Raw genomic sequence first — 72089 nt, forward strand, 5'->3', positions numbered from 1 at the left:
GAATAAAGGAACCTCAAACTGAAAGATGTGGGATAGCATTTTATGCAGAAGGACAGGAAAATCTATGGTACATTGACAGTGGATGTTCGAAACATATGACAGGTGATAAAGAAAAACTTGAATCTTATTCTACTTTAGAAAAGGGAAAGAAAGTTTCTTTTGGAAATGATACTCCTGCAACTATAAAAGGAAAAGGTATTGCTCCTTTGAAAGAAAAGGTCAAGGCTGGAAATGTTTTGTATGTTGATGGATTAAAGCATAATCTACTAAGTGTCAGCCAGATGTGTGATCAAAAAACTGAGGTTATTTTCAGATCGAATGGATGTCTTGTTCGTGATCTTGATACAGGTAAAACATTACTCAAAGGCAAAAGAACTCCAAATAATCTGTACATATTTGAAGAAGGAGAACAACAATGCTATCTTAGCAAGGATGAAGAGCACTGGTTATGGCATCGAAGGTTGGGACATCTAAGCTTCTCACAAATAAGGAAAGCATGCAAATATCAGGCAGTTCGCGATCTTCCAGATATCAAAATTCCTGACAACACCATATGCAGATCATGTCAGTTTGGAAAACAAACCAGGACTAACTTTCCAGAGAAAGAGGGATCAGCTAGCATGCCTATTGAGCTAGTACATACAGATACATGTGGCCCATTCAGAAAAAGAACACCTAGAGGAGAGGAATACTTGATATTATTTATTGACGATTTCTCCAGGTTTGTCTGGTTAGGACTTATGAAGCACAAAGATGAAGCATTCGAAAAATTCAAGACCTTCAAAGCCTTGGTTGAAAATGAATCAGGTCACAAAATTAAGTGCCTCAGATCCGACAGAGGTGGGGAATTTACTACAAATGAATTTTTCGATTTCTGTGATGAACATGGGATAAGGAGAGAATTCTCTACAGCTAGAACTCCTCAGCAAAATGGAGTTGTTGAAAGAATGAATAGAACAATCCAACAAATGGCTCGTGCTATGCTTGATGAATCAGGAACTCCCGCAACTTTCTGGGGTGAAGCTGCACATGCTGCGGTTATTATTCTCAACAAAACAAATGTCCGTGTGAACAGCACTCAAACTCCTCATGAGCTCTGGAGTGGTAAAACTCCTTCGGTAAAGCACTTCAAAATCTTTGGGAGCAAATGCTATATCAAGAATACTGATGAGCAGCTTGGCAAACTTGAACCTAGAGCAGATGAAGGCATTCTTCTTGGCTATTCTCCACATAGCAAAGCATACAAATGCTACAATAAAAGACTTGGCAGAATTGTTGACAGCATTGATGTAGTGGTTGATGAGAAGGGATATATTCCTAGGCAAGTACATCATGAAGATATAGAAGAAGATGAAGGCTACCCTCAAAGACAGAATGATGAAGAAGAAGAACCCGAAGGAGAACCTCAAGAAGAACCAGAGGAGCAGACAAGAATAGAAGAGAAAACCCCATCCAGATATGTTCAGAAGAATCATCCCGAATCTCAGATTGTGGGACAGAAAGAAGCAGGTGTACAAACAAGAAGAACAGTTGCAGAAGCCTCAAGCTATTTGGCATTACTCTCCTCTACTGAACCACAAAATGTGAAAGAAGCATGCAAAGATGAATGTTGGGTAAAAGCAATGGATGAAGAACTTGAGCAAATCGAAAAGAACAACACTTGGGAGCTGGTTCCTAGACCAAAGGATAAGAATGTTATCGGAACAAAATGGGTCTTCAAAAATAAATTGAATGAAAATGGAGAAGTAATTAGAAACAAAGCCAGACTTGTTTGTAAAGGGTATGCGCAGCAAGAAGGAATAGACTTTGAAGAAACTTTTGCTCCTGTTGCAAGACTTGAGGCCATCCGAATGTTCCTTGCTCTCTCAAGTTTTCAAAACTTCAAAGTATTTCAAATGGACGTGAAATCAGCCTTTCTGAATGGAGACTTGGAAGAAGAAGTGTACATTGAACAGCCAGATGGGTTCATTCTTGGAAATGATCCAAATCTTGTATGCCGATTAAAAAAGGCTCTCTATGGTCTCAAACAAGCTCCAAGGGCTTGGTACTACCGGTTGGACAAATATCTTCATCAACAAGGCTTCTCAAAAGGTTCAGCAGATAGCAATCTGTATATAAAAATTGAAAATGACAAATTACTAATACTTGTTGTGTATGTAGATGACATTATTTTTGGCAGCAATGAAGAAGCTATGAGTCAAAGCTTTGCCTCGGTCATGCAGAAAGAATTTGAAATGTCCTTGCTAGGAGAACTGACATATTTCCTTGGTTTGCAAATCCAACAAAAGGAAGGAGGAATCTTTTTATCTCAAACCAAGTATCTCAAGCAGATTTTGAAGAAATATGGCATGGAAGATGCAAAACCAGTATGTACACCCATGGTCACAGGATGTAGTCTCAGTGCAAATGATGAATCTGCAGCAGTACATCAACCAACCTACAGATCTATGATTGGAAGTTTACTATATTTGACAGGTACCCGACCGGACATCATGCATGCAGTTGGAATAGTTGGAAGATTTCAGGCAAATCCGAAGGAGACTCATCTTCAGGCAGTAAAGAGAATTTTCAAATATCTTCAAGGGACTCAAAATTATGGCTTATGGTATCCTAGAGATACAGATCTTACTCTTCATGCTTACACAGATGCAGATTGGGCCGGAAGCATGGATGACAGGAAAAGCACAAGTGGTGGTGCGTTCTTTATGGGTTCCAGACTGGTATCTTGGTTCAGCAAGAAACAGAGTTCGATTGCCTTGTCTACAGCTGAAGCAGAATATGTTGCTGCTGCATCTTGTTGCACTCAACTCCTTTGGATGATGCAGACTTTGCAGGATTTTCAAATCACTTGTACACCACCTATCCCCATCTTATGTGATAACACAAGTGCAATCAGCATCTCAAAGAATCCGGTTATGCATTCAAAAACCAAGCACATACCAATCAAGTACCATTTTCTCCGGGAACAAGTGCTTGAACAGAAAGTCAAGTTGGAGTATGTTCCTTCCAAGGAACAAGTTGCTGATATTCTTACCAAACCATTGCCCAGGGACACGTTTGAATACCTCAGGCAAAAGCTGGGGGTTGTTGATGCATCATCTTGTTGAACTTCTTCTTATTGGTGGTACAGGCTCAGGAGGAGCACATAATGCTTTGTTGGCATTATGGAGAAGGAGATCTTGGAAATAGCTGCAATATGTCTCTATCTCTTTCATGGTGGTGCGTTGCTGCAGATCTGGTTCATATTCAGGGGGAGCATGAGCTTAGGGGGAGCATACCCTTTGCCCTTGATGTCAAAGGGGGAGAATGCTGAAATTTGTAAGGTTGCCATCAAGTCCAAAGGGGGAGATTGTTGGCATTATGTTTTCTGGTATGACTGTATGTTACAGATGTTGTACTTGATGGCAACTCCAGTGGTAAGGCTCTCAGTTTGTTGGAAATTAAGAAGGACGCAGGAAATCGGTTCAGAAAGTGCGTCCCCGCAGGTATACCATGCAGAACCCGCGTCCAGGGACGCCGGCCAGCCGTTCAGGAGGTGCGTCTACCCAGTGCACACATTTCAAGGCAGAGAAAAGCACGTGGGGTTTCTTGTGTGGTATCTAGCCGACGGTTTTGTGTTTCTATGGTGTCGGCTCGTGGTATTGTTCCATGTTTTGGGGAGGAGCTTGCCTATATAAAGCAAAGGAGTTCATTTGGATTGTCCAAGTGTCTTGGGTTGAATATCTTATTTGGTGAGATCTAGTCCAGATCTAAGAGGGCGAATCTTCTAATGGACTGTGATCTCTATGGCGCATGATCAGATCTGTAGATCTGACTGTTTGGGTCTGTTCTGAAGTCTTCATATCATTTACATCTGAAGGGTCGCAGGTTCAGCGAAGGGAAAGTGCGCCGGGACGCCGATACTGTAAAGGGCAAGTGCGCCGGGACGCTGATACTGTAAAGGGTAAGTGCGCCGAGACGCAGTACAGTAGAAAGAGACCTGCGTGGGGACGCAGGGCGATCAAGGTTCAGGTGCGTCTCTGAAGCAGAAGGACGCGGCGCGATAATGTTTTCAGGTGCGTCTCTGTAGCGAAAGACGCGGCGCGATAGTATCTTTGGGTGCATCCCTGAAGCAACAGAACGCAGACCAGTCAAAGGAACAGTGCGTGGGCACGCAGCGGAGCAGAAGGATATCTGCGGGTGGACGCAGAGTAGCAGAAGGTTAACAGCGTCTGGTCGCAGGCCACAGAAAAGAAAACTGCGTCTCTGTTTTAAGATGTTCTGTTGATTGAATTTCTCTATTGATAAGGTGTTCTGGGTTAGTTCTGTTGTTGCTGATCTGATATCTGTAGTAATCTATATCTGTTATGTACTTGTTGATCATCTGATGCTTTATGAAAGGAAGTAGGGGGTTGTAGCTCCCTTCCAGGAGTAGACTGGAAAACGAGAAAGAGAGAGAGTTGTAGCTCTCTGCAGGTTGCAGCCTGCGTACTGGTAAAGGACTGCACCAGTACAAAATCATTGTAAAAGAAGTTTCTAAATTGAAAGAAGATAGAGACATATTGCAGCAGGTGGTTTTCACCCACATTGGGTTTCCACCTTACATCTTGTGTTCTTTGGTGTGATTATCTGTTTTTCATGCTCATTATTTTATGGTACTGACATGCAAAAATAATTCAAAGATCAAATAAGGAAGATTTATTAAATTGCTTGATAATACTGATTCACCCCCCCTCTCAATATTATTTTCAACATTCTCCTCTTCCTTGAATTTTGCACCTTTTTCTTCCCCTAGGAATTGTAGATTGAACTTGTTGGTTATGTGCTCCAAATGAGGTCGAGTCGTTTCCTTTATATTGTATATCTTTCCCCTCAATTAGGTTGACTTGGTGGAGGAGCCCTAGATGACCTAACAATAATTTTCTTATTTGATATATGAAGCTCAAGAAGGGCCTTCTACATATTGAGAAAGACATGGACACTTGACATAAACCATAAAATCCTACAATGGAGGTTTTGACCTAAAAACAATTGACCCAAGCATGAAACACATGCTTTAATAAGTCAATTCCTTTTATAATAATTTTTTTTTTCTTTTGACAAATACATTACATCATGACTCAAATACAATTATGAGCACTGACACTAGTTACATTTTTCAATAGGAGAAACTCTACAATATTATTCAAGAAAAAATAAACTTCTCCTTGGAAAATCCAAGAAAATAAGGAGCAAATGAGTAGCCTCTTGAAATCTGAAAAATTAGGACTGATTTTTACATGCAAAAATCGGCCTTCTATAAATTTAGCAAATAGTACAAAAAATTAGAGGCTAAGCCTCTTTAGGCTCACAGCCTTCTTGGAGAAATAGGCAGCCTTTGAAAAGTCTTAATGCCTTGAAAGAATGCTCTAAAGCCCACGACCTCCTTGATTTTCAGCTCTGAGTATGTGTTAAAGGTCCTACAAACAAGTTTTATTCATTTGGATCTCTCTTCTCCTCAATTTTGCCCCAAATGCGAGCTAATTGGGGCTGCAAAACAAATCAGATTGTTGATCTTCAATCGGCACTTTTCAAGATGAATCTCTCCAATCCTCCTATTTATTTACACAATGCAAGCAAGAGGACAAATAGCTTCATGGTCTCATGTCAAAAAAGATATTCAATGTAACAACAAGAGTGAAACTCTCTTGTGCAAACAAGAAAGGTCAAGCGTTTGCAATAGCTCTAGAGGCCAAATAAATTATTTGAAGCACATAGATTAAGAAAGAATTTAAATTATGATTTTGTGATCTAAGAGAGCCAAAGGAAAAGAAACTCCCTCTTTTGAATTCGTAAGATGGTTGTATTTAAATCCATTAACATTTAATTTAGAAAGAAATGCACAAAATAGGAAATGGAATCACACAAATTCACACAGGAATTTACGTGGTAAAACCCTGGCAGTGTGTCAAGGAAACCTCCACGAGGCAAGGAATTGGAATTCTTATTGCTCCAAAGTCAAGAATTACTCTCCAAGTTACATCAAGCCTCTCGAGGAATCGGCAATTTAATATGGGTTGTTTCGTTACATAACTTCCTATAGTTACAAAATTGATTGAACGATAAAACAAAAGTACTTAGCCAATTACATTATTAACATTAATTGTTGTCATTCTTCCACAATCTCCACATTAACAACAATTTTCCTAACCCCTTTCCCATGCCCATTCATCAACTCTTCTGCAAGCCAAGAGAAGCCAAATACCATTGCATCTTCTCTACTAAAACTAGCTTTGTGAACATGTATGCATGCTTCTCTTGTGTATGGACCTTCTTGAGAGCTACTTTACTGCCATCGATCACATGTCCCACAAAATGGTACCTTACATCAATGTGGTTAGTATTGTTGTGATAAGTTGGATTTGCAGCCAAATGAATAGCACTCTGACTATCACAAAACACATTCACTTTCTCCTGCGTCCTTCCAATATCATCAAGTAGACCTTTCAACCAGATTGCCTATTTATAGGCATCTAAAGCAACTATAAATTATGTTTCAATAGTGGACAAAGAAACTGTTCTTAAAGCTTTGACATCTAGCTAATTTCTCCACATGAAAGAGTAAAGACATATCCTGTAATAGGTCTTCTCTTGTCCAAATCCGCTTTAATGGTAGTGAAGGTTCAGTCAGCAGATATGTGGAAGTTGTCCTTGGCTAAAATATAGCCAAGCTAGCCAACAACCCGAGTTTTCACCACTCAACCATGGCTCAATACAATGGAGGATTCACAAGTATTTTAACGACTTCAACTGAATGTAATACCATGATATTATTAACCATAACTATTGACACAACCTCAACTCCATAACAAGGTCAAGTTTATCTAACAATCCCCCCTTTAAACTTGACTTTGGGTTTTCCTTGGCTAAATCTAGCCAAACTTCCCAAGTGAGCTAGCCACCACTCACTTCCAGCCCTACCAAGTCATCGTCAGGGTATTTGAGAATTTCACATGTTGTCCTAGCTCAACATGCTTTATCATACCATCACATGTGTCCCCATATCACCTAAGTGGACATTCAAACTTTACCAGTGATTTACCAAGGTACGCATGCCTTATCAAGTCTTACAGTCGTATGCCCATTTACATGAAAATTTTTGAACTCCATTATTTAATTATTATTATTATTATTATTATTAGTTTTTATTATTATCCTTGGTTTAAGATAACATTCTCCCATTCCACATGCTTTTCCACACCAAAATTAAAGCATGCTCTTCCTTTTGAAAATATAATTTTCACTTTTTATACGAAGCCCACATCGACATTAAAATAACAACCCATCACTCCCAAGAATATGGTAAATGATAAAAAATTTCAAATTTACATGAAATCCATATACATTTCTAACCCTCATAGTTACCACTAGCTTCATGTTCATTGCATGATGGGCAAAGCCTTTTTCTAACAATTTGATCTTTGCACAGATATTTGTGTGTGTTGCATTCTTCTTGGTACGAGCTTCTTTCTTGTTACAAAATTTCTTGCACAAACATTGATCTACAGAAGTGGTTTGAGGGTCATTCTCTATGTTAAACCTCATGAAGTCGACTTGCTACAATTTATTTTCAAAGTTCAATGTATTCAACAACTTCATCAAATTTAGCCATCATGGGATACTAGAACACATGACTCGACCTGTGATTTTTTCATTATTATGTTACACTTCCAAAAACATAACAACTCTCTGCCACAACTGTGTCCAATCTCGTTCGACTCTCTGTTGTTGAATCCATTATCATCTCATCCTCTACCTTCCTCATTTGGAGCAGCCCTAGATTCCCTAACAACCTGGGCTGGAGAAAGGAGATTCGATGGCAGTTTTCCACTACCTGCCATTGTCAGTTGTGGCTTCTTTGAAGCCATCGCTATCGATTTGTCTCTCGTAATAGTGATGGTGTCCAAAAATGCCAATGAGTCACCATTGTGATCATTTCCGAGTAGGTCAATGGGATTCTGCACGGATATGATTTCTCCGAATGTGATTGACCAAAATTCGAGATGCAAAGTTGCAAGTTGTTTAGTATTCACACCAATAGGATTCCTCACCTCTTCCCTTGAAGTAGAATTTTCACACTATTTAAGAATGATTAATATTAAACAAAGTTTCCACCCTTTATAAGAATAATTAGTTTGACTGAAAGAGATAAGCACCTAGTGGGTGGAGTATAGACACATTTTTCTTCTGGGTTTTTTCCTTTCATTCCCCGGATTTTTCATCTCATTTCCACTACGTAGGTTTTTATTTTTCCCTCTTCCTGTTGCCTACTAGCATACATCAATCATGTTTAACGTGATTCTATGTCCATGTGCATTGCTTTCTCAATGGATATTATTCTCTGTGAGAATGTTATTGTTATGATTGTGTGTTAACCATCCAAATCGCCTATGGACTATCTAATAGTAGAAAATTCTCAGGCTGATACTCATCCTTCTCCTTTCCAATTATCTAGATTTAGCCTTAGAGTTGCACACACATAGATATTTCAATGAAATTCTTCAACAAACCCTTGACATAGTTTCTCCAATATCGTCAGCATCCGCTAATGACTTTTCGAGGCAATCAAGTTTGATTTGCCCACGTAGTTTCCTTTTCCTTTTTTTGTCGTTAGGGTTCACACATTTGTAGCAGTATGAAGTCTCCATGTGCTCTCCATGAGTCAGATTTTATTTTTTCTTTGTGTAATCACATTGTGGTCCCTACGCTCTAATCCACCTTTGGCTCTAAAATATCACCGTGGCTTCGGGGACTTGGTCACAAATCCATTTTCGATGTTGGAACCAAAAAACAATGAATCGGATCACACCAATCACATGAACTCACATCATGCTCCTCATCGAACCATTGTTCAATCGGCCCTACTTGTTTGTGCAACAAGCCATTGCTCTAACTAGCATTGCTAGTTTATGCAACAAAATCCATTCTTAGGGAAACTTCATCTATGGGGAAAATTCCATGAGAATGGACAAACAATCAACCCACCAGAGCTCTGATACCACTTGTTGTTATTTAGAGACATTAACATTTAATTTAGAAACAAATGCACAAAATAGAAATCACACAAACTAACATAGGAATTTACGCGATAAAACCCTGACAGGTGTCAAGGAAACCTCCACAGGGTAAGGGATTGGAATTATTATTGCTCCAAAGTCAAGAATGACTCTCCAATTTACATCAAGACTTTCAAGCAATCACCAATTTAATATGGGCTATTTCGCTACCTAACTTCCTATAGTTACAAAACTGACAGAATGGTAAAATAGATCTACTCAATTAATTACATTATTAACATTAATTGTTTTCATTCTTCAACATAAGATAATATCCTTTAGGCAAAATTGATTGGGCCCTTCAATCCTTGAGCTTGAGAGTGAGTTAGTCTATTGGAGAGTTCTCCCACGCCCAAGTAACCCTTCAACAAACTCTAAAAAATATTTCTACACACTTGGAAATAGATGTTAACCTTCATAAAGGAGTTAGATAGTAAAATAGGTGAGAAAAGCTAGAGATTCATCCTAAAATCATCTAGTACTTCTCACTCTAAGAGTATTTCTCTAATAAAAAATAAACACAAGATAACTTGCATATATTAATCCATAATGAATGACAAGATGATAGCTAACAAAATCCAAATTCAATATAGAAAGTAAAGCACATAAATCAAAACAACATCGCCTCAAATAGAGAAGGAGAACACCATCAATGTAATACCCCAAAGTTTTTTTTATTATATGAATAAAGTACACAATCCAGCAGAGTTTCCTTAAGCCCAATAGCGTGTTTCAAAAATACAATATAAGATCCCAATGCTCACATAAATAGAGAAGTGGGACAAAATCATAATGAAGAATGGTGGAGATCCCATTGAATAATTGTGAGAATCCCAATGTAACCTCATGAAAGTCAATTTCCCAAGTGGAAAGTTGAATTCTCCAAGAGAGGCCTACACAATCCATGAAGAGGGACTTATGGAAAATGAAGGAGGACACATGTGGAGAGGAGTAGAGTGGTAGTAGACCATATCTCTACTCTTTCTACGTGAAATCAAATCATGTCTTGAGTAAATTATTGATCACTCTTTTAAACTTGAGTTGTCTCCACAAAAAGTCTGATTTTGTCTTTGGAACTCATGGTCCCTTCCTTAAGAAATTTGATTTCCATGATCTGTGGCCTAAATGGAGTCCACATCACTTTCTAACTGAGGCTTAATGTTAACTTGGAGAGTCATTTTTTGAGTAATAAGAATTTCAATCCCTTGCCCTGTGGAGGTTTCCTTGACACACTGTTAGAGTTTTACCACATAATTTCTTGTGTTAATTTATGTTAATGACCCCAAAAAACCAACAAGTGGTATTACAGCTTAGGACAAGAAGACCCTGGTTGTGAGGATTGTGAGATTAGAGTATATCTATTAGAGTCTATCTGCTTATCTTCCCATCATAGAGAAAAAAAAAATCTAGACATTGTGTGTGTACCGTTGAAAATTTGAAAAGTAGAAGTCTAGAGCGTTGAACTCTGGAGCATGGTTTTCGTGGTCAATTTTTTTTAACTTTTTGAGCCACCATGTCACTTGACATTGAGTAGACCATTGTCTAGAGTTTGCAGATGGAGCTGAAGGTGTAAGTCAAAGATCGTGGGGTTGCCAAGCTGTCTGTGGAGAATCGTTGATCCGTAGAGTCTGTCTGGAGGAGTTTCCTATCAGTTGAACGTTGGAAAGAAAGAAAGAGACAGAGCCACTGATTTTAAGGAGTGTCATCGCCTGTTTAATCCAAACCAAGCCAAGTGAAAAGTCGCTTGACTGCCGATACCGCTGAGAAATACGCAGCCAGAAGTAAACCACATTTCTAAGTGTGAGGAGCAGACTAAGCCACCTCTGAGAAACACACAGCTAGAGGAGAAACTGGAGGCCGCATTCTTGGAGGAGTCTAGTCAAAGGAGGCCGCATTTCTCATTGTGACAGTAAGAAATTCGAATCATTCACCCAAGTAAAAAAATTTAGAACACTTGCAACAAAAATTTAAAGAATATGTTTTCTAGAAGGAAAAATTCTTCATAGAATTGTTTAAAAAGGAATTCTGGAGAGATAATCATCATTATTGGGTTCTGAATTTTATGGTTAGAGTAAGGAGTTTGAATTTATTTTGGGAATCCATTATTAAAAAAAAAAGGAGAAACCCTAAAAACCAAAAGGAAAAAATTTATTTATGGAAATTGCCATCAAAACAGGGTTATTCTGAAATTTTCCTTTAAAAAAAAAGAAACAAAATTGCTTGAAGAAGGTTAAACAGGGTTTATGTGTTTGAAAGAAAAAATATTTCGATATTCTGGATTTTCGTTTTTAGTGGGGACATAATTCAAATTGTTAACCCTAGTTGAAAGAAAAATTAGAAAGGAGAAAGGAAAAGATAGTAGCAATTTTTTCTTTTCAAAGAGCCCATGTAGGAAGAAATGGAAAAAATGACTAATGCTAAGTTTGAGGTGGAGAAGTTCAACGACAAGAATAATTTTTCATTATGTAAATTGAAAGTAAAAGACTTTTTGGTGCAACAAGGGTTGCACAAAGCTTTAGATGGGGTTAGGAAGAAACCTGTTGGCATGACATATTTGGATTGGGAGGACCTAGATGCTTGAGCTCTTAGTACCATCAAGTTGTGCCCAGCAGATGAAGTCCTCTTCAATATTATTGAAGAAAACTCAGCAGCAGGTTTGTGGGGGAATTTGGAAACATTTTATATGACCAAATATTTAACCAACATAATTTATTTGATGAGGCAACTCTATAGCCTTCGAATGGAGGGTAATAAAATTTCAGAACAGTTAAATGTTTTTAATACACTTATTTACCAATTATCAGATATGGATGTGAAATTTGAAGAAGAAGATAAAGCTATTACCTTGTTATGTTCCTTTCCCAAGTCTTGGGATCATTTTGTGACTTCTATTAGTTTGAGCACAATCGAATCTTTGGAATTTGATTCTATTGTGGGAGCTTTGTTATCTGAAGAAGTACGAAGGAAGTCTAGCATTGAAACTTCTGCATCAGAATCCATGGTAGCTAGAGGTCAGTCCAAGGAAAGAGGGGAGAAAGCAAGAAGTTCTTCCAAATCAAAATCAAAAGGAAAGAAGTGTAAAGCTAAATGTTGGTACTGCAACAAAATAGGGAATCTCAAGAAAGATTGTTGGAAAAGAAAGGAGTCTATTGAAAACCCAAATAAGGAAGCAAATAAAGTTGAGTCATATATGATTGACTAAGTTTTATCTTTTGAATTAGATATGGTACTGCTGACGGTGCTAGACCCACCAACATTCAGGGGATCTCCCCACTATGAAGTCCCAACTAGACCTCACACCATTTGGTGTAGGAGTCCCATCCGGTACGATGGCTCGGTATCCATTATCTTAGAGATTTGACTTAGCTCTTGTTGTTCAGCACATGAGAGTGCTATACTTATATCTTCAAAAAGCGAGGTGAGTCTGCCTGGCGAGTACGTAATGTAAGTTTGTGTCTAAGTTTCTTACTGTAAGGGAGAGGGTAAAAGTGAGCCTCTAGATGAGAGGTATTAGTACCACCCAGGGAGAGAAACACGCAAAAACAACAAGGGTCTGTCCCGCATCTAGCAGAGCAGTCCATAGCGGATGTGGCGGTCGTTGTTATGAAATCAGCTCAAGAAAAGGATAGAAAAGATAGATCAACGCCTTAGAATTCAGCCTCTTCGAGGGGGAAACCTCCTTTAAATTACATAAATGAACAATTCTTGGATGATTCAAATGACAAAACCTCCATTCTATATATAGAAGTCTAAGGAGTCACAATATAACCCGGCCGACCTAACAATAATAATATAAAGCCACAAAAATAACAATAGAGGGATTCTATGGGGCACATTAATAACAATATGGGGACAGTAGGGGCACAACAATATTAATAAGGGATACAACTACAATAGTAATGGGGTAATCAATAGTATTATAGGGACCCAACAGTTGTTAAAACCAAAGTGAAAGGGAAAACACGTACACCATCCAACGGAGTAGTCCACACGAGGGTGACGGTCGTTATAACCAATAAAAAAAGAATGGTATGTCTAATGTCCTATGGAGTAGTGCACATGGGCGAGACAATAGTGATAAACAATACAAATATTCAACAATGTAAGTACTAAAATAACCAAATTAGTTCAACTATCTTAGTACAGGTTAAGAAAACATGCATCACAAATTTTTAAAGAGTAGTCTTACAAACATCTACAAAACATGCATGAAAGCATGTTGGCCTAAGACACGCTTCTGAATTAAGCAAAAGCTCCAAGACACATCTGTACATCATACATCACTAGTCCCAGTAATGGGACATTGGAGCCACTCCTCGCTCCTCAAAGAACAGACTACAAACTCTCAAGGCTATATGGGAGGAGCAAAGGTGAAAATTCCTTTGCTCATATAATGGGAGGGTTATATATAGCCAAGGGTGATGCTTGACCCTTGTTACTCTTGGACTACCATTGTGATTGTTCAACTTCCATGAATTTTCAACTGACATGACTCTTCAACTTCTTGTGTGCGTCCATTGGACTTTCACTTTACATTACATTAAGTTATGACGGATATGGCCCATAGTGGTGATGTAGTTGAGACAACTCATGACACTACTAACATGTGCTAGTTGATTGTGGTGTCCATGTCAAGTTGTTGCGTTGTTGAGCGATGGACGCACTCGTGGTGTGCTTTCTCTTCTCCTTTGCATGGTATACCGTTGTGGGGTCTTCGGTGGTCTTGGTCTTACTTGATGGTTCAATGCATGTGTTCCTTTTTCTTGACCCTTGATATGCTTGGTACATTCGTCCAGCTGCAAGTAAGTCTTCTAGCATGTGCGCTCCTTCTTCATCTCGTTCATCGTCTTGCCATGATCTACCAATGTACTTGTTCCTGAAATTCACTCATCACGGGACGACATCAAATCCAAAACCTCCTAGTCTAGAATGATGCATTGTTCTCGTGTTCTGGGTGACAGGGAGGTAGGACAACTCACTAAGACAACGCAGAGCACAACTTAGGCTAGAATGAAGAATTTCGAGAGGAAAACCTACATTGTTGGTAAAAAATGTGTAGTGATCACTAGGAGGTAGGATTGTGCAATGAGAGTCACCAATTTCAATTGCAAGTTGGGACCTTGAGGGAGGCATCTTCTACGCAATTTTAAGAGGGAAGAAAGAGCAGGTTGTAGGGGAACTATAGGTCAATTCTACGCAATTCCCAAAGGGAAGACACAACAAGGCTGTAGAGGAATGTGCCAGTCAGTTCTGCACAATTTCTAGGAAGAGTGCAGGACAAGTAGCAGGGGAACTGTTAGATATGTCTGTGTAATTTCTAGAGGCAGGGCAGAGTAAGGAAGCAGGGATCACTTGGTCAGCTCTACGCAATTATGGGGAACAGTGTAGAGCAAGGCAGCAAATGACCAGTTGGGCATGTCTAAGCAATTTTGAGGAATAGTGCATACCTGAGTCTCATAGCAGAGTAGGCTCCCATGGGAAAGGAAGAGGTTTGATTACCGTGCCTGAGAAATGTGCAGTTAAGTTGGACAGGGAGGTAGTTTCTACACAATTCTTGGAGGCAGACAAGTTGCTCCCCTCTAGGATTGTGCAATGCAGTTGACCTAGAGGCCAACCTCAAGCACTGCGTAGTTCCGGGCAGTAGAGCAGGGTCACTAAGGGCTGAGACTGTGTAGTGCAGCTCAGTAAGAGTCTGGTGGAAGAGGGTTGTCTGGTCGGGAAAATTCTCAGGAAAATGGCTAAGTGTCGAAAGAAAGCAAACTTGTGCAGACTAACATTGTGAACATACACTAAGCATACTTGACAATGAGACAACACAGACCACCATGAAAACAAGACAAAACATGCCCTCAGTGAGACTGTCCTCGAGTTGAGCCCTTTGGACAATTGTGACGACACCTATGTGATAGTTCTTACAACTTTGTGTGTGAGTACGAAGGATGTTTACATAGCGAAGACAACTCAAACACACAAAGACAAACCTCCAAACTCACAAGAATCTGATCGCAAGCATTGCAAAGTAATCAGCATGTCGAAAGACGACCACTGGTCAAACAAGAAAAAGGGTGAAAATAATTCACAAGAGCTCATGGGGTGAGCTCAAGTGTTTGCAACCATCAAAGGAAAAACTAAGGAAGCCTCTGAAATTTGGATGCAAGCCAAAATTTTGGAAGGTGTTGCAACCGCTAAAACACTTGGCGACACACTGGTTGAATACCATCTTCTCTATTTTGGTTCATTTTTAGCGCAGGGCCTTAGCCTTTCAGGAAGTATTGATTCATTATGGATATCACTTCAGCTTCCCCACATAACCCGCCAACAGACACAGTTCCCCTTGTACCGACTCAGTTGAACACAACACAAAAATTCATCCAGATCATAGTGTTTCAAAATGGGAAGGGTCATTTGGCTCGTGAGCTTAATATTTTCAAAGTATAAGTTTTCATCTCTCATGTTTCTCCGTTGTCGTCAGACCTGGATAGTACCCCGGCAGAGTCACACAAGAACATAAACATTGCTTCACTGCCAGCGAGCCTCGAGAGTACCCCTGTGGAGTTGCTTACTTCACCTCTCTGCACAGGAGGCTTTTCTCTTCTTTCGCCTTTGTTATTTTTTGAAAGAGGACTGTGCATAGGCACTTATTTATTTTTGGGGCGGAAGAGGGATCCCTTCTTATTGAGAGAAGAAGAGGTTGTTCCTTCAGAGAAGCATGTAAGACCTCTGATTCAGGTTTTCTCGTTTATATTTTCCCCTTCTCCGTTTCTACTAGTTGGATAAGCTTGAACACACATAGTGGAAAAAAGAGTATAGGCATGAGATTCCCCAGACTGGACACGAGTTCATGGTTTGGCAAAAAATTTCCTTATAGACAAATCATATTTTCCATCAAGACTTCATCGGCCAAAATTTATAACCAAGCACAAAGAAGATAGACATGGGACTGGCCAAGCACTGAAGTGTCACAAGACTCTTTGAACTTCAGCCACATGCACATTCAGAAGCTAGAACGTAGTGAGGGACATCACTTATTTACAAAACAAACAACTAAATAGCAAAGGAAAGAACAAAACAATAAAGCAAGGGAGAAAAAGTAAAGCACATAACAGACATTAGGGGAATTTTGAGGTCTAAAATGGGCCTCCTAAGGAAATTATAAAATAATAGTGGAAATAATAAAATAATATTAGATTACATCGTCAAATCTTAGTGGGAGAAAAGAAAAAACTATTTTCTCAACTTGTATTTTCAACTTATCTCCCTATGGGTTTACTAAAATTTCGAGCAAAATACTCGTTGGATGCAGAATTTGATTCCACATCCAAGTAGTACCCATGTTCCATACTTTCGATGGACCATGCTACACGAAAAATGAGAAATACATGAAAAACGTTATTGCAACCACATTTTTTGTGTAGTGGGGTCCATCAAAAGTATGCAACATGGGTACTCCTTAGATGAGGAATTAATTTTGCATCCAACAAGTACTTCCGCTCTAAATTTGAATAAAACCTTAGGGAGATAAGTTGAAAATACGAGTTGAAAAAGTAGTTTTATTATTTTACTATTTTTTAATCTTTTTACTTTTTTACTCCAAAAATGGTGAATCATCCCCCATGGTTGACATCATCATCTTGAATCCTATTTGTTCTTATAAAGTTTATTTCGGTTGTACATTTTCCTTAGGAGGCCCATTTTAGACCTCAAAATTCCCCTAATGACGACAATGAAAGAAGTATGCACACGGTGTGGGGTGCGGCCCCAGATCATTGAAAATAACATTTTAAATCTTGCTCATTCACAAGGAGAGTATTAATATTCCTATCAAGTGATTGTAAATGATATTTGTGTTGGCCAAGCTTCTCGTGAACTGTAAATGGACCAATCCACAGGGACTGAAATTTCATATGTTTGCCTTTGTCTTCGTGGGTTTTATCCCACTTCAACACTAAATCACCCACATCAAGGCTGGTGTTCCCTACAAAATTATTGTCAAACCATCTCTTGATACAGTTCTAGTTAAGTGTGAACTTTTCTTTCGCTTTCACCATTTCTTCTTGCAGCTTGTGTAATGTGTCTATCCTATGCTGAACCAATAGACGTGTCTTGCCTTGGGATTCTTGGGATAACTAGAGAGCATGCAAGTAGATATCTAGTGGGAGGATGGCTTCTTTTCCATATACCAGGAAGTAGGGGGAGGTATTCAGATAGGGTTTGGGTGTGACTCGGTCAGCCAAAAGTGAATTCACCAAAGAGGAATGCCAGTTTCGCTGCTCAAGGTAAATGGTCTTTTTTATGATGCGGATAAAATTTTTGTTTGTAGACTCAGCAAGACCATTTCCATGCGGGTAGTAGTTAGCTGAATGCTTTAACACAATGCCATTTTGCAATGAAAATACATAAAGATTTAACGAAGAAAAGTACGTTTCATTGTCAAAAACAAGTGATACAGGAATGCAAACCTCGAGATGATGTTTTGTCTTAAGAAGTTGATGACTTCTTGGTCATTCACTTGTTTCACTGCAACTACTTATCTCCACCGCGTGAAGTAATATGTAGAAGTTAAGATGTAGCGGTGTTGCTTCGACAAATGTGGGAAAATCTCCTAAATGATATCCAAGCCCCACGGTTGCAATGGTTCATCTACTGCACCAGGTTGCAGCGGGGCTGCTAACCTTCATTTTCTGTCGGCACATCTCTGACATATCAGACACTTGCGGGCATAGGCATCTAAATCTTTGAATAATGTAGGCTAGTAGAAACCAACAGGAATGACCTTGTGCATTGTTGTGTTGCCCGCGAAGTGACCTGCGACAAGTTCATCATGGAGATCACATAACACCCTTTCTAAATTCTATGCCTCTAGGAACTTGAGCAAAACATCCTTGTGATGTTTTCTATGAAGCACTCCATGAACCAACTGGTAAATTAAAGCTTTCAGTTAGAGTGCCCTCTTTTACCGCATAGAGAAGTCAGAAGTCATGGTGCCATGCTCAAGTCTACGTACCAAGAGCTTTTGTGTGAAGTGGGGGGGGCTCACTCAACATTATACATTTCAATTTCTTGCTCCCAATCAGCGAGCTCTACTTATTCCTCTTGTGCATGTACTGCTTCAGCTTCTAATCTTCAAATGTTGTGACCCTTTATGGTGTGAACCAGCTTGATGTCAAGATCATACTCTTGCAGTCCAATCATCCAGTTCGCCCACATCTCACCCGACGCTTGCTAAACAAGTAGTGATCAAATTGATGGGTGTGAAATAAAGGCAATGCATTTATTTTTCAAGAGGTAGGGTCTGAAATGTTTAACCGCCTTGTATACATCATATGCTTGTTTGTCCATGATGAGATAGTTCAGTTCAGGTCCTTGAAAGTTCGCGCTCATGAAAGAAATGGGTCGTTCACTGTTCAACTCGTATTTCTAAATGAGCACAACAGCGAGTGAAATGTCGGAAGAATATGTGTAGAGCAAGAATTATTTGTTGAATTTTGGGTTGTGTAGTGTAGGTGCCTCTGCTATAGCCTGCTTAATCTGGGAAAACGCTTCATTTTCCTTCTTTCCCCGACTGTACATTTTTTCCTTCTTGGTCATCTCGTGTATGGTTTTGACAATCTATGCATAATATGATCTAAATTTAAACAGGAACGCAACAGATTATAGATATAACCATAAACCCAAAGATGCAGCAGAAATAACACTTCATTTCATTAATGGCAAATACTAAAATATGCTTGCAAACAAAATGGAAATAAGACTAGCTTGGGCGATGGTACCTTATCTCTGAGAAGATATGTGGAGGCTACATGCCTCTGAACTATGTTACAATGAGGCTCAAGGGCCTATTTATAATTGGAAAACATGAGAAAACCCTAAACAACTAAGACCCTAACCCCAGGAGATGTAACGCCAAGAGTTTGTGGGCCCTGTTGGGGTTATTTGGGCAGCGAACTTCCCGGGGTCATTACTTGATCATATTATCTCCATTTGGCACGTACAATACCTTGTTGGAAAGGTCTCTTCAAGTACTACAGGTTTTTCCACAAGCATTTGCTTATGGTGATGAGTTTGTTGTGGACCTCAAAAAACATCGTTTAAGGGTTCAAAATTGCTCCGAAATTTCAAGGCCCCAAAAACTATTAAAAATAGTAAATGCTGAAATGAAAAAGGAAACAAATGAAACTGACTGGAGGTCTAGGTGGGATAGGTGGGTGGCCACCAATATTCACCTGGATCATTCCTACCCCCTTAGGAATTAATGGTCCCCATTGCGTGTAAAGCCTCCACGAGGTGAGGAAATTTTTTGTTAACCTGGCCCCTGGTGAGCCACTTTCCTTGGTGCAAGAGTTGGCTAGCTTTGACAACCCGATATAGTTGGATCTTTTGCTGGCGAGTGTTCTTGACCTATGTGTCGATAATTCGATCAGTTGTGGCCTGTTCCATGTAGTTTGGATTAAATTTTGTTGGTGTGAGTTGCTTTGCAATGTCTGATGTGTCCAATAATGGTGGGAATTATAGTCGAAGGTGGTCCACATTGAATAATGGGTGCAAACCAAGGAATGGGGGAATGTTAATCTCAAAAGAATTGTCTCCCACAGCCTTGGTAATGGTGTAAGGAAAATATTGGAGTCGTATGATCTTCCAATGGGCTCCAGTAAGTCGCTCTTTCTGCAAATGCAACCAGAGTTTGCCACCCACTTGAAACTTGTGTGGCACCTGATGTTGATGATGTCATTGCTTGTACTTGGCATTTGACTTCTCCAAGATGTTGTGAACCTACTGGCAGATGTGTTGGATGTGTTCAATAAATATGGTCACTTTATCCACCTCAGACGATACATGTGTGGATTTTTTCTATGTAGTCGCTTGAGGCATGGCAACATCAATCAAACACAACGGTTGAAATCCTAGACCCACTTGAAAGGGACTGTGACCAGTCAAGCTATGGAGAGCTCTATTATAACTTTGTTGCACATATGGAAGACTCTCATCCTATGTTTGAGGATGCTTGGATTTGTAAATGCAGAGTATGTGCACTATCATCCTGTTGACAACCTCTGTCTAGGCATCAATCTGGGGATGGAAGGCAATCAACTTGGTGAGATTGGTGTCCAATAGTGTCCAGAGGCTTGACCAAAATGTGCTCAAGAACTTGCTATCCTGATCTGATATAATGGTTTGTGGGATCCAAAAATGTACCCATACTCATTCAAAGAAGATTTTGGAAGTGTCCTTTGTTGTGATACTCTTCTTGCAGGCTACCAATATAGATCTATGAGTAAAAAATTCCACGACCACAAATACACAGTCATTACCATGTTTGGTAGAAGGGAGGCCATACATATATTCCATGGAGATGAATTCCCACGGCTATCTGGGAGTAGGCAGAGGAGTGTACAAGTCTTACTTCTTGATGGATGGCTTGGTGATGGCGCAGGCAGTGTAGGATCTGATATATTTGCCAACATCCAGTCGGACTTTGGGCCAATAGAAGTACTTTTGTAGTACAGCCACAACTTTCTCCACCCCAAAGTGTCTTGCGATCCAACTATAGTGCGCCTCCCAAATCAGTTTGGCACGCTCACTTGAAGGAACAAAAATGTGGCCCAGGTAACATAATAATGCGTCTTGAGGTGGAAATTAGGAACTTGCTTCCCATATACTAGCATCTGGTATGTAGATCATTTTTGTATAGTTGCGGCCATCCAGAGGTCTCGTGACCACAAGAGTTGAGAACAATAGTCAGTGCTGCAACTAGGGGTCAGCTGAGGCAGTGCTTCAACTATCAGCAATCCTACACAGTGGAATACATTTCTTTATCATAGTGGGGTACTTCCAAATTGTCTCGGAAAGTGTCTCACTATGATAGGCCATTGGATGCCCATGTTGGGTGAGGACTGCACCAATAGCATAGTACAAGGCGTCTATCTCGATTTCAAATGGTTGTTGCAGGTATGGCAATGTGAGTACTAGTGTAGAATAGAGGTGGTGCTTTAACTCAATCAATGCCTTCTGTTGTGACTCAGACCAAGAAAACTTTGCTTTCACCCCGCTCTTAGTAATCTGACCCAAAGGCCAAGTGATATGGGAGAATCCCAACAGGGATAAAAATTTGCAAGGCCCAAAAAGTTGTGAAGCTCCATTAGAGTGTCAAGGCTGGCCAATATCGAATGACTTGGATCTTGGTCAGGTCCACATACACAACACACTCATCTATGATGTACCCCAAGTATTGGACCTGGCTCATGCCAAAGGTGCATTTCTCCAAGTTGGCACACAGTTTGTGTTGCCAAAGGGTTTGAAGGACCTGTCGAATGTGTTTCAAGTGTTCTTCCCAACTCTTGTTGAAGATGAGGATGTCGTCCAAATAAACCACCACGAACGAGTTGGTGAAGGGCCACAAGATGTCATCCATTAGCCTCATAAAAGTAGCAGGGCCATTTGTCAACCCAAAGGGCATAACCAACCATTCAAAAATTCCTTCCTTGGATTTAAGGTAGTCTTCCATACCTTTGTGGGCTCTACTGGAACCTAGTGATAACTAGACTTTAGATTGATCTTGCTGAAATACTTTTCCCCCTTGAGTTGGCCCAGTAGGTCATCAATCCGTGAGATTGGATACCTGTTCCTGAGATTTTGATTAATTCCTTATAATCAATGCAGAGCCTCCAGGTTCCATCCTTCTTATGTACCAATGCAATTGGTCTCCCACAAGGCGAGGAACTTGGTAGGATGTGCCCTTTTTGCAATAACTCCTGGAATTTCTACTTGATCTCTTCATTTTCTAGAATGGAGCGAAGATATATTGGCCAGTTGGGCAAAGGTGCTTTGGGAGTTAGATCAATTGAATGCTTGACCTGACAATGCAAAGGTACCCCTATGGGTGAGGAGAAGATGTCCCTCTATTCTTCCATGACTGCATCCACCTACTTCTTCTACAAGGGGGAACCCTTCCCAAGGGCCATGGACGTGGCTATGACCTTCCCCTTACTTTGAGAGAGAATTAGAAAGAAAACAAATATCCCAATCTCGTTGATGACCTTACTAAATTTCTTAGCAGATATCAAAGAGATGGTGGTCAGTGCAGCTACCTCTAATATCATGTATAACATAGTACCCAAAGATATAATAACAGAGTGAGGTCTAGACTCATATACATCATTTAACTTCCATAAGTATGGTTGTCATAATAATACATCACAAACTTCAAGAGGAGCAACATCACACAGTACCTCATTCATGAAGGGCTTGATGTTGTAGGGAAGGCGGCACTATTGGCTGACGTGAAGAAATCGTCCTTGGTCAAGGCACCTGATGGTGTACGACTGCGAATGTGTTGTAGTCGGTAGACCCGACTGCTTCATAACCTCTACTAAAATGAGGTTATTTTGGCTCCCGTTTTCGATAATGAATTACAGAGGGGAACCTTTTACCCACATCTGTGAGTGGAATAGGTGCTCCTCCTCTTCTGAATCTTCAGGCTCAATCTTCTAGATCTTGGTGGTGGCCACAATGGCATTGGGCTCCGCATCAATTATCTGCTTCCCTTTATCATTCCCCTTGTCAAGTTCTGACTCGGAGTCGAAACATGCATTAGACTGAGGAGCCTTCAGCTTGGCCACCAATGACTGCTTGGCCCAACACTCACTTGTGTTGTGAGTAGAGCTCTTATGGAACTCACACCACTTTCCCATGTCCTTCTTTGTCTTCATGGTGTTGTTCTTTAATTGCGGCTTTGGCTGGTTATCTTGGATCGCCTTGCCTTGGCTTTTCCCTTTGCTCTACGGTTTGGGGATGCCTTTCCCTTGCTTCAGATTCGCAGACCCAAAGTCTGCTTTTTCTGTTTAAGCTTCTGCTTAATCTTGACAGTGTATCGGTACGTTGTGCCAAGCGAAGAAATGTCCAGGAACTCCAACTCATCCTAGATGTACCTGTGTAGGCAGTGGTGGTACTTGAGTACCAAATTTTTCTCATAATCCTTGATACCCAACTTTGTGCGAAGGGTATGAAAAACATTAGTAAACTCTGGCACGCCTTGGTCCCTTCCCTTTCATAGTGTGGCCCACTTTATGTATTTATCCTCATACCCCCCAACAAGTTAGTATTACTCCTTGATGGTGTCTCGAAACGAATCTCAAGTGGGTGTGGCCAAAAATAGTGATAGTGTACTTTCATCCTTTTGCTCAAAGTAGGTTTCACACCAGTCCTTGATGTGGGGTGTGGCTTTGAGAAGAGCAAAAGCAATATTTTCCCAGTTGGAAAAATGATGAACAGAAAAATATCCTTCTAGCATATTTAACCATTTATCTGCGGCTTTCGCATCTATCTGACCCTCAAATATGGGGATGTTAAAGTTAACTTGTACTTTAAAGGGTCTAGTGCTTCCAGAGTAGATGTCAGAAGTAGATGTGTCGCCCCTGTGTAGCCACTGAAGGATTTGGGAAAAGTTTTCCATCACCGCATTCCTTTGTCACTCGAGGGCTTCCTCAAGCAATATTTTGATAGGATCTCCTACCCCCTCATATTTATTTTATTTCGCCATGGGAGGCCGTCAGGTTTTGGGAGGTAGGTATTACAAAGGTTCGACCAGTTCAAGCCCTAATTCCTTATATCCCAACCTTGTTGGGGACATCCAAAGAAAAACCGAGAATGAGCAGACTGCTCTAATACCACTGATCTGAATTTAAATAGGAACGCAACAAATTATAGATATAACCATAAAAACAAAGATGCATTAGAAATAACACTTCATTTCATTAATGTCAAATAATAAAATATGCTTACAAACAGAATGGAAATAAGACTAGCTCGAGCAATGGTAGCTTACCTCTAAGAAGGGATGTGGCAGCTACGTGCCTCTGAACTATGTTACAATGAGGTTCAAGGGCCTATTTATTATTGGGAAACATGAGAAAACCATAAACAACCAAAGCCCTAACCCCAGGAGGTGTAACGCCAAGAGTTTTTGGGCCCCATTGGGGTTAGTTGCACATCCAACTTCCCAGGGTCATAACTTGGTCATATTATCTCTATTTGGCGCGTATGATACCTTGTTGGAAAGGTCTCTCTCAGTGCTACAAGTTTTGTCTACGGCCTTGAGTCTGTTGTGGAGCTCAAAAAAATGTCGTTTAGGGGGTCAAAACTGCTCCGGAAGTTCAAGACCCAAAAAATTGCTAAAAATAGTAAATGTTGAAATAAACAAGGAAAAAAATGACTGAAGGTCTATGTGGGATAGGTGGGTGACCACCAATATCCACCTGGGTCAAAATAAGAGATGAACTTTCTAAGGAAGTTGATCTTCCCCGGGAAGGACTACATTGCTTTCTTTTTCACGGGATGAGGAATCTGCGTGATGCTCCAGACTCTGTATGCATCTACGTTGATCCCACTCTTGGCAATGATGTGCCTAAGAAGGATACCCTTAGACACTACGAAGGCGCTCTTCTTGGGATACAAGGATATCCTGTACTTCTGACGTTGCTCAAATATTTTCTTGAGATGGCGCAGGTTTCTGGAGAAGACTGTCACGTCATCGAGGTATACCACTATGCTCTATCTGATGAGCCCATGGAAATCGATGTCCATTGCACCCTGAAATGTAGTACATGTGTTTACCAACCCAAAATACATTCTATGGTAAGTGAACGTAGCCCACTTGGTACGAAAGGTTGTTTTCAGTCTATCAGACTCTGCTACCAGAACCTAATTGTATCCTGAGAAACCGTCTAGCAAAGAGTCTGGAGTCTGGAGAATACTGTCACATCATCGAGGTATACCACTATGCTCTATCTGATGAGCCCATGGAAATCGATGTCCATTGCACGCTGAAATGTAGTACATGTGTTTACCAACCCAAAATACATTCTATGGTAAGTGAACATAGCCCACTTGGTATCAGACTCTACTAACAGAACCTGACCGGAGTCTGGAGAAGACTGTCACGTCATCGAGGTATACCACTATGCTCTATCTGATGAGCCCATGGAAATCGATTTCCATTGCACGCTGAAATGTAGTACATGTGTTTACCAACCCAAAATACATTCTATGGTAAGTGAACATAGCCCACTTGGTACGAAAGGTTGTTTTCAGTCTATCAGACTCTGCTACCAGAACCTGATTTTATCCTGAGAAACCGTCTAGCAAAGAGACCATTTCTTCTCCAAATACTCTTTGTAATATGTGCTCCATAGACGGCACTGGGTATTTATCTTTGTCCGAGGCATGGTTCAGATTTTGGAAATCAACGCACAGGCGAATTTCCTCGGACTTCTTTCTAACAGGGACTAAGTTTGAAACCCACGTGGAATGACGAACCTTGTAAATGATCCGAGCATCCAGTAGCTTAGTCAATTCTTTCTGTATGAGAGGCTCAAGTGATGGATGTACCTTCCTTAGCTTCTTTTGAAAAGGCTTGGCCCCTTCTTTGATTGGAATAAGATGTTGGATTATTCGCGTGTCATATGTTTTCAAGTCATTGTATGTCCATGCGAAAACATCATGGTACTGTCTAAACATGCAAACAAAATCTTTTTGCTCTTTCGGTGTGCAACATGTACCGAGATTTACGAAATTTGGATCTTTGTCCATTCCCAGGTTGATATGTTCGTACAACATTGTGGAATTGTGGGTTTTGACATTCACAGGCCCCTAAAAGCGATTATCTAGGACATGCAGCTTCTCAAGTGATACCACACCCCTGGGGATGAGGTTGCCTTTACTATCATTAGTTGCACTCTACAGTAATTGCACGTGCTCATCTTCATCTATCATTGTGTCCTTGAAGACATTAGCATTGGACATGAAATGTAGTATTTGTTGATCACCATCAAAAATATGTAAATTAGTGATGTTATAAGGGATAGATGACTTATACAAAGTTTCAACAAAAACTTTATCCCTAAGTGGTGTCATCCTAGCAGTTGCATTTTCCAGAACTTCTGCAGCTGGGTTCCACATTCTTGGTACATAAATGATGTTGAAATCTTGGAATTTATATATAAGTCACCATACCTCTTGTTAGTAACTGTTAAGACGAGGTGAAACACAGTGTATGGTGTTACGCACCTGATGTACCACGATCTCTACATCACATACCACTTTAAGCACAACAACGTTGAGGCTAATGGCTTTCTGTAAACCCAAAATGAGTGCTTCATACTAGACGGTGTTGTTCATGCACTCAAACTCCAAGTGACTTGAGACTAAGTGTTTCCTTTACAATGGGTCCATCAAAACACAACCGGCTACAGAGTCCTCCTATATCTTGGATCCGTCAAAATACAGGGTCAACATGTTACAAGGACCACTTGTCGCGCTGGTACTATTGTCACTATCGTTGTTACTATTACAATCTATGATACAAGTTTCATTTTCGCCAGTTGGGCAAGGAAGGAGACCCAACTGTGTGTCTACTGGGGTTGGGAATGGTTGTGTGAGATAACACCCTAGTTGCGTTTCCAGAAATAAATTTCTGAACATAAGTTCTATGAAATACAATGGTTCATTTTCACCATTCAAGAGAGTAACATTATGTTTCATATATCTTTCCGACAACACCCGGATCTGGTTGTTTCTGCCCTTGTGCAGAATCCATAAGTGTGACTAGTCCGTAGCAAAGTATCCTTGCAGCTTGTTGGACCAATCCCTGCTGAGAAATAATCCATATGCTTTAGAGATGTCCACAATCACAATGTTAATACACTAGTGAACTCGTCTGTTAGACAATAACCGGATGATACATCCCATAGTTCACCAATTGTTGGGACACACGTTATTTCCAATTGGATGATCTGCGCAGTTGTACTACTCCATTGAGCGTTAATCTACTTAGAAATAGAGAGTGGCTTAACATTGAATAACGCACCAAAATCAAACAAATAGTTTTGGACATTGAAGTTGAATATTTCAGCTGATAACAAAAATGGTTGGCAAAGCGAGTACGCTTCCTCCATGTGAAGCGCGTTGAGCATGGATGCGACTGGTTTGGGAGACTTGCTTGGTCCCTTGCTGGAAGAGGCAACACTGTTTGTGGAAGTTTTCCCCAATGCGCCCAAAATAATATCCCGTTGACCCGTGAGCTTGGTTAACTCATAAAGAGAGATGTTTGCACGAGTATTTTTCATGTCTTCAACAATGTTGTAATCTAGAGCGGGAAGACTCACTGAGTTTTCTGTGGGCTACTTTTATCGTTGTTTCTCACGGACATTCTTTTAGTTGTAGCTGCCTTCCCAGAATTCCTTGTGTTTTTTGTGTTGAGTTGACCAGTGGATCAACTGTTCTGAGCAAATGTTGTCTCACTTTTCCTCTCGGTATCTCAAAAACAATCGGGGCCCCTTGACTCCTCAAACTGTATCGACTATTTTTATTTGGGGCCAAACGATCGCTAGAAAGCTCCTTCTCAGTGGTTGTCTTTTGGGCAATGTTAGCACGTTGATATATGTTGATTACATGCCCAACACTTGGAGCGTCATCAGATGCAGCAGCCTCCTTTTCGTGTTCACCCTCAAGCTCATCCTTCTCATTAGCCATAAATTGATCAATCAACTATGTAGCCAGTGCGCTCATTCCTTGGTTCCATCTTTCGCAAGTCCTTTTTGAATGTCGTTCGCCATGGAACTTGCAATAATGATCTATCGTGATTGCATCTAGGCTGAACACAAGGTTAGATATTTGAACAGTTTTGGCCGAGTGACTATTGTTGCTCAAAGTTGAGTTCTTCTTCTGCACAAATCTGCGAGGCCTACCATTCATGGTTTTCTCACTCATCCGGTTCGGAATCTTCAGTTGTCAAGGACTTGGCGAGACGAGTAAGGTTTTCGATTTCACTTACTTCCTTTGCCTTTGCCTTACTCACAGTAGCCTCAGACCTCCTGCTTGTGTCTTTGGAGTCCTTAGTTGATTCGTCATCTACAATGAATCCAATAGCGTGCAGGTCTTTCTCCACATCAATTGCCTCTTGGAAATTTTCCAAGAGTGTTGGTTTCAGAGCTCGCTTGATGAACTGTGCAATGTTGGCTGGTAGTGCATGTTAGGGTCCTATAATAATATGATTCATAGTTTTGAATTGGCTATGGTTAGTCTTGTAATATTGTACATACTTTTTCTTTCTGCAAAATGTTTTCCATATTAAAAATTTAAAAATGTAAAGAGGGTATGTCCTAAAAGAATAATGAAAGGACAAAAAGAAACAGAAAAGATCAAAAAAAAAAAATGAAAAATATGAACCCCAAAAAGAAATAAAACAGATCATGAAAGTGTGAAAACTCAAATGCCACTACTTTTACCTTACTTTCTAAAATAAGGTTGTGTGCAGCTTGTCAGAAATGCCACAATCCATGATGGTCAAATAGCTTAATCTTGAATCATTCATGCTTTAAATTTTATGTTGATAGATAGAGAATAAAAGATCTAGCCAAACTTTCTAACCTTGGCAGAACAGTAGTTAGGTAGAGAATAAAAATGAGTTCATCAGTTTAATCTGAGCCATTGGAAGTTATAAGGTTAGAATTAGATAGTTTGCTTGTCAAAAGAAAAGGAAATAAAGGGTTAGCAAGCTCAAATGCACCCAATAAAATGAAGAAAAAATGTTAGGATAAATAAAGGGTAGGTAGAAGAAAGGTTGCAAATGCACAAGGTTGCTGAGTCAAAAGCACATTTATCATGATTAATCATATGCTTCATGTGCAAGAGGATTTATGAGAAAGAAAAGATATTCACAAGATTGTTTACTAGTTTCCCCTTATTTCACTAGATCCCACATGCTTATTTGCTAATTTCCCCATTATTGCTTCATCACTTATAAATCCCTTTTTCCCCACATTTTGACCCTTACCCCTTGGTTTCACACATTTCTCTAGTAATTACCTTTCAAAAATCACCCCCCTACCCAAAACCCCTTTTCCCTAGTGTGAAACCCATTCCCCATTGCAAATATTACCTTCCCCCCTTATTAATTTCCCTATTTCCCTTCAAAACCCACAAAAACCCCTTTGTCCTAAGTTTTTATGCCCCCACTTTATCTAATTAACCCCCCCCCCCCCCATTTCATATTTCCCTGAAAAACCTCTTTTAACCCACCAACCCTTGGTGCAGTTAAAAAACCCTGCCACATAACCCATGGTCCCACTTTATTAACTCGCTGCTTATATTAAAAATCCTGACCTTATTAGTTAATTAATTACATTTCTGTGTAATTAGACCTTGGGCCCTACAAATCCCTTTCCTAATTCCCTCTGTGCATCTTAACCGCGCAATAGCCATCCGATCTCCTACTCCCAGATCTGACGGTACGCATCCATATCACGCGGGTTCATTATCTGCCCGATAACAGCCCGAGAGCACGTGAGATTCGCGGTTTTGCCTGGGCGTTGTTCTGCTACATGGCGGCACCAGGTGAGATCGTGTGCTCGCGAAAAATACCACCTGCCCTCCAAAAGCGGTGCAATGGCCCAAAAAACCACCTCCCTGCCAAAGCCAAAAATTGCCCACTATTTATTCATAATTCCCACACCAAAATGTGACCGTTACGCATTAAAAGGCCGGAAAAGCCCCAATTCACTCTTTTCGCTCATTTTTCACTGCAGCTATTGCTTAGCCATTGTGACACCCTGAGACATCTGCGGCCAAATTAACGATTGTCTACCTTTAGAAGCTTTGGACACCTAATTCAAGCAACCAGTTCACAATTGAAGCCACCGTACCCTCTATAATCACCATTGAACCCAATTTGCAAGCTAGACCATCGATTTCCAGGTATTCTTGGGAAAACCAAAACAGCCCTTCAATTTGAAAACGTACACTCTAATTGGAAGCTTAATTAATCGAATTAATTGAAGAAAATTCCATGAATTGAAAAGAAACCTATTTATACCCCAAAACCCTTCTTTTTCAGACTGTAACTACTCTCCCACTCTACTAGAGCTGCTAAACTCACTCCTAAAACCCCTCAAAGCCTAATTCATATCTATACACCTAATTATGGCTTCCCAAACCTCTTTGTACGTGAGACCTCTGCAAACCCCCCACCTGCACATCGACCACCTTGCATTAGCAGACAGAGATTTCCAAATAAAAGACACAGCTTCCCCTTCCTACCTTATAAAGCTCTACTCCTTGAGTAAGGACAGATTCTTAAACTAGAACGATGACATCCACCTTTGGGAGTCTAACTTGCCCAAATATTTGTTTCCACTTCTGTCATGCTTGCTACATTCCTAGCTAAAGACCCATTGTCACCCCTAACCAGAAAGTATTGTTTACCACCACTGCAGAATCCATTAACCAAATGTTGCAGGTCCAACCAAGCCCTAATGAGACCCCACTATCTATTGGAGAATTTCTGGACCTTTATACCAAGTTAGACCTGCCCAGAATAGCCCAAATTTTCCAAACTTTCATCATAGAGGAATGTCATACTCCCACAGATAGTCCTCCTTATGTTGCCACCATATTTTCTGAGAGAGGCAAACATATTATTACAATGCTCTCTTGCATCTTAGGATATACCACATATGAGCATGTGGATGAGGTTGTCATGGCCTTCCTGTCCATCTTTCGCCTAGGCAAGCCTCCTGCTATTATTTATAACTATGCTCAGTTCATTGTAGACAAAATGCATGACCAGTTCACCAAATTACCTACTAAAAGAGTCTTCAAGTACTCTTCTGTATTATTTCATATGTTCTTGTACTATTAATCAAATAAATTCCCTGTCATCATTCAGAAGTTGGATACCAAGGGAAATCAAAGATCAGTTATTTATTGGACACCCTTGATCCAAAAGTACTCCACTACATTCACTTATAAGGACTTCATTGATTCATTTTTCCATCCAGTCATGAATATGCTAACCATTAGCCCTCAGCCTAGAATCAGCCAAGAGATCAAAAGGGTGTTACAATTGGCAAAGAATAGTAAGGTGGGAGACTGGTATCTGTACCAGAACCACACAAAGATAAGAATTTATGGATGACAACTTGCCCCTTACAAACTTCCCAAATACCTCCCCATGAGGATATTTGCACTAGAATATTTTAGGCAGATTATCAATTCTGATGAAGTCAACTTCCTAGTATCTAGGAAGAAAACCCAATTCAAAATGAAAAAAAATTGGGCCCCTTCATCTATAACACTAGGGAAGCTGCACCAGAGGCAGATAAGATTCTGCAACAAATGAAGTTCAAAAACAGTTTTATGTGGCAATATGACCCTCATGGAGTCATAAATAAACTAAGGATCAAGGTCAAATTGGGACCTTTCATCCATCATGCCAGACCAAACATTGAGAGGTTTTCCAACCAATCAGAATGGTTGTAGAAAATAAATTGAGTAATGTAGAGAGGAGATTGATGAAAGTTCCTTCCTGCAGGTTCCAGAACTAGGAGAACCAATGAACATTCCTCCTGTTTTACAGACTCCTACAAATGAGGAGGAAAACCCAAAGAGAAATAGGGAGGACGGTTCCAGTTCTGCTATGGAAGCTACTGATGAGCAGTTCGAGATCAGTTATAGGAAGAAGCCCAAGCTGAATCCTGTAACTGAACAGGAGGACACCATTGAATCAGTAGAAATAACTGACATTGATACTATGGTGGAAAGAAGCAAAGGTACAACAGCTTCAAGAGAAACGCAGTAGTCCTCAACATCTAACACTCAAATGATTGAGAGATAGCTCAGTGTTGAGGTTTCTTCTTTTACCAAGCCAGCAGTTAAAGAAAAGGATATCAAGGACAGATACAAGGAGATCAAGTTGAGAAATGAGAAGTTGAAGGCTGAAACATATACTCAATACTTCAAGCACACACCAGCAAATCAGAGAAGGTTGATGTTCGCTTTTGACATCAAAATAAGAAAAATGCAGGTGTCCTTCATGAAGCCAAAGACATCAGCTGACTATAGAAAAAACATACTTTGAGGTGTTGGCCAGGGATGTTCATCCCATTGACCAAATTGAATTCCACAAGCAGGAAGGAGAGATGATCTACTCCACCTTGATAGGAAAGGCCATGGCTACACATAAGCTACAGAGTTCATTAGATAACATTACAGCTCAATAAAAAATGGAAAAGACCTCCTCACAGACCAAGGACAATAGGATCAAGTCATTGAAGGACTTGGTAATTAAGTTGGGACATGATCCCAATGACATCAAGGTTGCTGAGAAATTGATCAAGAAGAAGAATGAGGACATTGCAGCCCTCAAAAAACAACTGAAACTTCCTCATTCAGAGCACCCACAAACAAAGGAGGTCCTAGAGAGCCAGACACATCAGGAGGAGATGATGGACCTGGTGCTACAATTGAATGATCAACTAAAGGAAATGGAAAAGGAGTTAGATAGCTTGATACAGTTAAAACAAGCTAGTCTAGAGGATGTACTTGCTACTGTTATCCCAATAGTTAGTACAACAGTACCTTCCACTTTGGTAGCATCCTTAGCTCCTACGGCTCCAATGGCTATAGCACTACCAGCGTCTACATCAGCAACAGGGTTAACAGCAGCAGCTTAGCCAGGCGATGAGGCTATTATATTGGTTAAGGCAATGGAAGACATGTCCATTCAGACCATTGAAATGAACAAGCTCAAGGAAAAGGTAACTAGTCTAGAGACTGACTATAAGCTTGCACAGATTATGCACAAAGAAGAAGTGCAGAAAGAAACCAGGATGAATGAGAGAATATAAAGCTTGGAGAAGGAATTAACTTTGAAGGAACCACTTGGCCAAGCCAAGGAACAATTGTGGGCCAATATCATTGACTCTGTCAATGATATTTGGCCATCCATCCAAGTAATTTTTGAGCAAATTGACTTAGTGAAGCAGGCTATAGAAGCCATACAAAGAGTGAAAATAGAACTGGGAGACATGCCAGAGGAGGCCACTAGGATCATTCACTTCCTCAACTCCAAAAACAAGTATGAATTACAAGAGTTGGAGATACCTGATAGGACAGGTACAATATTAGAAGTAAAAAGGGTCCTCACCAAGAGAAATTTAATGCTAAACTTGGAAGATAAGTGCCAAACCATGCAACTGGCTATAGACAAATTCATGGTTAAATTTGAAGTTTTGAGGCAAAAGGGTCTACCAAATCCCTTAGTAATAAATGATAAATTAATGCCACAAGATGACTACAACAGAAGAATTAGAGAAGTGGCCATAGATCAGGTGAATATTTCATCTATGAAGGGGATGCCTACTGGCAAGGTCCTATACCAGACTTTTGAGAACTTGTTTTACCTCCAGCATGAGGTAAAACACCTTTTTGTGAATAAGCCCACTTTTGCCAAGTACACAGAGGCAGATGAAATTTATAGGAAGATGATGAATATCCAATTACCAGATGCAGAAACATGGGAGAAATTGAATGACTTACTGTAGAAATACACAGTCAAATGTAAAAATGTACAGTAAGGGTGAAAAATTCACAGTAAAAGGATAATGACAGGCCAACCAGATGAAAGAGTATCAGGTAAAAGTGTATCAGTTGAAATATCATAGTATAGAGAGCATTCACTATGAAGACCAACAACAAAGCAGAGAATAAAAGGGAAAATATCAAAGCATAAAGACAACACAACCTAATAAACAGGGACAACATACATCAGTTGAACATTTGTCTCTATCTTCTTGCATGAAGATATTTCTTTCTCCTAGATTAATTCCCAAGACAGTTTGGGATATTTTGTAAATTATTTTTGTATAAATACTTCATAATTCGAAGTATTGAGGGTGGATTGCTATACATTTGTAGAGTTATTTTGATCATAAACCTAAGGGTTATTGTACCAATTTTTCAAGTCAGCAGACTGGACCAAGTAATAAAGAGATTGCATTACAGGATTCATGTGTTGAGCTATTACAGTGAAGTATTTTATTTGTCAAATTTGTTATTTTCTTATGTTTTTCACAAACTTAAATGTTATCTAAAGTATTAATGAATTAACTGGAAATTTATCTTAGAATTTGTTTGAGTACACTCTGTTTTGAACAGTTGATCATTTCCATGTTTTCTTCTAATATTCGAATCTGAGAATCCTTAATTGCTCTCCCATCCCGGTTGACCTCTTTCACTTTCTTCATAATCCGGCCTAAGGAAACCTTAAGTGCTCCTTGGATCTGATTAAAAACCACTTCACCATCCAACCTTGAGATCTGAAGTAACTGTGTTATCTTGCTCTATAGACACTGTTTTTATAACTTGACCCAGTCCTGTTTGCTTGACATTTGACCTCATAGCCCAATGGTAAAAGGCACCCCTCTTTTCATCTAAGTAAGTGATCCCACCACCAAATCCAAATCAAAACCCAAGTACAATCATAACTAGCCTAAAATCAAATAACTAAACAAAGTTAAAACATAAAGAGAGAGCCCTCTCTGAGCATTAGGAAGGCTAGATCCTAATCTCCAAAGTAGGTGTGTGGTTACCTCTAATCATTTCCTTCTAATAAACTCCAGAGAAATATTGGAGTGATAACAATGTAGATGTGTAGTACTCAACTATGATGGAGTCATGAGGTTTGGTGTCTGCAGTGAACTTGTTCAAGATGTGATTAAACATCTGGTTAAAATCTTTCACCTTTTCTTTATGCTCCATCTTGAGATTGCCCAACTCTTTTAGCAACATGGCGAGGGTTTTTTCTTTAGAAAACTTCTCAAGAAAAATTATCTTGAACATCCCCTAGTTCTAAATGGAGTTGATAAGAAGGTTTTGGCACCATATAGCTACTTTACCATCCAAGGTACATGGAAACAATCTACATGCAACATCGTCATAACGTAACTCGAGTGTCTACAAATCTAGGTAGAATGTGTCTAGATGATCTTTCGCTTTCACTGCTCTATCAGGGTCATACTTTGTTAAAAGTTCTTTGCGTGTCTTGGAATCTTGTGCAAGACACCCGAGAGTGCCAATGGGCCCTATGTCATCCATTCCAGATTTTCATTAGCCATGTTGTCCTCTTCTTTGTCCTCCTCCTCTTCTTATAAATATGATTGTTCAACATATGAATTTGTTGGTTCATCTCTGCCTCCACCTCCTCTGTTGCCTTCCCCTCTATTGCCTTCGCTGAAACTTGAGCCCAAGAGTAAGGGGTTATCTTCTTCTCCTTCTAGGAAAACTATAGGTTCCTCTTCGTTTTCAACATCTTCTGTTGGCTCTTCAAGAGTGACGAGAATTGCTTCTTCCATAGATGATACTACCACTCATATGGGTGTAGTCTTTTGCTTCCTCTCTGAATAGGGAAGAGTATTCACTCCTGGAATTAGTCCAACATATTTAGAAAACGGATGGATGATGGGATGGATAGCACAGATGTGATGATATGAAATTTATTGTTCAGGTCTGGGAGGTGAGGAGTAACCAACTTCAGAGTTGCGTGTGGGAAAGAGGGAGTTCCTATTACTGCCTTGACCAGATGATATATAAGTAGGGTTGGTAAGACATTCAACCATAAACTATTGGTGACCCTCCTTCTAGTGCCATAAATGTTGGCGGTGTTGGACCCGCCAACATTCAAGGGATATCCCCGATATCAAGTCCCAACTAGAGCTCACATCATTTGGTGTAGGACTCTCATCCAGTACGACATGGAAAATTTTAAGGGCTAATATTCGCAGGTGGGCTAAATTTCCATGATGTTTCCAAAAAAACATTCACCAACTTCCATTTTTTCTAAAAAAAATTCGCCCACATTTTACAATATAAAATTATTTTACCTTAAAAATCGCCAACATTATATATAGACTATATAAAAAATCATTATAAATTTGAATAATTTTACAAATATATCAATAAACATTCTATAAATTATATTAGGGAATATAGAGATTCACCAATGCTTTTAAACTTCAAGATAATTTTCCATCCTTAAAATTTTCCTTGCGGTACGATAACCCAGTTGTCATTATCTTAGAGATTTTCCTTAGCTCTTCTTGTTCAACACATGAGAGTGTAATGCTTGTATCTTCCAAAAGCGAGGTGAGTATGCTTGGTGAGTGCATAATGTAACTTTGTGTCCGATTTCTCTCACTGTAAGGGAGAGGGTAAAAGTGAGCCTCTAGATGAGAGGTAGTAGTACCACCAAAGGAGAGACGCACATGAAAACAACAAGGGTTTGTCCAGCATCCAGCGGAGTAGTCCATAGCGGATATGGATATCATTATAACCAAAGTGAAAGGGAAAAAACGTACACCGTCCAGTGGAGTAGTCCACACGAGGGTCACGGTCATTATAACCAAGAAAACAAGAATGGTTTGTCTAATGTCCTACGGTGTAGTCCACACGAATGAGACACAAGTGATAAACAACACAACAAATCTTCAAAAATGTAAGTACTAAAATAACCAAAATAGTTCAACTATCTTAGTACAGGCTAAGAAAACATGCACTACAAATTTTTAAAGAGTAGTCTTACAAAAATCTACAAAACATGTGTGAAAATGTGCTAGCCTGAGATAGGCTTCCGAATTAAGGAAAAGTTCCAAGACATGTATGTACACCATACCTCACTAGTCCCAATAGTGGGACATTGGAGCCACTCCTCGCTCGTCAAAGAACAAAGTACGGACTCTCAAGACTATGTGGGAGGATCCAAGGTGAAATTTCCTTTGTTAATACGATGGGAGGAGTATATATAGCCAAGGGTGATGCTTGACTCTTGTGACTCTTGGATTACCATTTTTACTGTTCAACTTCCATGACTTTTTCACTAACATGACTCTTCAACTTCTTGTGTGTGTCCACTGGACTTTCACTTTACATTACATTTAATTATAATGGATATGGCCCATAGTGGTGATGTGGCCGAGACATCTCATGACATAACTCAACATGACACTGCTGACTTGTACTGGCTAACCATGGTGTCCATGTCAACCTATTGCACTACTGAGTGATGGATGCACTCATGGTCTGCTTTGTCTTCTCCTCCTCATGGAGTAGTGTTGCAGGGTATTCGATGGTCTTGGTCTTGCTTGATGGTTCAATACATGTGTTCCTTTTGCTTATTGCTTGATATGCTTGGTATGTTCGTCCAGTTGCAAGCAAGGATTCTAGCATGTGCACTCCTTCTTCATCCTGTTCATCGTCTCTTCATGATCTACCAATGTACCTATTCTTGCAATTCACTCATGATGGCATGACATCAAATCCAAAACCTTCTAGTCTAGCATGATGCAATGTTCTCGTGTTCCGGGTGACAGAGACGCAAGATAGCTCACTGAGACACCGCAGAACACAGCTCAAGCTGGAATGAGGCATTCCAAGAGGAAAACCTACATTGTCGGGATAAATTGCGCAGTGATCACGGGGAGGCAGGATTGTGTAATGAGAGTCACCAGTGTCAGCTAGAAGGCGGGACCCTGAGGGTGCAAGCTTTTGTGCAATTTTCAAAAAGAAGACAGAGCGGGCTGCAAGGGAACTGTTGGTCATTTCTACATAATTCCCAGAGGGAAGATAGAGAAGGGATGCAGAGGGACCTGCTAGTAAGTTTTGAGCAATTTATGGGAGCAGTGCATGACAGGCAGCAGGGGAACTGCCAGAGATGTCTGTGCAATTTCTGGAGGCAGGGAAGAGCAAGGCAGCAGGGGTCACCTGGGTAGCTTTGTGTAATTCTGGGGAACAGTGCAGAGCAAGGCAAAAGATGATCAGTTGGGCATGTCTGTCCAATTTTGAGGGACAGGGAAGAACCCGGTCTCAGAGCAGTGTAGGCTCCCGGCAAGAAAGGAGGAGGGTTGATGATTGTGCTTGATAAATGTGTATTTAAGTTGGATAAGGAGCCATTTTCTATGCAATTCTGGGAGGCAGACAGGTTGTCCGCCTTAGGGATTGTGCAATGCAACTGACCTGGAGGCCAACCTCAAGCACTGCACAGTTCCAGGCAGTAGAGTAGGGTCACTGAGGGTTGAGACTATGCAGTGCAGCTCAATCGAGGTCCAGCGAAAGAGGGTTATCAGTTGGGCATATTTTCAGGAAAATGGCTAAGTGTCGAAAGCAAGCAAACTTGTGCAGACTAGCATTGTGAACATACACTTAGCATACTTGACAATGAGACAACATAGACCACCATGACAACGAGACAAAAAATTCCCTCAGTGAGACTAGCCTCGAGTTGAGAGCGATAAGTGTGACACTTGTGATAGACCTTCAGATGACTGTGATGACACCTGCGCAACCGTGCATACAACTTTGTGTGTGAGTATGACAGATGTTTACATAGCGAAGACAACCTAAAAAACAAAAACAAATCTCCAAACTCACCAGAATAAGATCGCAAGCATGACAAAGTAATCAACATGTTGAAAGATGATTGTCGGTCAAACAAGCAAAAAGGTGAAAAGACTTCACAAGATCTCATGGGATGATCTCATGTGTTTGCAACCATCAAAGGGAAAACCAAGGAAGGCTCTAAAATTGGGATGCAAGCCAAAATTTTGGAGGATTTTTCAGCCGCTATAACAGGTACATGAAGCTTTGCATGTTTGTAATGTTTCTCAGAATTATGAAAATTGGTTGTTAGATCTTAGTGCTTCTCATCACATGAGTTCGCACAAAAATTGGTTGACTTCATATAAAGTTCTGAATAGTAGTTTTGTGTTTATGGGTGATGATGTATCTTGTCATACTGTTGGGATGGGAAATGTCAAAATTAAAATGTATGATGAAACAATTAGAAAATTGACCGATGTTAGACATGTACCTGAGTTGAGAAATAATTTGATTTCTTTGGGAGTATTGGACTCGGAAGGTTACAAGTTTACAGGTCAAAATGGAGTGTTGAAATTTTCAAAGGGCACTCTGGTTTTTATGAAGGCGTAGAAGATTGTAAATCTTTACAAACTCAAAGGAAGTACTCAGGGCAGTGAGGCAGTGATTGTATCTGATAAGGGAGAAGAAGATACTCACCTATTGTTGGCTTCATGGGGCCTGACCCAGGTTCAACGTTAGTTATCCAAACAAATCCCTACACCACTGGCCCTTTCGACATCAACCTGCGGAGTGCGGACAGAAGTCTCACCCGAAGCAGTATGGGGGGATGCTGGAACCAATTTTCTGCACCCTTAGATGGTCGTGATGTCGATTTTATAGCGTCAAATCCTACTTCCGCGCAGGTTGTTTAATACTTAGGGCTCTATCAGTCTACCCTTTATTCCACCCTTCAGTACCTCCATGAAGGTGTACAATTCACCTTCACGCAGCCCTAACCCATGATCCAGGTACTTCCGTGCAGCTATGATGGCATACTGTATAGTTTCCCAAGTTATCTAAAGTCATTTACTTATCTTACTAATCAATCACAGTTAGCGCAACGTAAATTGATATCCTTACTTGCATTCAATGAACCAACTCAATCACATATATTCACGCATCACATAAACATTATAAATTAAACCTAAAATGCAATATAATCACATGCATTAACAAGAACCAAATACACAACAATTGAAAAATACTTCTCTTTATTGATAATTTTTTGTTAATACAGACTCTCTCCGCTGTACGCACACAGCTACAGGGGTCCACGCACTCATTTGCGGACTTCCACCCTAGGCCTCTGTGCACTCAGTTGTAGAGCTCTACCTACGCTAAGACCTGAAACACTTAGACTTCTCTACCAAGACTCCAATGCTTAACTCCTTATCAACTACTTAGAGCTTACTTACTTAGCTCCTTTTTATACAATCCCATGGTCTGCGGACCATGGGTGGATCTTTACAACCGAATTTACACTTTACAAAATAAGGGTGGACAACCCTTTATGACTCTTCACACCTTCGCGCTCCGCGACCACAAAATGCGAAGACTTTTCAGCATTATTACAAAATTATCCCAAAACATGGGCTTTTAGCCCCAAAAATTTCCTTGGGGGAACCCGTTCCCAACAAGCCCCCAACACAAACATGGTGACTTGCCCTCAAGTCACTTTGTGGGTGCGGAGATCTTGGCACAAAGACCTCCCAGCTCGACCTGTATGACGGACACCTCAGCGATGCACTATGTAGCTGCCTGCTTCGCTTCTTCAACCAACTGCTCTATCGCTGGTTTTGAATTGTCAGCCTGAAGCTTCTGCTAAGTCACTTGCAAATTAGCAAGCTTACCTTCAATAGAGGCCATGACCGAATAAGCCTCATCCAACCATGGCTTCAAGCGCACCTTCAGCACTGCCTCTTTGTGTTGTGTTGCATCTACCTTTTAGTTCAATGTTTTGGCCTCATGCAGCTTCGCTAGTCTCTACGTGAGAGAGACGGTGCACGTTGTACCTTTTACTAGGTAATCAAGCAATGCTTTGAGTAATTTTTGAGGAGAGCAATGGTGCACGTTGTACCTTTTACTTGGGCCTCCACTTGTAATTTATAGAGCATTTTGAATTCAAATCCAACCGTTCCCCCCACATTTAGTTCATTAATGCCGGATTATCGATAGATTTCCAAGGATCTTACCCATGAAGTTTGTCTTAAATGTCGGTCGCCCACTCCATTTGGCCGCATTATTATTGTCAAATCATGAACATTGACTTTAACGGTCACTTTCCGGCTGACCTGCACGATTTTTCCCCAGGTAGCGCAGCTCACTCCGCGTTGTCGTGAACCTTGTGACATCTCCTTGTTCCGCACAATCCTCCAATCTCACAGTTCCACAACCTGAGCAGTTTAGTTTATAATCCCACACCTCCTTTCAGCTACCTAATGCGCTAAGACTATGATACCTTCATATAGTCACCTGGTCGGATCACCGGTGTATGGCTTCAATCAGTTGCCATTCACCTTTCCTAGGAAGGGATCTCCATTCAATTTAACCAATTGAACTGCTCCACCATTGGTAATATCCTTAATGACATATGGCCCCAGTCAGCGCATTCTGAATCTCCCCGGAAATTTATCAAACTTGTTGTCATATAAAAAAACAAAATCATTTACCTTAAAGGTGCACAGCGTAATGTGTCGATCATGCCATGCTTTTTCGCGTTGCTTTTGGACCTGTGGGTGAAATCCAGCCATAAATATTTCTTCCTTAAGCTCAGCAAGTTGTGCAAGCCTCTCTTCCAGGGCTCCATGATCCGTCATACCCATGAGTGCTGCTATGCATAGACTAGGCATAATGTATTCCGTGGGCATCACTGCTTCAACACCGTATACAAGCCTAAAGGGTGTCTGTCCAGTCAACTTTTTGCATGTCATCCGATAGGCCCATAGTATTGTGGGTATGCGTAGGTCCCAATTGCTTTGCTAAGTGTTGCAAACCTTGGTTAGCGCATTCTCTAGCACCTTATTGAATGCTTCCACCATCCTGTTAGCCTGTGGGTGATAAGGCGTGCTTTTCTGGTGATATGCCTAAAATTCCTCTGTCATCGCGTCGATCGTTTCATTCAGAAAGTGCATACCATGATCACTCATCAAAATTTTTGGACACCCAAATCACTTTAGTACATACTCAAAAAGAAACTTCGTGGCGGTCGCGCCTGTGCAGTCCTTCATAGGTTGTGCCTCCACCCATCGAGTCAAATACTCAGTTGGGGATGATAATGTACCCTGCTCCCGTCTTCTTTCCTTGGGCTAAATGCGTCCCACAAAATCTATTGCCCATTTCTCGAAAGGTTACAAAGTCATCTATGGGTTTAGAGGCAGATCATCTCTTCGCGATGGCATGCTAGTCCTTTGACACACATCACACGCCTTGCAGTAAGCCTTTGAATCCTGATTTTGGGTTGGCCACTACAACCCTACACATAGAATCTTTTGTACGGTTGCTCTTCCTACATAATGGCCTCCCGCAGTGCCCCCATGAGCATCCGCGAGGATACTTCTTCTTTCAAACTCCGATACATATCATCATAATACTTCATCAGACCCCATTTTTTTCAGATGTCCCGCAATGACAGAAAATTATGTCGCGCGTACCACTAACTCCTTTTTCTGCTGGACGGTGTAACCTTCCGGGGCAGTTCCTGTCGTTAGGAAGTGTATGATGTCTTTAAAGTGTCCATCCGCAATGCACACTGAAAATAGTTGCACGTCAGGCAATCCCTTCTCCAAATTAGTGGGTTCTTCCCCCGTTTCGATGCGTGACAGATGGTCTGGTCCCGTCTTCTAGGCTTCACAATAACTTCAAAATCATATTCCTGGAACAATAACAACCACCTACAGATTCTCCCCCCCAACACAGGCTCATTAACCAGGTATTTCAATGCAGAATGGTCTGTGTACATCTTAAAATGCCCACCTAGAAAATAGTGTCTAAACTTCTGGAGCACGTATACCATGGCTAATCCTTTTTGCTCGGTGGTGGAATAGTTCTTCTCAGCCTTGGATAACCTCTTGCTTGCAAACGTTATAGGGTGGTCCAATTCTCCTCCGCCAGCCTGTGTCAATACTGCTCCCAATGCTATACATGACGCGTCTACATGTACATGAAACTCCTTCTTCCAATTTGGGAAGACTAAAATCGGCGCGGTGACCATTTTTCCTTTCAATACATCCAATATTTTCTGACAGTCCTCATTCCAACAAAACGTGACATCCTTTTTCAACAACTTATCCATAGGCGCGGTGATCTGGGCATAGCCCTTGATAAACTTCCTATAGTACCCAGTATGTCCCAAGGTCGCACGCAGCTGTTTCACACTCCTCGGCGCCTCCAAGTTAAGTATCACTGTGATATTCGCGGGATATACCATCAATCCTTGTCTACAAACCACATGACCCAGCAGAGTCCCAACAGGAACACAAAATAGGCACTTCTTCATATTGAGTGCAATATGGTACCTTCGACAAGTATCTAGCATTAAGGGCAAAATTGCCACATGGCATTTTACCAAACCAAACACAGTCCAGTCATCAAAGTACACCTCCAGAAACTTATGAATGAATTATTCAAATGCAGCAATGACTATGCGCGAAATAATTGCAGACGCATTCTTCAATTTGAAAGGCATTACAGTGTACTGAAAACATCCCCATTCAGTTGCGAAGGTCATCTTGCTTCTATCTTCAGGTGCAATTTTGATCTAATGGTACCTAGAGAACCCATTAGTGAAGGAGTACACTTCTTGGCCACCTAAATTATCCAATACATCATCAGTGAACGGAGTCGGGAAAGGATCATCTATCCAAGCGTCATTCAACTTCCTCAGATCTACACATATCCTTATTTCATCCTTCTTCTTGTTTTCTTGTACCACCATTGGGCTCACCCAATCAGATTCTTCTACGAGCTCAATGATGCCTGCCGTGAGCATCTTATCCAACTCTAAGCGGACCTTCTTGTTATACTTCGGATTGAGACGGTAAGGTCTTTTCTTAACTAGCTTTGCATCGGTTTTTAACATGATATTCATAATGCCCAGGTCTCCTACTCTCCCCTTTAGCTCCGTAAACTTGGTAGGGAACAAATCATGGTATCCGCAGAGAAATTCGGCGACCTTATCTACCATCGCGTCATCCCAGTAATCTCCAATCTTCGAGAACTTGGGATCCGCCTCCGTACCACTATTTACCTATTTCATTTTCAGCGGCGTGGTTATATCAGGATTCTCAATCTGCGGTCCTTCAACCTCATGGTGACCCTCAATTTCAGGGATATTAATCTTTCGTGGGTCCTCGTCTTCTTCTTCAGCAGTCACGTTATAGCATTTCGGCACGTTGCTCAGCTCAGTGGTCCAATCGGGCTGAACCAGATCCAAAGGATCTTATGGTATCCTAATGATTATTTGTTTAACTTCTTGTAGCACTTTGTCAATACAGTCAAACCCATCTTTGAAGCTAAATGTCATTATGAACCCTTCGCGCAGAATATCCCACTTGCGTGTGCCATGGCAAAGCTCTGTCTCCAAGTACCAGTTCATCAAGATGACATCCAAGGTGTGACAGAACAAGTGCACCCACTCAGGTTGGGGCTTCGCTCCACAGGCCTTAGCCCATTTTTCCAAGTGTACACATGAATCATCCTTCCCATCATACTTGCCTGTCATTCGTACCTTTGGTTTCCCAAAGTGTGTTCTCATCATCCTCCTACACTCGCGCCAATCGTCGAAGCTACCCTTGTGCGTAACCCACCACCTCATGGGTGTACCGCGCAGTGCCCAGTTCAAAGCCCGGAAATGCTTCTTCTCGAGTACTTCCCTCTCAAATGCATCCAAAAACACATCCACATCATTCAAGCCATCATAAGTGGGTAGATTTCTTACCTCTGACAACACATAGCACAGCAACTGGGTCATCATGTTACAGCTCAATGTGGTCACTTCATGTAGCTGATGCTGTCAGTGCTCTAATTCTTCCTCCGAGTCTGAGTTGCAGAGACTCTCGCAATCCCATGTAATTCATCCATCCCCTGTTGGATTCACCCAATCTTGGTCTCGCGCTGTTATCTTATATATGCAGTCCAAATCATCATCACTTTCGTAATCACAGACTAGCTCAGTATAGTGCAATCCTTAAGCAAGATCTAGGGGTACTATTACGCAAAGCGATTTCTTTTCAAATATCATCTTTTGCTTCTTTAGGTTGATTACCCCATTCCAGTCAGTAGCCCAATCAATGCCAAGGAGTGCAGGGTAGGGGTTGTTGTCATCCACAATCTCTATCACTTCAAAGTCGGCCAATGCGCTCACCCCTTCAATGTCTACAGTTACTCCTTACAGCCATCCCATTGTTATAGACATTTTTGTGCCTTACAGCTCTAAGCATGAAATGTCCATAATCCAAGGGATCCAAAGTCCCTAAAAGTGTTGTTCCTACCCCTAGAGGAACAAGGTCAACCAATGACAGCTTCTCCCAGAAGTTCTCCACCAGAAACTGCTCAAAACTAGTCAAATCAGGATCAATTCAGATGCTCCACTAGCTGGCTGCATTGCAAAGCACCCAAATACACTGGCTAGGTGCATTGCAACGCACTTGAATGCACTACCCAGGTGCGTTGAGCGGGAAATGACAAGTGGCAGAGTCATTCAACGAGGTGGAGAGACAATGGAAGCTTCCAGAATCTTCCTCAATGACACTTGCCTCACTGAGTTCAACCAAGGATGAGTAAGAGGCTCTCAGCCTCCAAGTGGAAGCAAGAACTGACAGAGAGAAGCCACAAGTCAAAACATAAGCTGACTCATCCTCTCTCCTTACATCTATATATGGATCCCTCATCCCAGAGATCCAGAGGCTGGAATTTTGTACTTTGCAGAGAATTGCTGTTGGTTTTGAGATTGAGATTAGTGCATTGGGTGATTTATGCTTTGTTGGAGGTGAGGAAGGGATTCCTTTGCTGGGAGGTAGATGCTGGATCGGGACTCACTTGGTTGTATCTCCTCCTGGATCTTTTTATTATATCAATAAAACTAATTGAGTTTCTCCTACATGCTTGTGTATCAATGATGTTTTGTTATATTTGCATGTTTAGCTTAATTTGATCCTAAGCTATTTATGAATGTAAATCTATATCTTTTTGTAGTATTTCCTCTTCTGTGATCTTGCAGGAACTTGGTGAAGCTGGGCGAGTAAGGGAGCAGGTAGCTGGAAGCTAACTAAGAGGAGAGCGATTGGATCGACAAACTAGCGCAAGACACAGGTTAGTTCATCCTTCCTCTTCGTTTACATTTCATAAAGAAGAATACGAAAATAGTTTTCCTTGTTTGTTGCTAAGGCACTGTCACACCTTAGAGTGGGATAGGGGCGTTCTGAATAGATACTTTTCCCAACAACAAAATGGCGACTCCGCTGGGGATCGTGTCTAGTTAGTTTATTTGTGTTTCTCTTGTTGTTTGCTTCATAAACACGGAAGTAGCAACCGAACTGCATTTGCTATTATCAAATGCAAAGTAGCTGCTACTTCAATCCACCCATTGGATTTGTTTATGATTTGAACAGCTGATCCACAAATGCTCTAATTACCCTTTGTGATAGCTCTTAGTCCTCCTTTAAATCATCCCTCTAATTGTACCTTACTGATTGCTTTTACTCAGCCAAAATCCATAGATTAAACTGCAAACCGTGACCCAGAACCCGGATAGAAGTCTCGTTTCTGCCCCAGCGCAGGCTCTGTGAAGAGGTTCTGCATTTCAACGCAGGTCCCGAGAGGGCTACCTGCGCTGCAATTCAGTTTCTCTGTACAACAGGTGTGCTGATCAGCCCTTGCCCTCTGCAGCTGAGGTTCTTTGCTTCATTTTGTTCAGTTTTATCTTTGTTTTTTGCAGCCTGTTATCAGTGTGTGTACCTATCTGAAAACCCCTTTTCTTTGCCTTAATTCTGCCTCCTTTGTGCAAAAAGACTGTAGGTGTTCTTTGTGTATTTGTTACATCATTTACAGTTTTCCATTGAAAAGTAAAATAGTCATACTGTCTTCCTTAGATTTAGATCTGTTGTAAGTGTCGATTTTGATCTTAGGAGAAAGTTTCTTTGCTGTTGACAGTTGATTATACTTTTTACTTTTGCTTTGGTTTAAATTTGTCTCTTTCTAGTGTCGAAACGAGTGTTTATTTCAAAATCATAAAGTGTCGTAATCTTCTCTACCTTTTTGATTTCGAAAAAGAAGCTTGTTAGTGTTTTTCACTTGAAAGCGAATTCAAATTTGTACATCAACTTTCTTTTTAGGCATCAATATTAAGAAAGTGAAAACAAATACATGCATTTGTGCATTTGCATATTGATAGTTTGTATGGTTTGATTTAGGAAAAAGTGCATTTACAGTGTGCTCTTTGCTCTTTGAGAAAAGATTGTGTCTTTCTTTTCCCCTTGTAGCTAGGATTTTCATTGTTGAAAAGAGATAAAAGCTTGCTTATCATCTTTAGATTGCATTTAGGAATTACATCTACATCTCGTGGTGATCCAAAAAGGCAAACTTCTAAGAAAGATCAACTTAAAATAAATTGAATGAATCTAACAACGCTTTGGAACTTAACGCACAACATAGAGGTCTAGGCTAGAGACGTGTTCCGGCGTCGTAAAGCCTGGTAACTGTTGTCCTCACTGATGGTTGGGTGATTCCTCCACTGTGAGACGATAAGTGCCAGTACGGATTGTGCTCCCACGTACCGTCAAGTATATATTGGGAGACCCCTATAGGCTTAAAACCTTTTATCCATAGGAAGCCGTGTCGGCCGCCCTACTGATCGCAATGCACCGAACACAGCATTCGGGAAGATTGACTGCCATACCGTAAAACGTATTCTGCAGTTTTGTGATTGGTTTGGCACACCCTCTACCTAGATCTCCAGAGCAGTCCCTTTCGTTCCTTTTCAGACTCCTTAACGGAAAAGGTCCATCTGAGCACTTGTCACTTCAGGCTCATTAAAAATCGAAGGAGACTAGAGTCATCTTTTGTTTTTTCTCGACTCTTTAAAATTGAAAAAACAAGTTGTGTCTAAAGCGTCTAAAATTCATTTAATTCGGAAACATATTTCCCCTTTTGTATTTTAGTTGATCGAGTAATCCGCAATCGTGGAAGAAAGTCAATTGAAACCCCGTCGTTCGCGGAGGCTTACGAGTCAACCGTCTTTGTCTCCAGAATCGAAACCAGTACGGACAAAGCGAACTCGTTTAACCGGTTCCAAATCTCCTATTAAAGTTAGAACAAGTGTTCCAACAACATCCGAGATTCCGGTTACTCCAAACATTTCTGGAAACCCTGCCTCTACAGAAGAAGTTCAACAGCCACAGAGGGACAGTGATACTGATCCTAGTCTGAGAGTAAACACTTGTGTTACTGAACCAGTTACATCTACAACCGGTTCGGAGAGTCTTGCTCTTCAAACATCTGTCGCTGTCGATTCCACCCCTTCTTCGGCACCAGAAATATTTTACGGACCTGACGGTCTTCCCCTTCCACCTGGTTTGATTGCGATTGAAGAAATTGTAGAAGATCCTCAAACAAGTACTCCAACGCACTTTGGAGTCGGGGTTACTCTATATCCTTCTTCATCAGAAGTTAGTCTACCACCAGTGGAAGTTCCTGTAGAATCGCTAGGTAATCTTTTGGATAGACACCAAATGTCTGAACAACCGTCAACATCTAGGTCTGTGTCAACTGACACAGTGACAGCAGAACTCCCTACAGTCACTCCGACAATGTTCGCCGACATACCATCTGTCCCAACTAGCTCTCAACCGCTAGAAGGAGCCCACTCAGGGGCTATTTCGACAGTCTGGTCTGTTCCTGTTTGTTCAACCGGAATAATATCCGGTAACTCTTATGTTGAGTCTCAACAAATTGATCCATCTGGAGGTCGATTTGGGCAATCCAGTCCCCAAGAGCAGACAATCCCCTTGAGTTCCGGATTACCACCGTATGGGGGGCAGTATGCCTTTTCATTACCCCCTCTGGGAGGATATCCATACGGGATTTCACAACAATATTCAGGTTACACTGGAATCACCTCAAGTGGTTGGGTACCTATGCTACCTCAACAAACAAGAGTTGTGTATTCAATGCAATAATGTGTACCTATGTCGAACATCCCGACTACACCAGCTATTGTGACGGTGTCACAAGTTCAAACGCTGCTTGTTGTGTGCCAACCTCAGATTTCTCAGGTTGTAATGCAACAGCCCCTTGACCCTGTGACTCAACCACAATCGCCAACTAGTGGGGCGACACAGGCCCAGACGGGCACAATTACCCCACACCTTGGTCCAATGGTTAGTATAACGCAACAGCACATGGCTTCACAACCGTGGCTGGTGCAATACCAACAACCACAATTCCAACAAGTATACTAAGGTTCTGAGTAGAAGATCTTTGCGAACAGTGGACAGTCGTACATTCAAAACGGTCAAAATCAACCATTTTACAATGGTCATGTCCACCAACCGTATCAGTCACACCAGCATCAACTGCATTACGCTGGTATGCAAAGACCAACTGCTCAGGCGATCCCATCATATCCTGGGTATGCTTCACCTAACCTGAATCAACAATTACCATTCGTGGCAACCTTAGAGTTACCTGATTTACACCGATTAACAAACGATCCAATTGCCTACGCCCCTTGGTGGCCAGCGATTCCGCACAAACTTCCATCAGATATTCCTAAATTTAATGGAAATCCGGGTGAAGATCCATCGAATCACGTGATGTCATTTCATCTATGGTGTTCATCAAACACCCTCAAGGATGATTCGATAAGGCTTCGCCTCTTCCAGAGGACGTTAACAGGTCCAGCGGCAAAATGGTATATTGAATTGCCTAGAGCTTCGTTCGACAACTTCAGTACCTTAGCCACAACCTTTTTAACCCATTTTCAATTGCCGATAAGGTATGAAACAGGAACAGAACTACTTACCAACTTCAAACAAACAATAGCCACTCACATATCTGATCATATACATGAGTGGTGACGTCGTCGTAGGATGGTAAAAACGTACGTTCCCGATCAGCTATTAGCTGAATGGTTTATCAAGTCATTACTACGTTCCATTACGGAAGATGTGGCAAAGGGGGGAGTCGTAACGGAAGAGCAAGTTATAGCTCGTGCGCAATATCTGGACTTAATCTATACTCAGTCCGACACGCTCTATGACAAAATACCTGACGCCCCTAGACCGGAATTCTCAATTCCTCCTCCTCCTAAATCGAACAATGACTCTCACGCCGGCGATGGCATGATTGGCAAAATAGACACGAAATCGACAAAGGCTACATCTAAGAAGGCCCGTAAGATTTCAGATCAAAATGTAAAAGACGAACTTCTTGCTTCGGAAGTAAATGCCGTATCAATAGATAAGGGCAAAGAAACCAAAAAACCAGGAAGCAAGAAGAAACAAGGCAAGGGGAAGAAGAAGAAACAGGATGAGTCATCTCCTGAAAAACCTTCTTCAAACCCTCCTGGAAATAGGAAACCCCCTTCAGGGTGTCAAATATGTGATGAGGATCATTGGACGAAAGAATGTCCATACAAAGCTGAGCTTAAAAGATTCTTTAAGAGTTCGAAAACCTCAGCCGTATTAACTGATCCGTTTCCAAATCCAGGAACAAATCTGGTTGATAGTGGAAATGCTTCCCCTTCTCAAGTGCTAATGTTGTCGGTTTCAAAACAGCAGAATGATGCTTTGATTTCAACAAGGAACAAAGATTACGGGAATCCGCAGCTGTCGAACGACAAGGATAAAGATCAACCAAGTAGTTCGACAACAACTTCGACAGAAGTTGTACCACCCATCATTCCTGAATTAACAATAAAACCGCCGAAGGGAGTAGTACACAAGTCTACATTTAATCCCCGCGCTAGAGCGGTGCAACATTATAACATAGTGGAAGATTTGGCCCAATCGCCATCCGCTATGTCGACTCTTGAAGTATTACAAAATTGCCCATCCCAAAGGCAGGCTTTGTTATCAGCCATTGGTGGGGTTGACCCAAAGGATTCTGATCTTGTATCCTTCGACCACAAAGGATACGATCCTCAGTTACCAACCCAACTAGCTTTCCTTATTCAAGTGAAAGCCCTCAACAAAACTGTTCATCGAACAATTATTGATGAGGGGCATCTACATGTATTATGTCGATGAGTTGCTGGAAACTTTAGGATCTCCAACCTTGTCGTGATCTTCGATGACATTGAAAGCATTCGACCGAAGGACATATACCCCGTATGGTATCCTAAATAACTTGAAGTTGAACTAGGGGGAAAAAAAGTAGAAATAGATGTTGAAGTCATCGATGGGAATCTTGATTACAACATCCTACTAGGAAGACCATGGATATATGCCATGGCAGCTGTTGTGTTGACCTATTTTAGAAAGATTGCATTTCCCTTTCAAGGAGGAATTACAATCGTCGATCAACAAAACTTCCTCCCCAATGGTTCTCAAGTTACAGGAAGCATTCCCATGATCCATGGAAGCCCCCATTCGCTTCAGAATATCGGAGTAGGCCTACTAAAAGATCCTATACTAATGGGAACTTTCGCTTTTCCACCTCCAATCAATCTGGCAGAAGTAGCATCGATAGGAACCTGCAATATGATATCTTCCACAAAGATCTCAGAAAACGATATCAACATGGATCATGCAATGGTTTTTCCCCCAAGCCAAATAGAAGTATTATAGCAATCAATGTTTCTAGCATGGGAGGCAAACCCAAATCAACGCTCATCAAGCGTTTGGGTAGATAGGTCTAGAGAATATGGTACCCCTTTAGATCCTTGGTCGCGAGTGCATGGAACCAACGAAGGAATTGTACAATCAATGTTGATTGAAGGGGCACCATGGAATGATTGCCACCATCGTTCCCTTCTTCCAGATTATGAAGAAGATACTCAAGATGACCTTTATCATCCTTCAGTTTTTGAATTCCTATCAAATACTGTAAATACGGTGGATTCCGAGCGAAACTTATCCAACATTGAAGAGACTATAGCCATAAATATCTCGACTAAAACAGATGTTGTAGAGAATATTTATGTTGGCAAATGTTGTTCTCCTTCAGAACTGGAAATATATAATGCTCTTTTTCGTGAATTCAGAGATGTCTTTGCTTGGTCCTACAGTGAAATGCCAGGCATCGACTCGAGTACCGTTGAACACGAAATTAAGATGTATCCAGATGTCAAACCGGTAAGACAACGGCTCAGGCAGGTGCACCCCAAGAAAGCCGCTGCCATTAAGGTAGAAGTCGAAAAACTTCTCCATGCTGGTTTCATCTACCCGGTTCCTCTAACCGATTGGGTATCAAATATCGTCCCTGTTATGAAGAAACAAGGGACAACTAGAGTGTGTCGATTATAGGGATGTAAATCAAGCTTGTCCAAAAGACAACTACCCTACACCCTTCATCGACCAGATAATTGATGAATGCGCCGGATGCGAAATCTTTTCATTCATGGATGGATTTTCCGGGTATAATCAAATAAATATCGGCCCACAGGACCAGTCAAAGACTGCATTCATTTGTCCGTGGGGCACATTCGCATATCGAAAATTACCCTTTGGTTTAAAGAACGCAGGGGCGACCTTTCAGAGGGAAATGAATTATGCCTTCCACGACATCAAAAACATCGTTCAACCATACCTCGACGACCTTCCGGCTCATTCGCGAAAGCGGACTGATCATCCGCAGCATTTAAGAGCGATATTTCTACGTTGCTGACACTACAAGATACGACTCAATCCACACAAATGTGTATTTTGCATCAGTTCTGGTCGTTTACTTGGCTTTGTAGTCTCCAAGGATGGGATTTGTCTCGACCCGTGCAAGGTCCAGGCAATCATAAATTTGCCTCCACCTTCAAATTTGCTTCAGATTCAGAAACTCCAAGGGAAAGCAAACTTTCTGAGGAGGTTCATTCCAAATTACGCTGAACTTGCTAAAGGTTATACACGTCTTTTGAAAAAGGAGGTACCCTTTGTCTGGGATCAGGTTGCGCAAGCTTCCTTTGATGCTTTAAAAGATTCCTTAATGAAAGCATCATTAATGTACGCCCCCGATTATCAAAGAGATTTTAACCTGTATCTGGCTGCAGCAGATACAACCATCGCAATGGTTTTAGTTCAAGAAGTCGATGGAATTGAACACCCTATATATTATTTAAGTAAAAAATTAAATGATACAGAAAGCAAATATTCTTATGTTGAAAAAATAGCGCTTGCAACTGTTCAAGCGATACAAAGATTTCGACAATATGTCCTCTTCCGGAAAACTACCATTCTGTCAGATTGCAACCCCATGACTTATATATTGTCGCGACAGTTGCTGGGGGGCAAATATTCAAAATGGATAGCAATCCTTCAAGAGTTTGATCTGGAATTCGTAAAATCCAAATCAAAGAAAGCTCTAGTTTTTGCAGAATTATTATGCGATCTCCCATCGTCATCCAACGATGAAACATCCGAAGAATCAATCGTGGATGAGAATTTGTTTCTGATATCTACAAGCAATGAGTGGTATGGAGATATAATAATTTATCTCCAAACCCAAACCCAAAAGTTCAGGAGCTTGTGGGGGGCATCATTCTGGATATGCTACAGCACAAAAAAATTTACGAGCAGGATACTTCTGGCCAACAATGTTCAAAGATTGCATAACTGCAGTCAGAAGTTGCCATGCTTGTCAAATTTTTGATAGCAAAACCAGAAGACCACCCACACCTCTACAGCCAATAATTGCTGTTGGGCCGTTTTCCAAATGGGGCATCGATTTCATGACATGTAACCCCACCTCGACTGGGGAGCATGGGTATATCATAGTCGCAGTCGACTATTTTACCAAATGGGCCGAGGCGATGCCTACATTAGATAATACTGGTGAAACAGCTGCCCTTTTCTTTTTCAATCATGTAGTCGCCAGATTCGGCGTACCACAAGCTATAGTCACAGATCATGGATCGCATTTTCGCAATCACATGATGCTCGAATTAACTGCCAAACTAGGATTGTCTCACGACAGCTCTACTCCGTATTATCTGCAAGCCAACGGATAAGTTGAAGCGATCAACAAGGTCCTGAAACGCATGTTGCAAAGGATGATCGGAGTTCACAAGAGAAGGTGGCACCTAATCCTGTACTCAGCCTTGTGGGCTTACCGAACATCGGTAAGGAATGCAACCGGGTTCACACCCTTCCAACTGGTATATGGCCTGGAAGCAGTCTTACCAGTCTAGTGCGAAATCTCGTCTCTTAAACTCGCAATCGATCTCCTCCCCGGAACTTCAGAAGAAGAGGCCCGTTTCTTGGAATTAATCCAATTGGATGAAACCCGTCGTGATGCCGCTTTGGCTAACAAAGCCCATAAGAAACGAGTCAAGGCGCAGTTCGACAAAAATGTCAAACCCCGTGTCTTCTCAGAAGGCGACTTGGTCTTGCTTTACGACCAAGAATCCGATAAATTGGGAGCAGGTAAATTTAAGTCTTTATGGATGGGCCCCTATATTGTTAAACGGGTGTTAGAAAAAGGAGCCTACAAGTTAATGGATTATGACGGAATTCCACTGGCGCAACCTCGTAATGGGTTGTACCTCAAGCGTTACTATGCTTAAATAGTAACCAATATGCTTTTGTTGTATTTTTTTTTCGCTAAGGTGTTTGTTTTGGTCGAGTAATCCACCTTTTTAAATTTATTGCAAATGTCAAACCTTTTGGAGACATGTGTTGGATATGCCGACGGAGCGAGTCGTAGTTCGCAGAACCTGTCCTCCGCAGCCTGGGCCATTTTTGATCCAAGCGGCGAGTTAGTAAGTTTCAGAGGTGTATGTATTGGTCAATCAACGAATAACATCGCTGAGTATACCGCGTTGATAGAACTTCTCTCTGATGCCATCACCCATGGTATACGACGACTAATCGTCAGGCTAGACTCACAACTCGTAATACTACAACTCAATGGTATGTATTCCGTCCGAAACCCAGCTATTTATCGCATGTTCCTAAGGGTTAAGATTTTGGAAGGACAATTTGATTTTATTCAATACCAACATATTTCCATAAACTTAAACACATTAACCGACTCATTAGCAAACTATGTGTTAGATAGACATTTGCAACACTTATAAAAAGAAACACATCATCACTGTTTCACATGTGGATCATATAGCTCAACCAGAATAAAACCCCGAAAATCAAAATATATATATAGTTGTTTATGGTTTACATATAATTTTCTGTAACCAAGACAAAATCGGTCGGATGACCCAAAAACTCAAAATGCTAGGGGGCACCCTAGTCTAGTGATGCTCGTGATAGCAAGTCACAGCCTGTGCGATCATGCGTAAGAGACGAGTCCATCGTCTAGGCACACCAGTAGTATGCCGCTGTAACTGCAAAGGTAGCTCGTCGATCCTCACATCGGGAATACCGAGAGTAAGGCTCTCAACCTGCTCCTGTACAACTGTGAGAGTCTCGGCCACATCAAGGTCACGAAGGATAACCCTCCCGGCGCCCTCTCCTGTTGGGGCAGCGGCTGGCACTCTCAGACGGACTACTGGACGAACAGGACCAACATCTGCATGTACACATGAGTTTGATTAAAAGTCTTGATAGAATAAAGCACAAGGACATTATAAATAAAAACAGTAAATAGTGATATGGTCAAAGGTTTTACCAATAGTGCCCCATTGCTCGCCATCCGGCAGTACTAAATCCGGATCACCCCGGAAGTCCATGCCAGCATATGGATACTCGGCATAAGCCATCTCCTGCCGATCAAACCACCTGAAGAAGGTATCAGAAAACGAAATCTGAGACTGACCAGCATGCCTAGACATATGGTCAACCCATCTCTGCATACATGGTTCAGTAGGAGAAGGTAAGTCGAGTGCAATGTACTGCGGCTGCATCAATGGTATCTTCTCCAAGGCAAAGGCGGTCAAAATAGAACCGAACCCAAAGTTCTTCAACCTCCCGTCCTTTATCTTGGTCAACTGACTTTTCATCACAAGAAGTACTGCATCACACCAGTTGAATATTTTCGGTTGGAGGCACTCCAAGGCATGCTGCATATAGGATCTATTGGCTACATGAAGAGACGCACTCCCGGCCATCCTACCAAAAGTAAACAGGATAGACCTAAGGGACTTGTCAGTGACATCTCGGATGATGATCTTGCCGTCTTTACTCGGCTGAGATCCTTCCCTGCAATATTGGCGGACATAATCTCTCACAGAGTCACTCCCTCGGGCTGAACCTGACAAAGAAATGGGGGCACCCCGCCTCGACAAGCCAGTCAAGAAGTAAATTTCTACTGCAATCAAGGGGATAGATTTGCCCCTAATCTAGAAAACTTGATTGATAGGATCCCAAGCATCGAGCAAATATTGCAGTAGGTTGATCTGTTGTCTCATGCTAGAGATGCGGAAGAACTTCAGCAAGCCACAGTTCCGCAGCGCGTTCACTGTAACCGGATCATGTAGGGCAATCATGTCCTCTTCTTCATGTTCTCGTTCTTGCCATGTAAGGGTCATTTTGCTCTGAGATCTCTGAAAAACAAACAAGAGAGGAGTTAGATCCTGATTTTGATGAGAAACAGGCAAAAATTTTCATCAAAAACTGTGCAACAAATTCCTTTTCTGCGCCCAACGCACCTGCAGGAGTGTTCCACCTGCGTTGAATGTCAAACTGCCTTCACACTGGTCAACATTCAGCGCAGGTTTCGATATGCCCAGGGTGCGTTGATGGCAGAACAAACCCATCAAACCCCAGGGGCTCAGAAAAGTAGAGAATGAAGCATAGAATGCAGAAAGGAAACCATGAAATGAAAGAGCTCAGGTTTAGCTGCTACCTGGTCCAGACGGCGCCGAGAATCGTCCACAGAATCTCCCGAAATCAGCTGATGAAAATCAAGGGGGAAGAGGCACCTCCAAAGCTCCAACAAACCAAGTTCAAATGAAATGGTAAAATGAGAGGTAAAAACACTTTTTAAATGCTTTTTACGTAGTTCAAAGTAAAATATTAGCGTTTTAATCTCATTTCCAAGCAAATGTTGTTCCTTTCTAACTAGTTTGATGAAGCAATTGAAACTACGGTACTATCTTTGAAAAGACAAAGCTATTTATGGTAAAAAATCAAAACTAGACCATATTATCGAGCAGTTTTAGCGCATAGTTCATGCTCGTTAAAAAATAAACATAAGACCGAGCAAGTGTTTCAATCCGCTTTTAAGCTCGTTAAAAAATGAACTATCCTCCGGTAAATAACCACCGTGAATGTAACATTATCAGCCACTAAAGCCTTGGTCGTGTTTGCACCGTCACCTCCACTTTTCCATTGGCCGATCATTCACCTCCATTTGATTGTTTACCCATTTTGAGGAACAGCTGCGAAGAGTGATTTCACTAGCCATCCTTGTGACACTGCCGTGATTGGAAAATTCCAACCCTTACCTGGAATCAGCTGCTACCCATTTTATCACTCGTTCCTCAAAAGACGAGTCTTCTTTAAGCTCTTTTCATCTGACTCGTAAAACATGAAAAGATTGCCGAGTTTTGGCCTTCCAGCTCGTTAAAGACCGGAAGTGCTATCCCTCCTCTAGATTTTAATATTTTTGGACCTGAGGGATTATTGCACAAAAAGATCGAGCGCTTGTTTTGTTCGGCTCGTTAAAACTATCGAAAATTCATCCCTTCTGTATTTTTTTATACTTTTTCGGACTTAAGGGATTAGATGATGAAAAAGGAATTCCGAAGTTAACTTTACGTACCTTTTCAGACTCTCTAAAAATGAAAAGGACCAAGTTATCTTTGTCGTTAAACTCGTTAAAAAGATTAATAGCGACAAACTTGTCTTTAGACAAGAACGAGTTTCACTATCGCTAGGCTCGTTAAAACATAGCGATGGGTTTGCCCGAAGGGAAAATTATAGAACAAGCATATGTTATCCTCCTCAAGCTTGACAAAAATAAAGAGGTATTGGTCAGCAATGACTGGGGAAAAATTGGGAAGAAACTCAAAGAATATTTATTGGTAGCAAGTCGCTCTTGAACATGACACTTCCACTCCGTGCCTGAGTCGGGTTGGGTTGTTTCATTCACCGGTCACATCACCATGGTCTCGCCATACCATCCACATTTGGGGTAAATGTTATCGATCCATCACATAAGTGTCGCCGACATGTTCAAGAGAAGTCATCCAGAGAAGTCACCCGTGTCCCATCCACTGCCATACATTATACTTCATTCTTTCATGACCGCCACACTGAACCGTGTATCATCAGATCGTTTTCACCTCCATCAAAATCATTTGCTCCGTTCCGTGTCATTGATGTGGGATTCATCAAGGCCCTCCTTTGACGGATCGCTTCTTGTCGACATCAGCTCATTATCCAAGAAGTCGATCTAGGAACACCCCATTCAGTGCTTTGAAGCTTGCATACCTCAATGGCAAGTTTCTCACTTCCGGCGACAGGTATACATCAATGACCTTCGACCGAAAGATTTTGCGTGGTGTTCGATGCCAAGTCCTTTATTCACACCACGTGAATTGTACTGCAGTACCTTGAGGGTCATCATCCTTATCGGTGATTCCTCTCGTGCTTGTTAACAGTTTACATCATCGACTGGTAATCAAGCGATGTCTTTCCATGTTCGACTTCAAAACATTTCTCACATGGATCGACTTGTACTTCAAGTGAAGATCGGAAGAGATTGAAGACCCCGGATCTAGTTTCATCCATCCGGGCTGTGATATATATTCAGGAAAAATAAAGACATTGACATGTACAGCATTGCAGCACAGATAATCATCCTACCAAAAGGATGATGACTTCATCAAAATCATCAGTCTATCATCAGACGATTGTCTGTCCTGTGTACATAAAAAAGAATTTATAAAGCTAAGCATGGGAATGCCCGCCTCAGCTAGATCATGAAAAAAGTATGAAAATAATGTATTCTATTGTATTGTATCTTATTACAGGTCTCCTCCCAGCATTGAAAGAACTTCGGATCCTCCTAATAAAGCATTTCACCCGATAAACGACCTCATACTTTAGGGGGCAACTGTTATAGACATTTTTGTGCCTTACAGCTCTAAGCATGAAATGTCCATAATCCAAGGGATCCAAAGTCCCTAAAAGTGTTGTTCCTACCCCTAGAGGAACAAGGTCAACCAATGACAGCTTCTCCCAGAAGTTATCCACCAGGAACTGCTCAAAACTAGTCAAATCAGGATCAATTCAGATGCTCCACTAGCTGGCTGCGTTGCAAAGCACCCAAATACACTGGCTAGGTTCGTTGCAACGCACTTGAATGCACTACCCAGGTGTGTTGAGCAGGAAATGACAAGTGGCAGAGTCATTCAACGAGGTGGAGAGACAATGGAAGCTTCCAAAATCTTCCTCAATGACACTTGCCTCACTGAGTTCGACCAAGGATGAGTAAGAGGCTCTCAGCCTCCAAGTGGAAGCAAGAACTGACAGAGAGAAGCCACAAGTCAAAACATAAGCTGACTCATCCTCTCTGCTTACATCTATATATGGATCCCTCATCCCAGAGATCCAGAGGCTAGAATTTTGTACTTTGCAGAGAATTGTTGTTGGTTTTGAGATTGGGATTAGTGCATTGGGTGATTTATGCTTTGTTGGAGGTGAGGAAGGGATTCCTTTGTTGGGAGGTAGATGCTGGATCGGGACTCACTTGGTTGTATCTCCTCCTGGATCTTTTTATTATATCAATAAAACTATTTGAGTTTCTCCTACATGCTTGTGTATCAATGATGTTTTGTTATATTTGCATGTTTAGCTTAATCTGATCCTAAGCTATTTATGAATGTAAATCTATATCTTTGTGTAGTCTTTCCTCTTCTGTGATCTTGCAGGAACTTGGTGAAGCTGGGCGAGTAAGGGAGTAGGTAGCTGGAAGCTAACTAAGAGGAGAGCGATTGGATCGACAAACTAGCGCAAGACACAGGTTAGTTCATCCTTCCTCTTCGTTTACATTTCATAAAGAAGAATACGAAAATAGTTTTCCTTGTTTGTTGCTAAGGCACTGTCACACCTTAGAGTGGGATAGGGGCGTTCTGGATAGATACTTTTCCCAACAACACCCATGGGGATGATATTCTGTTGATTCGCCATCCTTAACTGAATCAGATACCACTACAACATGGGGTCCCCCATCCGCTCCCAAGTCTGCTTTGGTAAAATATTCGCGTCTGACCCCAGATCCAAGATAACCTGATCCATTTCATATTCTCCTATATGTGCAGTGAGTCTCATCTCATGCTCTGTCCTTGCTTTATTCTTACCAATCTTTCATACCACACGAGATTCACCTGGAGCGTTTCTGGCGCATCTATTTATAAGTTCCTGTAACCCCTTCACATCCTTGCTATCGCGCAGCAACTTCATGCAGGTCTCTAGAAAGGTCGTAAGCATAGAAGGGTCCATTTGTTGAACAGGTTTATCCCAACTCCCTGAGGTAGAGGCCTCAGCGAAGCCCTTCTTTGCTTCCATGAATGTTTCGTGTGCGCACTCCAAGTAAAATTCAGCCTCCTTCTCCAGAGCTTTGTGAACCCATGCGCTATCTTCAGGTTGTTTCCCCTTATTTTCGCCCGTTGCAATTCCACTTCGAAGCACTATATTCACATTCAGATACTCTTCACGAGGCTCAAACCTCATCATCTTCAAGTTCTGAGTCGGCTACAGTGGTAGCACCCCTTTGTTGTGTATCTTTGCTATCATTGTAGGACAGTACTATGTTTTATGATCAAGCTGAGTAAAATATTTGCACGACAGATGCGTTGGGTTAGTGCATTCATAGGCGTAGTGTCTTGGTCCTCCACAATTGTAACAGATCAGTTGTCCCCGACCTCTACTAAGTCCTCATCTACCTCGGCCTCGTCCGCGCCCCTGAAATCTTGTTCGAGTCATCCCAACGCTTTGGTCAAGAGGGAGCGTTTCTGCCTAAACTCTACAGGCGGGTGTTTTTTCCATCATCAATTCATAACTTTGGCAGTTGCGCTCATCATGCCCTACTGACCTGTAGAAGTTGCAGAACAATTGTTGTGGTGTTTGTACAAACTTCTGTAGCAAATGGCAATTATCAGTTGTATGTTTCCCTGCTACCTGACATATAGCGCACCACAACGCAGGCCCCGCGCTTGGTCTTGCTTAGGCTTCCGGCCTCAAAGGCATCGGTCCTCCTCCTGCAATATAGTTTGCAAAGACTGGGCAGTGGTCTTTGTCATGCCCCTGACCTTTACATTTCAGGCACCATATATCGTTGCGCGCCTCGGTCAAACTGTCCTGTCCTGCTTCAAACTTTGCATTTCAAGGCAAATATTTTTCAACTACGCATGGATCTATTGAACCCCTAGATTCGAATCTTGCATCGGTGTTTCATGCAATCTTATTGCAATCTCCAAGGCCTCTGCCTGAGTCGTAATCTTCTATTGTGACAGTGCAACCCTTAGGTGTGGCAGGAGCAAAGCCACGAACCACTCACGGTGCTTTCCATCTGTTAAGTTCATATTAGCTTCACGGATTTTACACTTCAATCTCTGATCCAATTCCCAAGGTGTCTCACATGGTTTCATCATGATTTCCTTGAACCCCACAATCGACTGTGCCTCAGATTTAGGCCTACTAAACTCTTTATTCAGCGCAGTCTGGATTTCTGCCAACCCAGCATTTGGGTTATCACTAGAGTAATTGATGTACCACGTTAGCACATGATTCTACAAAGCGCTAACCAATTTTGCCTTCTTCATGTGATCATTTGTGATGCCCTGAGCTTCCCATACAACTTTTACGACGAACCAGAACTGGTCTTGGTCCTCATTTCCAATGCATTTAAACGAAGGCAGCTTCACTAAATTTGCCATGTTGAACTGCATTGGAGGTGGTGGTGGTGTGGGCAAAGTTACAGGTGATGGTGGTGAAGTTGGAGTTGGTGTAGGTGGAGGTGGTAATCGTGGGAACCCCTATTTTATGAACTAAAGTGCACTTCGCTGAGAAGACTGCGCTACTCCCTCTTCGTCACCCATCGGAGGTGAAATAAGTGGGCTATATTCAGGACCCTTTCTTCCTTCGTTCTTGTAATTATTTCCACTTTGCATAGCTCTGAACATCAAGGTAGCTGCATAACTCATTTTTTGTACAATAACATCTTAATCCAAGTATTTAAAGACTTCAAGTACTTACCTCGCGGACCTTTGAAAAAGCGTCGCTCCACCTTGCTGTAACTAACTAAGGTATCTACCGCGAATTCAGTCACAAATCCTCCTATGAGCCAATGGTCGACAACATGGGCAATCTTATCCTCAGAGGCTTCCAGTCTCTGTACTAACTCCGGGGTCCAGACAATAGGACCGTCAAGCCTCCACCTTCCTTGGCTATCTGCTAGCTTCGCAATCCACTCGTATAACTCAACTGGAAAGGAACATAAAAAAAAATTGTGGATTTCTGTATACAGGTACCTGTCCAGCCATTGTTCCTTCGTTAGTCGCGGGTTTCTATTCTCTTGCGCCGTGAATTCATGGATCTTTCTTTCCAACCAGTCTTCGACCTCTTTCTTAGTTGGATTCCAGTGATACGACATCACATATCTCTCATGCAGATTCCGGTACCGGCAACGGAACCATTTTTTGGCTTCGTGGGGCCTGACCCAAGTTCAGCATTAGTTAGCCAAACAAATCCCTACACTACTGGCCCTTTCGGAATCAGCCCGCAGAGCACAGACCGAAGTCTCACCCAAAGCAGTATGGGGGGATGTTGGAACCAAGTTTCTGCACCCTGAGATGGTCGTGATGTCAGTTTTATACCCTCAGCTCCTATTTGCACACACTTCATTTAAGCCTTAGGGCTCTGTTAGTCTACCCTTTATTCCGCCCTTCAGTACCTCTGCAAAAGTGTACGATTGACCTTCGTGCAACCCTAACCTGTGATCCAGGTACGTCCGCATAGCTATGACAGTGTATTATATAGGTTCCGAAGTTATCTTAAGTGATTTACTTATCTTACTAATCAATCATAGTTAGCATCACGTAAACTGATATCCTTACTTGTGTTCAATTAACCAACTCAATCACATATATTAGCGCATCACATAAACATTGTCAATTAAACCCAAAACGCAATATAATCAGATGCATTAAAAAGAACCAAATACACAGCAATTGCATAATACTTCTCTTTATAGATGATTTTAAGTTAATACAGGCTCTATCCGCCCTTCACACATAGTTGTAGGGGTCCGCGCACTCAATTTCGGACTTCCACCCTATGCCTCTACACACTTAGTTGCAGAGCCTCTACCTACTCTAAGACCCGAAACACTTAGACTTATCTACCAAGACTCTAATTCTTAACTCCTTATCAACTACTTAGAGCTTACTTACTTAGCTCCTTTTTATACAATCCCATGGTCCGCAGACCATGGGTGGCTCTTTACAGCCAAATTTAAACTTTACAAAGTAAGGGCAGACAACCCTTTATGACTCTTGACACCTTCGCGCTCTGTGAACACAAAATACGAAGAATTTACAGCTTTATTACAAAATTATCCAAAAACATGGGCTTTTAGCCCCAAAACTGTCCTTGGGGGAACTCGTTCCCAACACTTATGGCATCAACGGCTGGGTCACATGAGCGAGAAGGGTCTTCGAGTACTAATGAATCACAAATTTCTTCCTAATTTGAAATCCTTAAGTTTGGATTTTTGTAAACATTATGTATATGGAGAACAAAATCTAAACAGAAATTTAAAACTGGAAGCCATAATAGTAAAGGAATTTTGGACCATATTCATTTGGATACTTGGAGACCATCTCCTTCTGTATCTTATGGAGGTGCATTATACTTTGTAACATTTATTGATGATTTCTCCAGGAAAGTTTGAGTTGATATGTTGAAAAGAAAAGTTGATATATTTAATGTCTTTAAACAATTTAAAGCTATAGTGGAAAAGAAAACAAGAAAAAAAAATAAATGTTTAAGAACTAACAAGGGCGGTGAATTTAGTTCTTTAGAATTTTAACAATATTGTAAGAATGAAGGGATTGTTAGACATAAAATTGTTGTTTATACCTCTCAGCAAAATGGCATTTCTAAACGTATGAATCAAACACTTATGGAAAGAGCCAGAAGCATGATCATCAATTCTAATATGTAGAAGGACTTACGGGCAGAACCAATATCTCTTGCTTGTTATTTGGTAAAAAAATCACTTTAAGTGTCCATTAATTGTAAAATTCTTGAAGAAGTTTGGTTGAGTCATTCTTGTGATTATTCACATTTAAGAATTTTTGGTTGTGATGCCTATGCTCTTATTCCAAAGAATCAATGTTCTAAGTTAGACCCAAAAGCAAAATGTTATGTCTTTGTTGGGTATGACTATGCAGTGAAAGGGTACAAATTGTGGGTTCCTTCTTCACATAAGATAGTCATTAGTATAGATGTAACATTTGATGAATATTCTCTTCTAAAATTAGATGTTGAAAAAGTTGAACAAGAACAGGTATCGTCGAATCAACAAATTCAGTTGGAGACTAAACATTTTTTGGAAAGTCGAAAGGAAGGAGAGACTTCTGAAGAAAAAGGTGAAGAAGATGCAAAGGAAACTGTAGAAGTTCAAGAACCTGTCCAACAACCATTCACTCTAAGGACGTCTACAAGGGAAAGAACAACACCCAAAAGATATGAAGATTTTGCTTCATTTATTGCATTGATTACTAAAGATGTGGAACCTTCTTGTCATCAGGAAGAAGTAGGTGATGCAGATAGTGAAAAGTGGAAAAAGGCTATGGATGAAGAAATGAATTCCTTAGCCAAGAACAAATCCTGGGATATCGTAGAAATTCCCTAAGGGAGAAGTGTTATCGGATGCAAATGGGCCTTCAAAATGAAGCAAAATGTTAATGGAAGTATAGAAAAGGTATAAGAAGAGGCTGGTAGAAAAAGGGTATTCTCAAGTTGAAGGTATTGACTTTCGTGAGATTTTTTCACCAGTCATAAAACTTGTTTCTATTCGAACTGTTTTAGTGCTAATTGCATTACTTGATCTTGAGTTAGAAGAGTTAGATGTTAAAACAACGTTTCTTCATGGGAATTGGGATGAAGAGATCTATATGGAACAAACTTAAGGTTTTGTACAAGATCGCAACAAAATATTAGTTTGCAATCTCAAGAAATCATTGTATGGCTTGAGGCAATCTCTCGGGAAATGGTACAAGAAGTTTGACTCCCTCATCATGAGCCAGAACTTTACTAGAAGTGAATATGACCATTGTGTGTACTTTAAAAGTTTCAATGGCGTATTCATTATCTTGGTATTGTATGTTGATGATATTCTTATTACAAGCAAAAGCATGGAAGAGATCAACGGGTTAAAGGCTCAGGTTTCTAGGACGTTTGATATGAAGGATCTTGGAGCAGAAAAACATATCTTGGGCTTGGAGATACACAGAGACTGAAAAAATGGAAAGCTATGGTTATCATAGCAGAAGTATGTGGAGAAAGTACTTGAAACGTTTGGTATGAACAATGTGAAACCTGCTAATGTTCCATTAGCTTCCCATTTTAAGCTTTCTTCAATTTTGAGTCCTAGAACTAATGAAGAAAAGAAGTATATGTCATGTGTACCATATGAAAATGCGGTAGGAAACTTAATGTGTGCGATGGTATCTAAAATACCTGACATTTCACATGCAGTTGGAGTTGTCAGCAAATTCATGGAAAATCCAGGAGAAGAACATTGGTGAGCGGTGAAGTGGGTGCTTTGGTATTTAAGAGGAACAAGTGACCATTCTATCATCTTTAATGGTAGTGAAGGTTCAGTCTATGGATATGTGGATGTTGATTATGCAAGTGATTTGAACAAGAGGAGATCTACTACAGGATATGTCTTTACTCTTGCACGTGGAGCAATTATCTGGATGTCAAAGCTTTAAGAAACAGTTGTTTTGTCTACTATTAAAGCATAGTATATAGTTTCTTCATATGCGTGTAAAGAGGCAATCTGGTTGAAAGGTCTACTTGATGAGATTGGAAGGATGCAGGAGAAAGTGAATGTATTATGTGACAGTCATAGTGCTATTCATTTGGCTACAAATCTAGCTTCTCATAGCAAGACTAAGCACATTCATGTAAGGTACCGTTTTGTGAGACATCTGATCGATGGCAGAAAAGTAGCTCTCAAGAAGGTCCATACAAAGGAGAATTGTGTAGACATATTCACGAAGCTAGTTTCAGTAGAGAAGTTGTGATAGCATTTGGCTTCTCTTGACCTGCAGAAGAGATGATGAATGGACATGGATAAGGGATTAGGAAATTGGAGTAGAAAGTGCAGCAATTGTAGATGAAGCTCTGAAATTTAAATTATTGAGGTCAGCATTAAGCTCAAGTTCAAGACCAAAACCTGAATTATTTACCTATGATGGCAGCCTGGTCGCTGAAAATTTGGTGGATTTGATTAGTGAATTAGACAAGTATTTTGAGTATGAGGAGATTGACGAAGACAAGAGGGTAAAATTTATTGTAACTAGGTTGAAATTGTTGAAAAGTGTGCAACAAGAAATACTTGTTGAGAGTGCAACAAGATGATGGAGCTTAGTGAAAAGAGTCGCCTTCACTAAGTGGGCCCGCAGGCTATTTTTGGCGCAAGTCTATTTTTAGACTATGTCTATTTTTAGACATATGGATCATGTCTATGGATTGCAGGTTGTTGTTTATGGATGATTGGTCAAGTTGGGAAAAATAGATGGACTTCTATTTTTTATCAAAGTGTGAGTGATCACAGTGTGAGTGATCAAAGTCTATTTTTAGACTGGCTGTCAAAAATAGAAAAGTCAAATATTATTAACTCATAATAATATTTGGACTATAAACTTGATCTTATTCTCTTGGAGCACTTCAGTTTGAGCTACAGAGGTGGCACATGCAGCTGTCAAAAGGAAATACGCTTTTCTTATGCGTCAGTTGAGTTTTTGCATGCATGACTTCAGTTAGAACTCAATCAGTTGAGTTTGGTGCAGTTGATTGTGCAGTTGATGGAGTTGTGTTCAGTTTAGCTTTGTTAAACTAGTTGTATTTAGTCTAACTGATCAATAGACTAGAGATGAGTTGGGTGAATTAGTTATTAATTAATTCACAAGTTATTAACTCATAATACAACTATAGAATACATCAGTTAACTCAATTGCATGTCAGTGCATGTTCAGTTCAACAGGGACAAGTGGTAGAGAATCAGATTGCTATCAGTTGTGACTATAGTTGTGCACCAGATCTTGCACAATCAAGGGATTGAGTATTCCAATGAGTTTGCTCACGTATTTGCCCAGTATTGTAGCCTTTGCTCACGTCCAACAAAGTGTGAGTGATTATTTTGAGGTGAAATACGAGTTTGGGAAGCCATTCTCATCAGTTCTTGAGCAGGGATTGAGTAGTGGAGGCAGGCAAGCAGTGGAATAGATTTGGAGATCAGATCTTAGATGTATTGTGTGTAACAGGTGGAGCTGGTACTGGATTACTTGTGATAAGCATTGTACTTTGTAATGTTACATGATTCAATCAATATAATATACATATATTGTGGGGTTTTTAGCGAGATGCTTTCCCCGGGATACATACTATGTTAATGAGTTTGATTGATGCTTCTATGTGTGCCTGTGAATGTTTCTGCTTCTGTCAATTGATGATCAACGTAGAGCAGATTATGTATTATACATGTTCCGCTTATAATTATATGATCAGGATAATCTCTGTGAATATGTGTTAAATTATTCAAAATTTCTACATGGTATCAGAGCTAGATGATTTGTAGAAAAAGTTTCTACATGGTATCGGAGCTACTTGATTTGTAGAAGAGATTTTTACAGGATATCAAGCGAGGATTGATCATCAGATCTATTATTCAGGAAGTGTTTACATTTTATTTCCTCAGGCAGAGTCTGTAATCGGGCCAGGTAGCCTCTGGATTCATCCTTCTTTTGGAAGGTGAGATATCCGGTGAATGCCCATACAGTCGATCTCTGTACAAGAAATACTTTGTTCTCACGAATTCTAGATTGGAAGGGGTTGAGTTTTGTGTTGGTGGAATTCGAATTTAATTCCAAAGCAAGAGATAAAACTTAGAAACATTAAGTGTGAGAATGGAGACAGTATGCCCTAGTATCTCACGAAGTTCACCCAATGCCGGGATGAGCTGGGAAGTGTGGGGGTGACTGTCGGATGAGGATGGTGAGTCTAGCACTCCTTGACCTTCCTAAGAGTTGGCATAGCTACCAGGACTTGGTGAATGGAAGGGAGAAACTGCCGAATTGGGAACGACTATGGTCGGATTTGATGCAGGAGGAGATTAGACGGAGCACCAGAGACGGTTCTTCATCCATGCAGGATGAGGAGAATTGTGCCTTAGCGAGTAAGGCGAGGAAGGGGAAGGAGAATGTTTCTCTTTTCGAATCTAGTTCTTCCAGTGATGGGAAGAAGGTTGACAAATCGAAAGTGCGATGCTTTCGTTGTCATGAGGAGGGTTCACGGGTCAAGAACTTGTATGCTCTTGAGGTTCAAGATGCATGCAAAGCCTTGAGCAGCGAGGCAATTGATGGAGACTTGGTGGTTGAGAGGGAGCGTATATTACCTCTCAACATGCAGAGCCAGAAGAAGTCTCAGACGATTTTGGAGGAGCCACGATTGGTGCAGCAACTTCAGGAGGTTGTGGAGGAGCCACAACAGGGGAAGCTGAGACGAGATCGAGTAGAGACATCTACTCATCCAGAGACCTCCAGTAGGGGGAAACTTCGAGCCAGATGGGCTGAAGGATCGCATGCAGGCATACCTCCAGGTAGGAGGTGGGGTGATGTGGATTGATTGTCCCAAGGAGGAGGGGCAGGATCCTTGAGGTACCCAACCTCTTGGATGAGACCTTGCTACGGGAGCCCCGATGTGTAGTAGCAGGAACTGACTGATTGGGTAGAGACAGATGCGGATGGAGCGACAGAGAGAGCGACAGTGCAGGGAATCCCAGGACAACGCATAGCTAGCAGGTTGTAGCAATGCGAGAGGCACAAGTGTTTTGCATAGTGCTAGGTGGCACAGAGAGGTGTGCAATGGTGCGAGATGCATGGAGATGTTGCAGTAGCGCAGATGTCAAAAAGGGAGCACTTGTCAGCAGCAGGTAGAGCTTCAGCATCAGAGGATGTTTCTATCCCAACAGGGAGGTCAATTGGGAGGTGCAGTGCGGATGCAATGCTGGGAGATATAACCAACAGCAGCACAGATGCAGTCAGAGATCAAAGTGACAGAGGCTAGAGCAATCAGATACTGAAGAGCACAGAGATGCAGAGTTTCAGTGGACAGAGGCAATAGCAGTCAGAGACTTTGATGACAGAGCAAGTGGACTGGCCAGATGTGTTGCATGGAGAACATTCCAGAGTTACAAGATCAGGTTTGAGAGGAAGCCTTTCTTGTTGAGAGGGAGTGTTGAAAAGTGTGCAACAAGAAATACTTGTTGAGAGTGCAACAAGATGATGGAGCTTAGTGAAAAGAGTCGCCTTCACTAAGTGGGCCCGCAGGCTATTTTTGGCGCAAGTCTATTTTAAGACTATGTCTATTTTTAGACATATGGATCATGTCTATGGATTGCAGGTTGTTGTTTATGGATGATTGGTCAAGTTGGGAAAAATAGATGGACTTATATTTTTGATCAAAGTGTGAGTGATCACAGTGTGAGTGATCAAAGTCTATTTTTAGACTGGCTGTCAAAAATAGAAAAGTCAAATATTATTATCTCATAATAATATTTGGACTATAAACTTGATCTTATTCTCTTGGAGCACTTCAGTTTGAGCTACAGAGGTGGCACATGCAGCTGTCAAAAGGAAATACGATTTTCTTATGAGTCAGTTGAGTTGTTGCATGCATGACTTCAGTTAGAACTCAATCAGTTGAGTTTGGTGGAGTTGATTGTGCAGTTGATGGAGTTGTGTTCAGTTTAGCTTTGTTAAACTAGTTGTATTTAGTCTAACTGATCAATAGACTAGAGATGAGTTGGGTGAATTAGTTATTAATTAATTCACAAGTTATTAACTCATAATACAACTATAGAATACATCAGTTAACTCAGTTGCATGTCAGTGCATCTTCAGTTCAACAGGGACAAGTGGTAGAGAATCAGATTGCTATCAGTTGTGACTATAGTTGTGCACCAGATCTTGCACAATCAAGGGATTGAGTATTCCAATGAGTTTGCTCACGTATTTGCCCAGTATTGTAGCCTTTGCTCATGTCCAACAAAGTGTGAGTGATTATTTTGAGGTGAAATACGAGTTTGGGAAGCCATTCTCATCAGTTCTTGAGCAGGTATTGAGTAGTGGAGGCAGGCAAGCAGTGGAATAGATTTGGAGATCAGATCTTAGGTGTATTGTGTGTAACAGGTGGAGCTGGTACTGGATTACTTGTGATAAGCATTGTACTTTGTAATGTTACATGATTCAATCAATATAATATACATATAATGTGGGGTTTTTAGCGAGATGCTTTCCCCGGGATACATACTGTGTTAATGAGTTTGATTGATGCTTCTATGTGTGCCTGTGAATGTTTCTGCTTCTATCAATTGATGATCAACGTAGAGGAGATTATGTATTATACATGTTCCGCTTATAATTGTATGATCAGGATAATCTCTGTGAATATGTGTTAAATTATTCAAAATTTCTACAGAAATGTCATGTTGCATTACGTTGGGACAATGTGTAGGCTGAAAGGAGAAAACAAGGGAAACCAGTGATAAAAAGTTGGGACAAGATGGTAGTGAAGATGAAAGTGAGTTTTTTGTTGAAATACTATCATATATCCCTATACAGGCAACTGCATAACCTCAAGCAAAGGTTGTTGATAGTTATAGAGTATACTAAGGAGTTTTATAAGGTGAATTTGAGGGCAGGTTATGTAGAAGACACCCCGGAGAACACAACAAGGTACATAAATGGTTTGAAGCTAGAGATTCATGATGAAATCAACATGCCTTCTCCTAGGATGATGGAAGAAGCATACCATTTTTCCTTTAATGCAGAAGAGAAGATACCAAGGAAGCAGAATTCAGGGAAAGGCCATTGTTTTTCTAGAGGAAAAGGACAGATAGTTGGCAGGGGGAAGACTTCAGCTCAAAAGAATGATGTAAGTAATCCAAGGTAGCCAGGACGACAAGAGAAATAAGGTGACTTCAAAGGAGGAATACCATATCGAAGGTGTAGAGATAGAGGAAGAGGCAGAGAAACTATATATAGGTGTTATAACTATGGGAATCTAGTTCACAGATCTTTTGAGTGTCCTGAGAATGATAAAGTAGGACAAAGAGATGCATATGTAGCTCAACCGGAAGCAGCGGAAGAAGCACCTGTGGCAGAAAATGCACCAGAGATGGGAGAAGCTTTAATGATGAAAAAAGTCTTGTTGAAACCAACGAAGGAGATTGTTGAACCAGCGCAAAGAAGAGCCTTATTTAGGGCTATTTGCAAGGATGGGGGAATTTAAGTGTTGTAAAGTGGTGATTGACATTGGAAGAACTGACAATCTAGTTTCCACATAAATGGTGGAAAAACTCATATTGAAGAGGATGAAGCACCCACGCCATATAAATTTTCATGGCTACAGAAAGGTCACCAATTATTGGTAAGTAACTAGAGTGAATAGGAGTTCCATATAGGAATATATAAGGATAATATAGTTTGTGACATCATGCCAATGGATATCTGCCACCTCCTTTTGGGTCAACCTTGGAAATTCGATAGGAAATGGTGCATGATGGAGAGAACAACTCTTAAAAGTTTGAAAATGATGGTATCAATTATACTCTTATACCATTAAAGGAGGAGAGTATAGCTAGGATGAGTAGCTAAAAATAGCTATTGTTAGCAGGAAAATAATTTCTGCAACAAATGGAGAAAGAAAATTTCAGTTATGAAATGGTCTACAAACCAAAGGTAATACTTCTGCACACTTAAATTGTAGATTTACCTATTGAGATTCAAGAGATGTTGCAAGAGTTTAATGATATCATAGTAGATGATTTTCTAGGTGAGTTTCCACCTAAGAGAAGTATCATCCATCACATTGACTTAATACTAGGAGAAATCCTTGCAAATAAATCTTCTTATCGAATGACACCGAAGGAGAATGACGAAATAAGGAAACATGTTCAAGGACTGCTAGAAAAATGGTTGATAAGTGAGAGATTGAGTTTATGCATTATCGTTGCAGTACTTAGTCCAAAGAAGGATGGAGAATGGGGGATGTGCACAGATTCCAAAGAAATCAACAAAATCACAATTCGGTATATATTTACATTTCCACAGATGGACAACATCATGGACCGTTTGAGTGGAGCAGCGTACTTTTCGAAGGTTGATCTAAAGACTGGTTACCATTAGATTCGGATCAAAGAAGGGGATGAGTGGAAGAAAAATTTCAAGAAGAAATAATGAAATATATGAATTGTTGGTCATGCCTGATCATGACATTTGGATTAACAAATGCACCAAGTAATTTCATGTGGTTGATGAATGAAGTCTTGAAGGGGTTTGTCAGTAAGTTTTTTATTTTTTATTTGGATGATATTTTGATTTTCAACCAAACAAAAGGATAACATGTTAGGCATGTAATGTATGTTCTAGAAAGG

This window comes from Pinus tabuliformis, chromosome 2_2 (assembly GCF_031772625.1).
Source record: "Pinus tabuliformis cultivar Carrire ecotype Pingquan chromosome 2_2, CPIR1, whole genome shotgun sequence".
Lineage (NCBI taxonomy): Eukaryota > Viridiplantae > Streptophyta > Pinopsida > Pinales > Pinaceae > Pinus > Pinus tabuliformis.